Source organism: Silene latifolia, chromosome 6 (assembly GCF_048544455.1).
Source record: "Silene latifolia isolate original U9 population chromosome 6, ASM4854445v1, whole genome shotgun sequence".
NCBI classification, from domain to species: domain Eukaryota; kingdom Viridiplantae; phylum Streptophyta; class Magnoliopsida; order Caryophyllales; family Caryophyllaceae; genus Silene; species Silene latifolia.
Window position 1 is genome coordinate 64,532,010 of NC_133531.1, and position 72,089 is coordinate 64,604,098.

Below are 72,089 nucleotides of genomic sequence, written 5' to 3' on the forward strand. Positions count from 1 at the left end.
TAATCGGATGGGGCTCACCGTGCTACTTCTACTTCGAATGCTAATTTATGCTATGCCTAAGAGACTAATCTAAAGATAGACTATGTTGTAATAGTTGTGGTTGTTTGAGTTGTTGTTTGCTTGAATGAGATGCCTCCTTATATAGGCGTCATCCTGCTTCTTGGAAAACTACTTCTTAGTGGGAGGCGATTAGTAAACCGTCGAGTCTTATTTAAGCTTCATATGGGCGCTTATCATGCCCTTTAGCCCAGCGTTTTGCCTTTTGGACTTCTTGGTTTCCTTGGTCTTCGATCTTGGCCTCCGTTTGTCTTCGATCTTGGACTGACTTGACTTAGGCCCAATAACTTTATTCTTTTATTCTCAGGCCCACATACCCTTAAATTAATAAATTTAGTACCCTGACTAAATTAGGCACCAACAGGGTCAGAAGTCAGCTGAGATCGAGATTATTCATGGTTGAGAAAGAAGTGGCTGAGAATGACACTCACATTGTTTCGGGTACCTTTTCTATAAATCTTAAACCTTCTTTTATATTATTTGATTCAGGGGCAACTCATTCATTTGTATCTTGTGAGCATGCCAAGTACTTAGAGCTAAATAACCCAATTCTTATAATGATAAAGTGGTAATACCTTGGGGAGAGTCCATAAGATGTACTAAAATGTATTTTCTCCATTCAACCCAACTCTACCACTTTACTTTTTCACGTTTGTCAACGCGTGTTTTACGCGGTAAATATCGTTAGCTACGTACTTGCAAAAATTATAAAAGTTAGATATTTTTAGTGTACTCATAAAGACGAGTCAAATAAGATCCCACATGAATATATTTTTACTTATGTATTGAGAGAAATTGAAATTGAATGCTCATTTGTGAATAATGTACAAAATAGAAAGTGGTAGAGTGGAGTTGAATGGAGGAAGTATAAATATGTTAAAATTAAGATTGGTGATGTGGTATTTTCAGTATATTTGATTGAGTTTCATGTAGGAGGTTTTGAAATTATCCTTGGGAGGGATTGGTTGATTAAACATAGAGCTTTTATAGATTGTTTCTCTTTGAAGGGACCTAAAGGGGTGAAAGTGTCTTATAGGGGTTTTATGATCAAGCCAAAGATGAAATTTATAAATGCGGTAACCCTAAAGTCTTACCTACGAAAGGGATGTCAAATATATCTAGCAGATGTTGTCACAAATATATCTTTGAAGGGACCTAATGATTTCAATGACGTCATCAAATACTAACAGATGTTGTCACAGATGATACTACTAGGTGCGCCTCGTGCATTCTAAGTAATATATCACATGTATTTTTTATTGTTGCTTAGAGATTCCTAATTCTATTGGAATTCAGTTTGGATTTGATTTTGTGAAGAGATTTGTCACTTTTACGTAGTTGTTAGAGATTAAAATAATTTGTAAAACTCATAAAGGCCCGTAGTGTTTTGTATTTAATTGAAAACTAGTGGTGCCTGTGACAATGAAAAAACTAATTGCATACTATAATTACGCCACTTGATGTTATACAACTGATATGATTACTATTGAATGACAAAGCTTTTATGCTAAAAACACTAAAAATTGACCAGTAATCAACTACACCAACCACGCAATTTTATTTCATCAATTATTCAACATAGTTTGACTACTATTTAATCAACTTAGGTATATATTTTACATATGATCCTAATGGAAGCCCCATGCATCGCACAGGTTTTCCAACTAGTATTTCGTTAAAATCAGACACAAAATCAAATACCGTTTTCAAAACTTCAAATTTTCCGTCAGTAACCACAAATCGAATAGAAATCTTCGTCATCGAATTGCTAATTATCGTCGACAATATTAATCAACTTCCCCCAAACACGTCAACTTACAACGTTTAACTAATCGAAACGTTAAATTAATCAAATTAAACATGTTGAAACAAAGTTAAACAAATCGTATTAAACGAATCAAAAACGTCGTTAAACTAATTCGACCAATCGAACCAAAACTCGTCAAACTAATCGATTTAAAAAAGAAACAGAGGAACGGAATGAGGAGTACTAGTTTGACTTAAACGAATTGAATAAATCATGACTTGACCAAATCTAATGAATCAAACATGGAGTAGCAGCAACAAATCAAACTTGGGTCAACGAAGCAGCAGCAGCAGCAGCAGCACACAATCATGCAGCGACCACCGTCCGAGCAAGAAACATAAAGAGGGGGGATGGTGGAATCACCGCGTCCAACCTTAGGGATCTCGACAGCACCCGTTGACGAGGTCGTATAACTACTAAAAATCACGAGCCATCATTCTGACCAATCCTTGCTAATGCCAAACCATCATTGGCTCATCCACTCACATGTAACTGATGTACGCATCCAGGCGCATGATGAGATCAAATTTTGTTCCTTTTAGAAGTTACCTTCTTCATACTTAAATCACTTGTTTATTTTTTTAGATTCTTTGTTAGCGGTATTTTAAATCAAAGACTTGAAAAAAAGATTTGAACGGAGGGAGGAGTATTTCTTAGTGTAGTATAGTACTGCTATTTTGAACAAAGTTGCACCTCGGCTGATGGTTTCGGAGTAATCCACACTCCACACCAAAATCACGAGCCATCATTCTGACCAATCCTTGCTAATGCCTTCCTTCCCTACAAATCAAGTAACACAAAACTCACACACAAAATTATGAGCCAACATTCTGATCATGTTTTTCTTCTCTCTTTTGTTAATTTCTAATGCATTATAGGTTATGTCTTTTGGTAAGATAAGGTAAGAAAATCTCTATTTAGAGATTACACTCTAAATTAGAAAAAGGACCAGCAACAATGACTCAACTATGGACTGACAAACCAAGGATGTCAATTGGGTAAGACACAATAATGTAGGCTTCCCAACACTCGTAACTCATATAAGAATCAATCCTCTTATCCATGGCGGATAAGAACCTAGCCTCGTATCCCCTCCCCTCTCATAAGTTTTCGAACTCTTACCCATGATTCTTTTTATATTCATCGGAGTCAGGCTGGTTCGATATCTAGCGAGCGCGGTCTATGTGGCAAGTCGGGTGAGTTTTTTTTTTTTAGTTTTGTTGGGTTTTGCCAACTCTATGTCCATCTTTTCTTATTAGACCCATTTTACCAAAGACCCAAATTTCAAAGACAAGAGGAAGGGAACAGGAGGAGAGGGAGAATTGACCATGACCAGAAATAGACTAATAGTTTCACAGCCATTCTTAAATGGGAGATGTTTAGAAATGTATTGGAGAAGAGAAAATAGTTTGCCTCTCTTTCCTTTTTATCCCTTCGGCTCCAAAGGTTTTTATCCAAACAAAAACGAAAGGCAACGTAGATTATTGATTATTATAAAGACAAAAGCATATACCATGAATACCTCTTTTTTCCAATCTGTCCACAAAACTATTGTGACAAGCACAACAACGGGGATACACAGCCCACATATAATCCCCAACCATAGTCCCTGCATAAAACAAAGGCGATCACTCAAAGTTGTTGTTTGCTAGTATTTACTTGCTGCAAAATGCAAACGAAGAAAGTGAACAAAAAGTCAATACCATGCCTCGGAGATGCAAAACAAAAGCGAATACCACTGCACATGGAATTGCAACAAAGTAATATGCCCCCAGATTTATAAAAGAGCACATTTTTTGCCATCCCAAGCCTCTTGCAGCTCCTGTAAATCGCACAACGTTAGCAATAAATTACCTGTAATATTTGTGAAAAAACAGCCTTTTAACGTATTACAAATTTACAATAAACTTCTATTCTCAATGCAATTTTCCGTATTTGTAGTTTCAACACAATGTAATCAAACTTAGTTTTAGTGTGGTTTCCATTAGTAAGAATAAAAACTGATACGTCAATTGGTCATGAAAAAAGATATGTCAGATTATGGCTATCCTGGGAGGGGCATATACTGAGGATAAATGGCTCAATGGACTTGAAAGTTATTCAGTGGCCAGGGGTTTTGAATGGCTCAGAACCAGATTTCCAAGAGTAAGATGGTGGCTTATTACTTGGAAGAACATGAACACTCCCAAGCACTCGTTAATTCATTGGTTATGTACGCACAACAGGCTGCCAGCAAATGATAGACTGATGCATTTGGGGAGCACAATAGATGACACTTGTTTCTCGCGTTCCATAGGGAAGGACGATCAGAATCATTTATTTTTCAGTTGCATATTCAGTAAAAAAAATGCATCACAGAACTGCAGAGAGTATTTAGACTGAACTTGCAGGGAGACTTGATCCAATGGCTCAAAAGAGGAGCAGGCAGAAATAAATTCAAGCGTAATGTCATAGGAGCCTGTTGTGTTGGATTATATTACATACTATGGATGACTAGGAATAAGGCCAGGGTGGATACTTATGTTCGCAGACCAGAGAAGATTGTTTGCAGTCTGATTCAACATGTTCTGGAACGAGCTAAGAGCAGGAACAAGGATGTGCTTTGTGCTAGGGATCAAAGTTAGATGCAAGATATTAGCTCTCAAATTAATCAATAGGATATAAGGAGCATGTTTGTATTTGGTTAGTTTGGTAGTTGAGTGTATTATGCTTGGTGATGGGTAATAGTTTTAATTACTCAATTGGATGTAATTGGTGACAGTTTGATTTAATGAAATGCTTACCTTTTACCAAAAAAAAAATAAGTAAAAACTGATAGCATCAAATTAGCGAGAAGCATACAGTACAAGTCTATGTAACAACATTCGAAAGAAAGAAAAGAATCTGAACCTGAAAGTACGCATTGAAATCCATCCAAGAAATCAGAGATAGCAAGTAGTAGCATCATCTTTGCCACATATTTGACCACTTTATCGTCCTTGCTATACAATTTCCCCCAAACATTGCGAACTAGTACAGTTATTACAGCGATTACTATGCCCTGTGACAGTGACATAATGACCATAACAAAGAGCGCTAGACGTGCTGCTCTCGGACGACCTGCCCCCAACTCGTTTGATACCCTTGTGCTACAAGTCCACAAAAATTTATATCAAAGTAAATGAGTTCAATGAAACTTTGCTATATGGACTACATGGTAATAATTTTATATTAGAGAAACGAGTTACTAGTATATGACAAAGATCAAGGCATTAGTATCCTACAATTCTTACCTAATAGCACCACCAAGGCCTACAGATATCATATACACTATCCAGCATGTGCTAAGACTGCAAAATGACAATGGTAAATGAATTGCTCCTAGTAGAGTATAGACTTAGTCTTAACAAAATGGTTTTAAATTGAAACACGGACGTAGTATAAAAGCAGAAAAACACAAACCTTATTGATAACACTGATGTCTCAACCTCGGGATTTGGCAAAAGACCTGCTAGAAGTACAACCATTTCGAACGACCAATACTCTAAGCTGAAAAACAGAATGAAAACAAATACTTCCTCCATTCAACTCCAAACTACCATAGTACACTTTTCACATTTGCCAACGCATGTTTTGCGCGGTAAATATCATTAGCTACGTATATGCAAAAATTATAAAAGTTACATATTTTTAATGTACTCGTAAAGACGAATCAAATAAGATCCCTCAAGAATATATTTTCACTTATATATTGAGAGAAAATTGCAATTGAAGATTCATTTGTGAATAGTATGCAAAAACCAATATGGTAGTTTGGAGTTGAATGGAGGAAGTACAAGCATATGTAAGTCACACATGTGACTATAGTTGACAGTTATAATGTCAACAATGACACTAACAAAGCCTTGAATCAAAATTCAATTAGAGCAGAGCCTGCTTAAAATTTAAAAGGTGCAGTAAAACAAGGGTTCCAAGGAGATCAACTGCAATAGTATTTCAACAAGATTGTACGAACCACAATAACAACGTCAACACTCCAACAAAATTGAAAGTTAGCAGAGTTGCGTACCATATCATAAATGTGGACGGGATAGCAAGCTTAATAAAGCTCCATATATCACGAAAGGCTTCCCTAGTAAACCCCGTCCAAGTTTTCATCCAGGCAGGAGAGAATTTCAAGTAGGCTACTAGCAATAAGAAGTTAATCCAATAAGATATAACATTTGCTAAAGCTGCTCCTTTGATTCCAAGTCCAAGTTTGAAGACAAGTATCCAACACAGCAAAACATGAAAAGCAGCTGTGAGGCCAGCCGTAAACATCATTGGAAATACAATATTTTGAGTTTGAAAAAATCGGGTGAGGCATTGAAGCAACGCATAGCCAAAGAGGCTTGGGATCATCCAACGGTTGTAAGTTCCAGCTCCTGTTGCTATCTCATGGTTTTGGTGACATAAGATGAGAATATGACTAGTATAATACCAAACTAGTGCTAATGGAATGCTGAAGACGAGAAGAACCAACATGGCCCGTTGAGTGTAAATCCCTAGCATGTCATATTGTTTGGCTCCGTAGGACTGTCCACAAAGGGTCTCCAATGCACTTGACATACCAACCTGCGAGTCACAATTATATTTGTATAGTACATTGTGATTAATTTATCAATTACAGCCTTAGGTAATTAATGAAAGAAAGAGAAGTTACCAAAACATAGAAACCGGTGACGGAGGCAAAAGAAGTGGCAAGAGAAGCACTAGAGAGTTGAAGTTCGCCGAGGTGACCGACAAACATGACGGAGATGACTTGTATGCAGTACTGTAATATAGTAACCGCTATCAATGGTCCAGCTAACCATAGTTGCCTCTTCCCTTCTTTTATCATCTCATCCCTACTTCCATAATACCACCGCCCCTTGTTACTTTCTCCCCATTCCATTTCTGTTACAATATACCCTGACCTCATCTCTATCTCCCGTATCCCTTCCTTTTTACGCCGAAAAACCGTTTTATACAGAAGATTAAATGTTGTCACTGCATGCAATAAAAACTGTTGTATGACTGGAAATATTTAAATGGAACAGAGAAATTACAGAGTATAAGTAAAAAAAACAAGTAGAGTATTTGGTATCAGTCACCATTGTTAAAATCCGAGATCAAATACAACAGGATTTCATTAACAATGGTAAACCTAACTAAAATCACATAACAAAACAGAATCACATTACAAAATCATAAGTTTGGTCGATTTCATTGGCACAAAAGGCAAATCATGAATATTTCTAGAATACAAAACATATGTCAAACAAAGTCACAAATCATGAATCAGGGTTTCATCACAATTTATCAAAATATTGAATTGATCGATAGAACTAATTAAAGAGAAAACGTTAAAAAAACCGGGGGTAACCTGAGCGCTTGCGAAGTTGTAGTTGAGACTCAGGTGCTGTTTGGCCTTGCTTATGGAAAATGACTTTTCCTTTTTAAAAGGAGTTTATTTACAAGTTACTTTTCGGAAAAGTTTTAGTTGTTTGGCCATACTTTTGTAAAAGCGGTTTCTCATAAAATTTACATGTTTGGCCTAACTACTTTAATACAACTTTGGTTTGCTTATTTGGTTCTTTATGTAAAAACTAACTTTGGTTTGCTTATTTGGTTCTTTATGTAAAAACTAGAAGTAGAAGTAGGAAATATCTACTTCTCCTTTTGGGGGTGAATAATCAGCTTTTAACTTCTCGGAATCACTTTTAAAACTCTCTAATTTACCATGTTTGGCCAAACTACTACTTTTTCAATTACAAAAGCATTTTTTAAGCTTGGCCAAACAGCACCTTAACTCTTGAGACTTTAGTTACCAATATTTTAAAGGATTATTTCAAGGGGTTAATCTAAATTATAGGAATCCTTTTTATATCTTACTCCCTCCATTCAACTTTTATCACCCCACTTCAATATAATACCCGTACATAAATTGGAGAAATAGGGTGATAATTGTTGAATGGAGGGAGTATATTTTATATCTATCTATATTATTAAAGTAAACTTTCTATCTATCTATATTTATCTACATTATTAAAGGAAGCTTTTTTTCGAGCGATTATAGAGACTCCAACTTTTACGAAATACTAAAGAGTTCTAAAAATTTGAATTTGCATTTAAATAATAGAGTTTGTAGAATTACGAAATACTAAAGTGCTAAAAATTTGAATTTGCATTTAAATAATAGAGTTTGTAGAATTGATGACTTCAAAGTTTGGATGATAACAGATAAATTTTATTTTAATAAATAAATAATGTATTAACAATAGCTGCGTTCATAAAAGTTTATTAGTGCTATTTGTATAGGACTGACACGCCTAGAATGTCGCAATAAAAGACGGCCAAATTAACAATTTATATACCACAAAGCATACTAATTAACACTAATTCTAAACTAGTAGAGTAGTAAGCAAGGGATCGAACCCAAGAGAAGGGGGGTTTTGCAATGGTGTAATCAATAGAGCAATTAGAACAATTGTAACAAACTAAACAACAAGTATGTAAAAAGGAGGGGTTTTGGTTTGGTTTTCAAGGACAAGTATGGAATTGAATATATTACAATATGTTACAAGATACCAACTCATGTCCATCCCACACTTAAATCTTCACTTTGTCCCCAAAGTGTGAGGTGAACACCCTAAACTCACTCAAGAGTGTGAGCTTGAGGCACCTCCATGTTCCGGAGGTCCTGTTAGTTATTTAGACCAAATTAATACTCATCTTATGATATTAAAATTGCAAATTAATTTAAAGTGGTCTAAATCTACATGCATGAAAATAAAAAGTATAAAAGATGGTTTTAAACCATCTTAAGACAAAAATTCCTTACATTGCTATAAGGCAAATATGGGCACTACAAAGGTCTCCTACCTTTATAGTTCTTGAGCTATTCAACTATGGATGATCCTCCAAGAACACCAATTACCAATATAGGTAATCTCCTTTGGTGGCACCCAAGATTAACCCAAAATACTACTAAAATTAATAACTAGTTAATAGTAGTAGTAACCTTGTAATTGTATATTTGATGTACTAATTAATATTATTACTTTGATAATATTATTAGTTAGTTTTTATATGTGTTTTAAGATGAAAATGATGAACAAAATAAGAAGAAAAGTTGGTCTTCAAAGAGGATGATGAAAACCGGTTTTGGCAACTAACAAAGACCAAGTTTTTTCTTCTAATTTTTCCAACTTATGAATGAGGTGAATATTGGTGTATTTATAGGTAAATGTGGGAGACAAATCATTGTGGAAAAACCATCTAAATAGACACATGTATGCCCTTATAAAAACCGAAACATGTGGATTACTTATGGTCCATTTCGGTTTTCGACATTTGCCCCACAAATGCTTATAAGTCTTATATTTAATTATCTTATATAATTAAATATTAATTTAATTATTTAACCCTTAAATAATATAAATTAACTACCAATGACTACTTAACTATTAAGTAATCATAAGACCATATTATCAACATACAATGTGTCAATATTAACTCATTTAGCTAATTTTACAACCTCTTGTAAAATATAATAGCTAATTGATTCTACCTCAAAACATATACACATATCGTATAAAATTAATTAATTAACAATTAATTAATAAATTCTAATCATTTATTATTTAAATATCTCATAATTAAATAATAAATCTCTTTGTCCCGAGTTCATAACCCGTCATCAAATAATACATTTATGTGACTAACTAAGAGTCAAATAATACAAGGAATTAATTATCTCGTATCTCATACAAACAATTAATTTATTCTATTTGGGCGTCATCCTATAGGTGTGACCTAAAGGGATCAGCTGATCACCGCCGTCACACGACAGTAATGTCAAACTCTAGTCAGCCAATCATTACCGATTAACGACGATCAGCTGACAAATAAATAAATAAATCCCTGATATTCCTTTTACGAGATTTAATATGTAAACGCACTTATTGTGGAGGACACTACTCCAACAATCTCCCACTTGTCTGACATAAGTGTGCGTTACCAATTCTCTTGTCCAATAATATCTCCCACTCAATGCAAGATGTCTTTCAGGTCGTTCTTGCACGTGATCATATCATAAAGTGGTTTCCTCGATCAAGAGAATGACTGTCTGACCGGATAATCTACTATAGATCTCATCCGAGCGTGGCCACGCATTCACAGTCATCTCTCCTCGAGTGGCCTTGAGATAAAATATGACTTAAAAGGACAATCCTGTTGACCTATTTTCTTCCTTCGATACAGATCAGAATGACCCAGTAAATGCTCATCGGCCTCCTTTTACGGTGCAAGCTAGAACAAAAACCAAAGCCACCGGAAAACCGTACCAACTCAGACAAATAGTCACCAGTCTAAAGAATTGACTCGGAGGAATAAATAGAAGTCCTCGCCACGACCTAGCAACAAAAGGACTCTATAAACGGTCACTGTCCGACAAATTGTCTCACAATATGCCTATGTAATCGACCAGTCATTACTATGACCATATGACAGTCGAACCTGTCATCTATCGCCTTACAATCTAGTCACTCCGAGACGTCACCTCATTAAGTAACTAGGGACAAAATACAATGTTAACCCAGTTCACTTAATAGGGTTCGACATTGTCTTTACAACCTATTTGGAGAAAACAAAGTATATAAATTCAGACAAAAACTGAATAAAACGATAAATGCAACTTATCATATATGAAATAATAAATACAATATTTTTATTATTACATATCATATAATTTACAACAGTTCTGGCAGTCGTCTCAACCCCATCGAAACTACATGACTATCATGTTTAGCTTGAGACAAAGGTTTGGTTAAAGGATCAGCGATGTTGTCATGTCTCTGACCTTACAAACTGTAATTTCTTTCCTTTCGATTAAATCTCTAATTACATGAAATTTCCTAAGTACATGTCTAGACTTGTTACTAGACTTGGGCTCTTTTGCTTGAAAAATAGCCCCACTGTTATCACAATACAAAGTGATAGGATCCTCGGCGGTCGGAACTACTTTCAGTCCCTCTAAAAATTGCCTAATCCAAACAGCTTCTTTTGCGGCTCGTGAGGTGCAATGTACTCACTTCCGTTGTAGAATCAGCAGTCACAGACTCCTTGAAACTTCTCCAGCAAACCGCTCCTCCGTTCAACAAAAAGACAAAACCAGCCTGGGATTTCAAATCATCTCTATCGGTTTGGAAACTGGCATCCGTATAACCTCTTATACGTAATTCAGATTCTCCTCCAAACACTAAGAATGAATCTTTAGTCCTTCTCAAGTACTTCAGAATATTCTTGACGGCTATCCAGTGACTCTCACCGGAGTTTTCGAAAACGACTCGTCATACTCAAAGCATACGAGACATCGTGACGAGAACACATCATAGCATACATGATCGATCCAATAGCGGAAGCATAGGGAATCGATTTCATGCGTTCAATATCCTTAGGCTCGTGAGGACACGTGACTTACTCAAAGTGATCCCACTGCCCATAGGTAGAAAACCTCTCTTGGAGTTTTTCATATTGAATCGGTCAAGAATCTTATCGATATAGGCTTCTTGACTCAATGCTAATATCCTTTTGGATCTATCCCTATAGATCCGGATACCCAAGATGCGCTGAGCTTCTCCCAAATCTTTCATTTAGAAGTGATTTCCCAACCACTTCTTAACAGAAGCAAGCATATCAACATCATTCCCAATGAGTAATATGTCGTCCACATAAAGAAGTAAGAAAACAACTTTACTCCCACTAAACTTCATGTATAAACATGGTTCCTCAACACTTCGAGAAAAACCATTCTGTTTAATAACATGATCAAAACGATGATTCCAACTCCTTGACGCTTGCTTAAGACCATAAATGGATCTCTTAAGTTTGCATACTTTATTAAGATTTTTAGGATCCACAAAACCCTCAGGTTGTGTCATGAACACTTCCTCTTCCAGAAACCCGTTCAGGAAAGCGGTTTTGACATCCATTTGCCATATCTCATAATCATGAAATGCAGCAATCGCTAACATTATCCGAACAGATCTAAGCATAGCAACTGGTGCAAAAGTTTCATCATAGTGTAAACCATGAACCTGAGTGAAACCTTTTGCAACCAATCTAGCTTTGTAGACATCTTTATGTCCATCCATGCCGATTTTAATCTTGAATATCCACTTACACTGAAGAGGTCGAACATCTTTAGGTAAGTCAACCAGGTCCCATACCTGATTATCGTACATGGAATCTATTTCGGAATGCATGGCTTCGAGCCATAGCTTAGAGTCAGAACTCATAATAGTTGCTTTATAGGTATTGGGTTCATCACTTTCTAAAAGTAAAACCTCATAGTCACCATCTTCCTCGATAATACCAAGGTATCTATCAGGCTGGCGACTAACCCTTTCTGACCTCCTAGGTTCAGAAGGAACAATAACTGATTCAGACGTAGAAGAAACATCTTCCTGTATTGTCATATCAGTTTGTGGCTCTTGAACTTCGTCAAGTTCAAATTTTCTCCCACTCTATCTTCTAGAAATAAACTCTTTTTCTAGAAAGACAACTTCACGAGCTACAAACACTTTGTTCTCGTTACTATTGTAGAAGTAATATCCACAAGTTTCCTTAGGGTAGCCTACAAAAATACACTTTTCAGAACGAGGTGCAAGCTTATCGTCAGACTTACTCTTGACATAAGCATCACAACCCCATACTTTCATGTATCGCAGATTCGGGACTTTCCCTTTCCATATCTCATATGGAGTTTTGTCAGTTGCTTTAGTGGGACTTTTATTAAGTGATTGTACAGCAAATAAAATGGCAAAACCCCAGAATGACTTAGGTAACTCTGTTTGACTCATCATCGATCGAACCATATCTAATAAAGTTCGATTCCTCCTTTCAGCCACACCATTTAATTGTGGTGTGCCAGGAGGAGTTAACTGAGATACAATACCGCAGTTTATAAGGTGATCTTTAAAGTCATTGCTTAAATATTCCCCACCACGATCTGATCGTAATGCTTTAATCTTCTTATTTAATTGGTTTTCTACTTCATTCTGAAACTCTTTGAACTTATCAAAAGCTTCACTTTTATACCTCATTAAGTAGATATACCCATATCTACTCATGTCATCGGTAAAAGTAATGAAATAGTCATAATTACCTCTAGCAGTGACTGTCATTGGGCCACAAACATCGGTATGTATTAAACCCAATAACTCACTAACTCGAGATCCTTTTCCTAGAAAAGGTGAACGAGTCATCTTGCCAAGAAGACAAGATTCGCATGTACCAAATGATTCGAAATCAAAAGGTTTAATTACACCAGTCGACACTAGTCTTTTAATGCGCTTCTCGTTAATGTGTCCTAAGCGACAATGCCATAAATAAGATTGATCGGGATCACTTGTTTTGAGTCTTTTATTATCTAAATGATAAACATCGTTGCAAGTATCTAGAATATAAATACCATTGATTGAAATAGCTTGACTATATACGATCCCATTAAGAGAAAAAGTGCAACACTTGTCTTTAATTACAAAGGAAAACCCTTCTGTGTCTAACACAGATACGGATATTATATTTCTAGATAACGTTGGTACAAAATAACAATTATTAAGATGTAACTCCAACCCCGAAGCTAAACTTAGTACATAAGTTCCTACAGAGACGGCAGCTACTTTAGACCCGTTTCCCATTCGGAGATCGACATCACCCTTATTTAGCTTTCTTATGCTTTTTAGGCCATGCAAATGATTACACAAGTGAGAACCACAACAAGTATATAATACCCAAGTTGTATTTGAAGCATAATTTATGTCTATCATAAAAGATTCAGTTGAGAAATTACATGTCGGCTTCACAATGCCAGCTTTTATGTCATCCAGGTACTTTGTACAATTACGTCTCCAATGTCCCTTGTTATTACAATAATTACAAGTATCTTTAAGAGGATTACCCTTTATAGATTTTTGCTTGGTAGAGCAATTCGCAATTGCTTTACCTTTGCCCTCCACCTGAACGGGCTTCTTACCTGCGTTCCTCTTAAACTGCTTCTTCCCCTTCACGTTAATCGCAAGCACATCTTTCCTCGTACTCCCACTCAATCCCATATCCTTCTCTGCTTGCACAAGCAGAGAATGGAGCTCATGTAAACTCTTTCTCATGTTTGTCATATTGTAATTTACTCTAAATTGGGTAAATCCCTTGACGTGCGAGAGAGAGTGGAGCACTCGGTCCACCGCAAGTTCGTCGGGGATCTTGCATCCCAACCCCTCTAAAGTTTCCACGTACTCAATCATTTTAAGTACGCGTGAACTTACAGGTTGATCATCTTTGAGGTTATCCTCAAAGAAACGAACAGCGGTGTCATACTGAATTATTCTCGGGGCTTGAGAAAACATAGTAGAAAGCCTCGAGAATACTTCATGTGCATCGCGAAACTTGACACATTGCCTTTGTAAAGCAGGATCCATTGAAAAAATCACAACATTTTTTATTGCAGCGGATTCCTTTTGATAATTTGAAAAAGCCTCCCTTACATCGGACCGGCCCTAGTACTAGGCGAAGGGGAGAGGGATCGACAAGGTAGCGTAATTTTCCATCACTGCAGCCTAATCGGTTGTTCCTCCCAATCTTTAAAATTACTACCGTCGGCTTTTAATACATATTTGTCCATAAAAGAACGTAGCCATGAATCTCTAGCTATGGTGGCGGTTTCACTAGTAGAAGTCATCGTGATTACTACAAAGGAAATAAAGGAAAGATTAACATTGATCGTCTAGAAATATTTAACTTGTGAAACTATTTAACAAGTTCCCATTTATATAATGATCTCCCACTGAATTATATAAATGATTCCAAGATCCAATTTTATATAAACTTGGGCACGGTGGACCGATTCAACCCATATTTATATAAATTTGGTGAGTCAACATTTTGACTGATTCTACTACTAGAACTCTTGGTTGACGGATTTTCTTAAAATCTATCTTTTAGCCCCAGAATAAATATGGGCACGGTGGACCGATTCAACCCATATTTATCCCGTTGAGTCCAACCAATTTTCACGCGTAATAACTTTTATTACCCTACTTACCCAATGTAAAAGAGTGTACCTCGGTGATCTGAACCTACCTCTAATGAAGAAGGGATTCATAGGTGCTATTATTTGGTAAGGCTTAATCTCAATTTTAAACAAATGTGAGAGATATTATCAATTTAATTGTCTATCACTTTTAAGTGAACAAAATTAGTGAATGCTAGACGATTAAATCGATAACAACAAAAAATAAAACATGTAGTGACGATTTGGCATGAATGCATAGAAGAATTAAAACAAACAAGTCCTAATATGGCCACCTAGTTAATCTAATTAACTAAAATTATTACACTTCGGAAACCAACTCCTTGGTCCCTTGAGTCTTCATAAATTGGCCTCCTTCTTTAGGATTTCGGAACGCCTTTCCGAAAACACCGTCTTCATGAAAACTCCGTCTTTAGAAGCTTCATCTAATTACTAATAATTAAATTACATAACAATACCCTATTATACAATTTGTAATAAAATTAAAATAAAACTATTAATTAATTACAAATTAGGCGATGCGAAATCACAATTAATTACAAAACAAGTCGATATTCCCTTACATTTCGGGAAATACCAACTTCTACCTATGGCCATATTAGGAAAAAATACATAATTCTAAAAAAACATTCATCTAAATAAATAATAAAATGCATTATGAAAAATGACATGCCAAATCGTCTAACTTACCAACAACGATCATTTGAGCTTGCTTTGACGGAATTTTTTACCAATAAAAAATTCATAATCAATTCTTAAAACACTTTTAAGACTTACTCATCATTCTAATCTGGTCTAATATCAAAATAATTATTCTCAACAATTATCTTGAATTTATATGGGAATTAAAAACACAATTGTGACAAAAAATGTGATAATAATTCAAAATTATCATACAAAAATTCCATTTATGATAAAACTTTATGGAAAAATTAATTTCAAAACCATGAATATTCTGGTCTTACACCAAAAATTCCATGCAAGTGAAAATTTTTGTTTTTGAAATTTATTTAAAACGATTTCACAATTTAATCGGTAAAGCGATAATTTTTACGATTTAATTCTAAATCAAACCATAAAAATTGAAATGACTTAAAATAAAATTTAGTATATTTTAGAACAATTTCCAGGAGCTAAAAATTCAGAAATTTCGAGCCCTAAAGTTAAATCAATATTTATTTACAAAATAACCATTATTTACCCATTTTAATCAAATAAAAATCAATAAACTACCTAAATTAATCACATTAACCTAAAGTATCTACTTATCTCATAAATAGAATATGCATGTAGTTATTTATAAATAAATATGCATAAAATTAATATGCAATCAATTTTAATTAACTCTGAATTAATTTTAATGCATTTTTACTCAATTTTATGCCAATTTAAGTTATAAAAAGTGGAAAAATTTAACAAAAATCAAATTTTCGTCCCATATCATCCTGAGACCAGATTATTTACATGCAAGACTATATTATGTGATAAAACTAAGTTTAGTAACATAATATCAATTTTATTAATTTATCTCATAAATTACTAAAATCGTCTTAAGACAACATGCATGTATTTAACAATGCTCTGATACCACTTGTTAGTTATTTAGACCAAATTAATACTCATCTTATGATATTAAAATTGCAAATTAATTTAAAGTGGTCTAAATCTACATACATGCAAATAAAAAGTATAAAAGATGGTTTTAAACCATCTTAAGACAAAAATTCCTTACATTGCTATAAGGCAAATATGGGCACTACAAAGGTCTCCTACCTTTATAGTTCTTGAGCTATTCAACTATGGATGATCCTCCAAGAACACCAATTACCAATATAGGTAATCTCCTTTGGTGGCACCCAAGATTAACCCAAAATACTACTAAAATTAATAACTAGTTAATAGTAGTAGTAACCTTGTAATTGTATATTTGATGTACTAATTAATATTATTACTTTGATAATATTATTAGTTAGTTTTTATATGTGTTTTAAGATGAAAATGATGAACAAAATAAGAAGAAAAGTTGGTCTTCAAAGAGGATGATGAAAACCGGTTTTGGCAACTAACAAAGACCAAGTTTTTTCTTCTAATTTTTCCAACTTATGAATGAGGTGAATATTGGTGTATTTATAGGTAAATGTGGGAGACAAATCATAGTGGAAAAACCATCTAAATAGACACATGTATGCCCTTATAAAAACCGAAACATGTGGACTACTTATGGTCCATTTCGGTTTTCGACATTTGCCCCACAAATGCTTATAAGTCTTATATTTAATTATCTTACATAATTAAATATTAATTTAATTATTTAACCCTTAAATAATATAAATTAACTACCAATGACTTCTTAACTATTAAGTAATCATAAGACCATATTATCAACATACAATGTGTCAATATTAACCCATTTAGCTAATTTTACAACCTCTTGTAAAATATAATAGCTAATTGATTCTACCTCAAAACATATATACATATCGTATAAAATTAATTAATTAACAATTAATTAATAAATTATAATCATTTATTATTTAAATATCTCATAATTAAATAATAAATCTCTTTGTCCCGAGTTCATAACCCGTCATCAAATAATACATTTATGTGACTAACTAAGAGTCAAATAATACAAGGAATTAATTATCTCGTATCTCATACAAACAATGAATTTATTCTATTTGGGCGTCATCCTATAGGTGTGACCTAAAGGGATCAGCTGATCACCGCCGTCACACGACAGTAATGTCAAACTCTAGTCAGCCAATCATTACCGATTAACGACGATCAGCTGACAAATAAATAAATAAATCCCTGATATTCCTTTTACGAGATTTAATATGTAAACGCACTTATTGTGGAGGACACTACTCAAACAGGTCCTCCTCTTCTTCTTAATTCTCTTCTTCTTCTAAATCTAGCCATTTCGGCCCTTGTTTCTTTAACCTTAGTCTCATCATACCCTTGGTATTGGGTGGGGAATTGTTGCATGTATTGAGCATTCATGGCCGCCACCATCTCAAAAGTTGCGTTTGAAGTATAACGCATCTCTTCCAAATCCTCTTGGTAGTGGTGGTAGCGGTTTTCGGCGATTCCCCATCGATCATTCTCCGTAAGTTGCATTTGAGAAAGGGTAGACTCAAGGTTTGTGACACGGTTTGTGATGTTGGATTGCCATGTTTGGAAGGCCGAGTAGTTTAATTGAGGATCCGTGAAAGGATATTGTTGTTGTTGTTCTTGTGGCATTTGGGGTGGAGTGAAATGGGGCTCATCAAACGGGGCATTAGGCATGGGTTCATCATATGGTGCATCATCATGTGGTATGTCACCAAAAGTCAAAGCCCCCCCACTTGTGGTTGCTCTCCACCCTCATCCTCATTTGGTTCAACTACTTGGGCTCTATCGACCCAAAGGTCCACAAACGCATCGTCTGGAGGCATATAGAAGTCTTGTGCACTCCCCCAATTCAAGGGTGAGTTAGGGGGACGGGGTAAGAACATGTAGTGCTTGTAGTTTTGCCCACCCATGCACCAAATTACCAAGGGGGTGATTTTGTCAACCACCTCAAGCATGTGTGCTTGCTTCAAGTAATGGAAGTCCATGAAACCACTACCATCAAGTTCATAAGCATTAGGTGGAATTGGTACACCCGTCTTTTCCACAATCAATTCAATCATGCCTTTAATGAAAATGGTCCCCTTTGGATCCTTTTGTAACTCAAGGCAACCGCTCACAAACAAGTCAACCCAATCCGGTATTCTCCTCCCTTCCGGGGTCATGGACCATAGGCATTGTATTTGTTGGTAGTTCATTTTTCTAGGTTCGGTCATGACCAAGAAGTTGGTGTTTATGTGGCGGCTTAGGAGGCGCAAAACCGGGTTGAGAATGGTGGTGTTCTTTGAGTTTCCATGTCTTACATCCCTCGTGATATCATTCCAAAAGGCACTCATCTTTTTTTGTCAAGGGTTTCTTTGATGGGGGCTTTGGTGATATGGAGGGCCTCTCTTACCTCATCATAAGTCAAGGTGTGGGTAAGGCGGCATGCCCGAAATTTGATCCCCGGGGTCTTGTCCCTTCCCAATTTCACTTTCTCCAAAGAAGAAAGAAACTCAAAGGTAACACCCCTTCGGGTGGGTGCGGCCAAGTTAGTGTAGGCCTCAAGTCCGACCTTTTCTAAGAGCATTCGGGCCATGGGAAGCATTCCCTACCCGATAAAAACGTTTTGGTCAAGGAATTTAGTTTGTGCTACGGTTGACACCGAAGCAAACTTCTTCCAATTTGTGAGGGCCTTGTCTCGGAGGCCCTCCTTACCCGAGTATTCATTCTCATCATAAGCCGAGGCTCTCTTGGGTCCTTTTGAGGAGGAAGCTTCGGTAGCTTTACTTTTGCCCATTGTATAACAATTATTTTTCAGAAAAACACAATTTTTGGAAATGATTTTTGGGTGAGGCAAAAGAACAAACATCTAATATGCACTACAAAAATGATGTGCTAATTAGTTATTTGTTAGAATTAAAACACCTCACAAGTTTAAAGATTGTTTAAGGACAAACTTGAACACAATTAAACAACCAAATTTCGATTTTGAAGCACACAAATTCGAAATTAAGGCAACTATGAATGACAAGGAGAAGAATAAGGTTTATACCTCCCTTTGATCCTTGTTTGTGTTGTTGGATGATGAATGCTAGTCAAGAACGCTTGAATTCGTCCCCTTAATCCAATTTGCAAACCCAAAAGTCTTCAAATCTTCAATCACTCGAAACCCTAAGTCGAAATTGTTGATGGCGTTGTGATTTTTTCTGCAATTACCTTGCCCAAATTGATGTTGGGTAATGAAAAGTGATGAAACTTGAATGTTAATTGCTTGAATTTGATGATTTGTGAAGGGTTTTAGGGAATGATTGAGTGGGTTAGGGTTAGGATGAGGAGAGAGGATGAGTGTTAAAAAGAATTGGGGAAGAACAATGAGGTATGTCGCGAAAAATTGAGCTGAAGTGGTATTATGCAGTTTTCTCGCACGGTGCGAGAATGGCTCTCAGAAAAGTCGCACGGCGCGACATTGCTGCTGGAAGTGACTTTTTTGTTGCTTAATTCTCCACGCTAGCCAATTCTTTTACACATCATTCTTCCTTCTTTTCTTCACATATGCCCTTGAGTTCGTATCCTATCACTAAAACACACATTAAACCATCCTAACATGCTAAAACATTAATGGAAATGCAAATGATTTAATTTATAATGCAAGAATTAAAGGATGCAATTAATTTAAACATGCAAAATGCAATAAAAACAATAAATTGCGGAATTTAAATATGCAAGAGAAGAAATATTTACAAACTTTTGCCGTTTATTTACCGTCGATGGCTCGACAAAGTTGCATCTTCATTAATTTGAGTAAATTGGATCAACAAGGTGGAGTGTTTCCACTTCACCCCACTTCAATTCCTTCATGGTAATGCTTAAGCCTTTGACCATTCACTTTCAAACTTTCCCGGATTTCAAGCATTTGATTTCGATTGCTCCATATGGAAAAACACAAACCACTTCATACGGTCCCATCCATCTAGACCTCAATTTCCCGGAGAAAAGTCAAAGCCGATTTTGAAAGAGTAAGACTTTCTCTCCCACTTGAAACACTCTTCTTGAAATCATGTTATCGTGCCATGCTCTTGTTCTTGCCTTGTAAATGGAAGCATTCTCATAAGCATCATTCCTAATTTCTTCCAATTCTTGAAGTTGAAGTTTCCTATGAAGACCCGCTTCACTCATTTGCAAATTGAACGACTTGATCGCCCAATAAGCTCTATGCTCAACCTCCACGGGTAGATGACACGGTTTCCCAAAAAGTAAGCGGTAAGGTGACATCCCGATTGGCGTTTTGTAAGCCGTGCGATAGGCCCACAAGGCATCATCCAACCTCAAGCTCCAATCCTTGCGGTCGGGATTCACCGTCTTCTCAAGGATAGCCTTAATCTTCTTATTAGAAACCTCGGCTTGACCGTTGGTTTGAGGGTGATAGTCGGTTGATACTTTATGAAGTAACCCATACTATTTGAGAAGAGCTCCTAATGGCTTTGTTGCAAAAGTGAGTTCCACGGTGGCTTATCAAGGATTTTGGGAAGCCAAACCGAGAAAAGATGTTGGTTTTGATGAATTCTCCAACTACCTTTGCATCATCGGTCTTGGTGGCTTTAGCCTCCACCCACTTGGAGACATAGTCCACCGCCAAAAGTATATAAATATTGCCACAAGATGCGGGAAATGGCCCCATGAAGTCAATACCCCACACATCAAATATTTCACAATAGATCATGGGTGTTTGTAGCATTTCTCCTCTTTTTGAAATGTTGCCAACTCTTTGGCATCTATCACATGTCTTCACCATAGCATGAGCATCTCGGAATAATGTGGGCCAAAAGAAACCGCTTTCCAAGACTTTTCTAGCCGTTTTCTTGGCTCCAAAATGCCCGCCACAAGCATATTCGTGACAAAATTTAAGAATTGGAATGATTTCGGTATCCGGGACACATCTCCTAATGACTTGATCGGCACAAAATTTCCAAAGGTATGGGTCATCCCACACATAGTATTTAGCATCACTCTTGATCTTATCCCGTTGGGAGCGAGAAAGACCCTTTGGAAACTCTTGTAAGACCAAAAAGTTGACTATATGGGCATACCATGGCTCAATGGAAGACAATGCTAGGAGTGTGTCATCCGGAAAGGAAGCTTGTATTGGTGATTCCAAGACTTCTTGAGGCTTCTCTTGCACAATTCTACTTAGGTGATCCGCCACCGTGTTAGTTGTGCCCTTCTTGTCTTTGAGTTCAACGTCAAACTCACTCAAAAGTAGTACCCATCACATCAAACGGGGCTTGGATTCTTTCTTATTCACCAAAAAAGGCGGCATGATCCGTGAAGATGATGACCTTGGCTCCAAGAATATAAGGTCGAAATTTCTCTAAAGCAAACACCACCGCAAGAAATTCTTTCTCGGTAGTTGTATAGTTTCTTTGAGCCTCATTCATCATTGTCGACGCATATTGAATAACATGAGATGCTCTTCCTACCCTTTGGCCAAGTACCGCGCCAAGGGCATAATTGCTTGTGTCTGACATTATCTCAAACGGTTCATTCCAATTGGGAGGTTGAATTATGGGTGCCGAAATAAGCTTCTCCTTGAGCATATCAAAAGCTTCTTTGCATTCTTCACTCATGATAAATTCACAATCCTTTTGAAGTAGCTTGTATAGAAGAGTGGCAATCTTGGAGAAATCCTTAATAAAACGCCGGTAGAACCCGACGTGACCTAGGAAAGATCTCACTTCACGCACATTAGTAGGATAAGGCAAGGTGAGAATGGTATCGACCTTGGCCTTATCAACCTCAATCCCCCTAGAGGAGACCACATGTCCCAATACTATTCCTTCATCAACCATGAAATGACACTTCTCATGGTTGAGAACGAGGTTGGTATCAATACATCTTTGTAAGACCCAAGTGAGATGACTCAAACAATCCTCAAAAGATTGGCCATGAACGGTAAAATCGTCCATGAATACTTCAATAAAGTCCTCAACATGATCCGAAAAGATACTCATCATGCACCTTTGGAACGTTCCCGGAGCATTACAAAGACCGAAAGGCATCTTTCTATAGGCAAACGTTCCAAAGGGACATGTGAAAGTTGTTTTTGTTTGGTCCTCGGGTGAAATTGGGATTTGAAAATAACCCGAGTAGCCATCCAAAAAGCAATAAAAAGCTTTTCCCGCTAACCTCTCCAACATTTGATCCATGAAGGGAAGCGGGAAGTGATCTTTTCGGGTCACGACATTGAGCCTACGGTAGTCGATGCATACCCGCCACCCATTTTGAACTCGAGTGGGGGTCAAAACACCTTCATGATTCTCGACTAATGTTAGCCCGGATTTCTTGGGGACAACTTGGGTTGGACTAACCCATTGACTATCGGAGATAGGATAGATCATACCTACATGAAGGAGTTTGATTACCTCTTTCTTCACAACATCCATCATTGGAGGGTTCAAACGCCTTTGTGGTTCTCGAACGGGCTTTGCTTCATCTTCAAGAAGAATCCGGTGCATGCATAAAGTGGGACTAATGCCCTTGATGTCGGCCATTGTCCACCCAATTGCTTCTTTGTGTTGCTTAAGAACTCGGATGAGAGCCTCTTCTTGCTCCTTAGTAAGCTTGCTTGAAATGATTACCGATAAAGTTTCTTCATCTCCTAGAAATGCATACTTCAAGTGGCTTGGTAAGGGCTTCAATTCAACAATAGGAGGCTTGACAATAGAGGGAACGGGTTTCTCCTTTGGTAGCTCTTCTAACACTTTGGAAGAAAGGAAGAAAAAATCCTGGACAGGAGGTTTCTCGCACGGTGCGAGTTCCGGCACTGGGAAACTCACACGGTGCGAGTTCCCTGTTGTTTTCCGGATTTCTTCCTTTTCTTCCCATTCTTCCATTGGGGGATTTTCCTCTAGGTCTTTGATTGTTTCCTACAAATTACAAGACAAAGCATACCCCATATCCTCTCCAACCAATCCATTAGTCAAAACAACATCTAATGCATCAACTTTACACAATTCATACACGGTTTGCACAATTGGTTCAAAAATTTCAAGAAATCACAAAGATGAAGTCTCGGTTGGGTATTTCATTTTCTCATATATGCTATACTCAATCTTTTCCCTTTCAAATTCCATTGTGAGGCGTCCACTAGATACATCAATCTTGGTGTTGGAAGTTCTCATGAAAGGCCTTCCCAACAAAATGGGAGTGGAGCCTTTCTCGGGTTCCTTTGCAATTACATAGAAGTCGGCGGGGAAAAGCATTTCCCCCACCTTCACCAAGATATCTTCCACAATTCCTTTAGGATAGATATTGGACCTATCGGCCAAACAAATGACCGTACGAGTCGGTTTCAAAGGCCCTAACTTGAGAGACTCATATAGGTAATTGGCCAAGACATTAATGGATGCACCTAAATCAAGCATAGCATGTTGACAATCCAAGTCACCAATTTTACAAGGGATGGTGAACATGTCCGGATCACTACATTTTTGTGGCAACCGTTTTTGAAAAATTCCCGACACATGTTCACTAGCCCTTACCTTTTTCATGCTTTTTGCCTTATTGGACCTCTTAATAGTGCACAACTCTTTCAAAAACTTTGCATGCTTAGGCACACTACTAAGAAGGTCAAGAAGTGGAATGTTTACCTCCACCTTACGAAAGATATCGTAAAGGTTTGAAGTCTTCTTGTCAATTATCCTTGTGTCATTCAAGACACTTGGAAATGGAGCTTGTGTAATACTCCGTATTTATGAGTCCTTGGGTACTCTATCGAGTAGGCCTTACTCTGTTGAGTAAGGGTGAGTTGCGTTTTAAAATAGTTTTTGACCTGTTGGGTACTCGATCGAGTAACTAGGATACTCGATCGAGTAAGAGGGCACTCGATCGAGTACCTTAGGTACTCGATCGAGTAGCCGGTTTACGGGGAGTTTTTCTCGGGTTTTGTTAATTATGCGATTAAGATATATAACCTTTTCCGTCATCATTCTAAACACTTTTTCAAAACCTAATTTACTGTCAAAGAGAGAAAGCAAGTACGTTCATCATCTTAATCGCATTGTTAGCAAATCCCGGAGTTTGGAAGGTCGGTTTTCATCGTTTGTTATACCGTTGAGATCTTTGCGTCGAGGGTAAGATCTATGTACCCTTTTTGTTGTCTTTCCTTTAAGTTGGTTAAACCCTAATATGGGATTTGGGGGTTTTTGAGTAGTTTGTGATTTGGTAGCGTTTGTATGTTGTATGATAGGAGGAGGTTTTGTAGAAGAAGCTTTTTGATACAGTTGTAGAGACCGTCTAATAATTGTGCTTTTCAGGTAGGATTTCCTACTCAGTATTAGTCCCATAATGGGATGATTGTTGATGTGTTGAGATTGATTGTTTGATATAGTAATTGTGTTGTGACGGCTGTGGTTGTGATTGTGATTGTTGTATCTGGTTCTCGAGATGCGTTCTCGGCTGAGTGGAGTCACTTGCGGGAGTGGCTTCACGCCCTAGTTTTGCCCTTCGTGGAACCCGCCACGGAAGGGGATGTGCACATTAATGAGCGGGGTTATCGCTCGGTATGATGAGCGGGGCTTAGGTGGGAACGGTGCGGTCCCGGCTTTGGCGTGGCTAGTCCGGTGGACGATCGGTGATTGAGATTGTTGGGATTGGTGTGGTTGTGTGTGTGTGTGACGGTTAAGTTGTCTGTTTATCTTATTGTTGATATATTGAGTTGTGTGATTAGTCTTGACCCGGTTGTTGTTTTGTAAAACTGCGGTGATCCATTCGGGGATGGTGAGCAGTAATTGAGCAGTTTGGGTTGAATCTTGGGATATTTGGGATGTGCCACCGTCGACGATAGAAGTCTTCATTTGTAGTCTTATTAGTTTTTATGACATTTCGGTATTTCAAAGAGAGTTGGTTTTGAGAACTTGTACCCGTATTTTGGGATTTGGTTTCAGTTGTACTTTTCACTAAAGTTATATTATTTAAAGTTGTTTCGTTATTGTCTTATGAATATCATGCCTCGGGTAACCGAGATGGTGGCATCCTTATACCTGAGTGGTCCTGGTAAGGCACTTGGAGTATTGGGGGTGTTACAAATGGTATCAGAGCGACGATCCTGAAACCTGTAACCAATGAATTTAATGAATATAGGGAGTCAATTAAAATGAACCCGGGGTAAAGGTTGTAGGAGCTAATGCAAAGGCTTGGGAGACGTCCTAATGTCGCGAACTCGCCCTACAATGTTGAACCGGTCACCATGGGATATGAGTCGGGATCGCTATGTGTTTATCTTGTGAATTGTGTATCTATATGGTGATGTGTGGCATGAATCGGTGGATGTATGTATGTGGAGATTGGGGAATGTGTAGAAAAGATGGTGATGATGTGATTTCGTAAGCTATTGATTGAAAGCATGATAGTTGGTTTACAATGTTGTTTTAAATTGTAGGAAAAGTATATGAGAATGATGAATGATGTGGTAGAAAAAGGAAGTAGTTCATATGTGATAATATGTGATGAATGATGATGTTGTAGGATGGATGATTCATAATGTGGCATAATAATAACATGTCCATAGGAATGTTGTGTCGTATACGTATATTTGGTTTGCATAAGGTTGCATGATAAGTTTATGTACTTGTCCACTATTGTTCATGTGTATATGTGGTAAGAAGTGTGTAGCTGTAATGAATGAATTGGTTGGAAGAGATTAAGTAAGTAATTGCATAAAAATATGAAATTCATGTGTGGAACATGTTTATGTGGGTAATGAATTTTAATAATATGGCAATGTTTGTAACATGTGAATAGGGGATTTTATGTTGTATATTATGTTATTGTGTACGTAAAGTTATAAAATAAAAGCATGTAGTAAATCGTGATTGACAAGTTAAATAATCTATGTGCATGATTAATGTTGTTGCTTGGCTTTTGAAAATAGTAACATATGATTATGAATACTGGTTTTATGAGTTTTGGACTGGTTTTGTTTGCTTGGTTGTTGTTTAAGTTGTTTGGAAGTAAAATCAAGTAGTTGTGTTTTTTTCGATTATAAAGAGGTTGTCTTTAAACTGTTATAACTTGAGATGCATAAATGATTTTGATGTGATTCCAATTGGAGGTGATAGCTTGTCCTTTTACAATTCTAACGATAGGTCACACGCCCAAAACGACCAAGTAATGAGTGAGTTATGACTGTTTTACGAAAACTGGACAGTGCTGAGAATTGAGGTACTCGATCGAGTAGCCTTGGTACTCGATCGAGTAAGGGGGAACTCGATCGAGTACGTTAGTTACTCGATCGAGTAGCCCTGGTGATTTGTTTTACGTGCTTATGATCTTTACCTACTCGATCGAGTAAGTCCCTTACTCGATCGAGTGGCTTCAGACTCGATCTAGTGACCCTGTTTTGGGTCATATGCTTATCTTTTGACATTCGTTGCATATTATGTTTAATTCAAAGTTGTTATTTTACTTCTTTATGCATTGTTTTACATGTAAGTTGGTCTTGATACGTAAGTTACCCAATCTTATGGGGTGGTGAGTGGCACCTTATGGTGAGTATGAGTTTGGTGGGAGGAGATGAGCTATATGTGGTTGTGCTGAGAAGTGGAAAAAGAAAAAGAATATTGATGAGCTGATTGAGGCATGGTGCAAGTTTTGGTGAGACGTGGTGAGTGATTTATTCGCGAAATTGAGTGATGTAAAAGTAAGTGAAAGTGGGTAAGGGATGATGTGGGTCTAAGGAGCGTGAGAATGAAAAGATTGAAAGGAAGGTTTGGATAGTGGCAACTTGAGATGTGTAAAGAATTATGGAGTGAGATGGTTAGGAGTCGTGTGGGTCAAGAATATATGTAGTGAAAGTTCGTTTCAAAGGGGTTGAGAAGAGTGGTATATAGTGAACTTTATGGAGGCATATTGCGAGGTGGATTTGTAGACAGTGAGTGAGTTTCGGAGATTTGGTTTATTAAGAGGTGAAACTACGTGTGATTTCTTTGGGCATTTAACGGCATGAAATGGAATTGTTTAAACAGTGAACGTTGTTTTTATGGATAGGTTAGTGACAAGTGTGAGCGATAGCATAATAAGAGAAGATCCATGGTAAGAAAGAGTGAGATGATATCGACATGAAATAATGGGATTTGAGCTTTAGCGGAATGAGAAGGTAACCGGAGCACTAAAGAATTAGATAGAAGTAATAGGGAGTTGAGCTATTAAATGGTATTGTTGAATGTGAAGAGAAAAGAAGAGTAAAAAGTAAGCTAAGGAAAATTTTCACCGGAGTTATGTGATATAAAGGTAAGGAATCATCGAAATGTGTGATATTATCATGAGGATGTTAGTTAATGGTTATATGGGAGCTTCAGGACAACATGATTAATAATGAGTTTCGAGGAATTAAGGGAGTAAGAGTTGGTGGAGTATTTACACGATATGAGATTTTTGGTGGAAAGTTAGATGACGATACAATTAAGATAGTATTGGGAATAATGTTGAGGTAATTTTGTTGATGGGTTTGGTGTTCTTTATTTCGGGATGTTAACCAAAGATAGGAGAAAAACCGTGTTGTTTTGATATGAGTGTAAGAGGTTTGGTATACGAGCAGTGGTGGTATTGTGGTGTTGTCACTAGTGGTTAAGGGTGATGATAGATAAGAAAGACAAGAGTCCTAGAGAGGTTGATTTTACAAAGGCCGGATTGATATGTATGGTTGTAAGGGAGTATAAGATGTGGTTATATGAGGCGAGCGCTAGTGGTTGAATATTAATGGTATGGCATGAGGTGATGGTTATGCGAATGGGAAAATATGTTATGAGGGGCATATGAGTTAAGCTCGGGCGACAGGTAACCTTTATCGAGTGGTAACTTACGTGATCAGGATTGACTAGTTGGATGTGATTATGGGTCTATGATGTGTATAAATGTTTGTGTGAAGTTCTGACCTCACGAGAAGCGGTATGGTGTGATAGTTATAAAGATGTTATATGAATGTTTGTGATATATGTAGGGTACGACAATCTGATGGAATGAGGCTAAAAAAAAAGTAATAATTTGATTGATTTGGCATGGCTAGTTATAATTTTGTGTGTATTGATAACACATGCGTATTCCGTGAAATGGTAGAGATGATGTTCATGAGGTGCTTATCTGTTTATCCATATAATATGTTGCGTTGTGATTTAATAAAGTGGATTTGAGTAAGTTTTTCTTGTCGAGAAGTTATCTTTGAGTCGGTGTTTATGGGTTTGAGTAAGTTGTGATGTCTATCGGTGCGGTTGTGGTGCCTCGGGTGGTGATCTGGGCACGGTACTTCGTGTTGTGATGCGGGTATTTGCGCCAAGATTGCGGTGCGGTTGTTGGTGACGGTGTTGTGATGCCGTCACCGGTTGTGGTGGAGTAGGCGGGATGATTATGATACGAGTTTTGAAAGTGCATACCCGATTATACATAGATTGTTGTTTTGTTTTTGTTGTTCTTTGTGAGTTTTGGTTGAACATGTACTTTGGTGTTTTGTTTGTTGATGTTTCTTACCGTTTCAACTTGGGTGTGAGGGTAGAGTATGATATGGGAGAAAGTTGTGTATGTTTTGTTGTTGTGATGGTATAGTGATTTTTTGTTGATAGGGCACAGTTGTAAGAGGTTGTACATAACTTTTGACCTTGTTGTAGATGAGACATCGGTGCACATAGTCATGGCAAGTGATTCGTAGAACATGTGTGGTAATGATCGAAAGTCGCAGGTGGTTTTAATCTTTTGTTGGGTCAGCGAGGGAAGGGTGTTTGGATTTAGTGTCTTGTTAAGTCATGTATGAGTTTTGCAGTGATGAAAGAAAAGAACTTGAGTATCTTGTGTGAGTGTACGTAACACGTGTGGATCGTGAGTTATGCTTTTGGCGATAGAAGTTTTATATAGTCTATATAGAGAGGTATGTCATGTTGCGGTAATGTGGAAGAGTTGGAGTATTGGTTATGCTAAGGGTTTTGCGGTATTAGTTAGATGGAGTGCAGAGTGAATTGAAGTATGAGAACTGTTTAAGTAAGAAAGCCTTGGAAATAGGAACGGTTATAGAAATGAGGTTATAGGCGGTTATCTTTGACATGTGGTGGTGATGAGGATGATGAGATGATTTAACTAAGCATTTAGTATTAGTGAGTTACGAGGACGTAACATTTGTCTTAAGAGGAGTAGGATGCGATAAAAGTGAGTTTCATGGTTGTGCATGTTGTAAAATAATTGGAAGTAGAGTGTTAGCATAGCGTACGTAAAGGAGGGATTTGTTTTGTGGTTGATGTTGTTAAAAGGCCATGGCCGTGCTTGTAGTAGTGTGATGTTTAGGAGTTCGAGAGTTTTGATAGTGGCATGATGATGTTTATGAGTGTAAGTAAACTTCGAGGACGAAGTTCCTTTTAAGGGTGGTAGAATGTAACATTCCGTTTGATGTTAGGGGTATTTTGATATTGGATTGGCTCTGGATGATGTATTACGGAGCTAGTTGGTAGTGTATGGAGTTAGTGTTGAGAGAGATATAATGGAGTCGATACGATATCGTGAGCCATGTTGTGGAGGTAGGAATAGTTAGTGGAGTTGGTGTTACGAGTTCATGTTTGAGTTGGAGTTTTGTTTTGAGTTCTTAGTCACGTTGTTGTGTCTTGATCGAGTTAGTATATTTGTTTTTGAGTATGGGTTGAACTTCGGGGACGAAGTTCTTTTTAAGGAGGGAAGACTGTAATACTCCGTATTTATGAGTCCTTCGGTACTCTATCGAGTAGGCCTTACTCTGTCGAGTAAGGGTGAGTTGCGTTTTAATATAGTTTCTGACCTGTTGGGTACTCGATCGAGTAACTAGGATACTCGATCGAGTAAGGGGGCACTCGATCGAGTACCTTAGGTACTCAATCGAGTAGCCGGTTTACGGGGAGTTTTTCTCGGGTTTTGTTAATTATGCGATTAAGATATATAACCTTTTCCGTCATCATTCTAAACACTTTTTCAAAACCTAATTTACTGTCAAAGAGAGAAAGCAAGTACGTTCATCATCTGAATCGCATTGTTAGCAAATCCCGGAGTTTGGAAGGTCGGTTTTCATCGTTTGTTATACCGTTGAGATCCTTGCGTCGAGGGTAAGATCTATGTACCCTTTTTGTTGTCTTTCCTTTAAGTTGGTTAAACCCTAATATGGGATTTGGGGGTTTTTGAGTAGTTTGTGATTTGGTAGCGTTTGTATGTTGTATGATAGGAGGAGGTTTTGTAGAAGAAGCTTTTTTATACAGCTGTAGAGACCGTCTGATAATTGTGCTTTCCAGGTAGGATTTCCTACTCAGTATTAGTCCCATAATGGGATGATTGTTGATGTGTTGAGATTGATTGTTTGATATAGTAATTGTGTTGTGACGGCTGTGGTTGTGATTGTGATTGTTGTATCTGGTTCTTGAGATGCGTTCTCGGCTGAGTGGAGTCACTTGCGGGAGTGGCTTCACGCCCTAGTTTCGCCCTTCGTGGAACCCGCCACGGAAGGGGATGTGCACATTAATGAGCAGGGTTATCGCTCGGTATGATGAGCGGGGCTTAGGTGGGAACGGCTGCGGTCCCCCACTAGCAGGGCTGGTCTAGTGGACAGTCGGTGATTGAGATTGTTGGGATTGGTGTGGTTGTGTGTGTGTGTGACGGTTAAGCTGTCTGTTTATCTTATTGTTGATATATTGAGTTGTGTGATTAGTACTGCGACCCGGTTGTTGTTTTGTAAAACTGCGGTGATCCATTCGGGGATGGTGAGCAGTAATTGAGCAGGTTTGGGTTGAGTACTGGGATAGCTGGGATGTGCCACCGTCTGACGATAGAAGTCTTCCGTTGTAGTCTTATTAGTTTTTATGACATTTCAGTATTTCAGTAGACAGTTGGTTTTGAGAACTTGTACCCGTATTTTGGGATTTGGTTTCAGTTGTACTTTTCACTAAAGTTATATTATTTAAAGTTGTTTCGTTATTGTCTTATGAATATCATGCCTCGGGTAACCGAGATGGTGGCATCCTTATACCTGAGTGGTCCTGGTAAGGCACTTGGAGTATTGGGGGTGTTACAGCTTGTGGCTCGTATTCCGGAAGCGGTTCATTGACTCTCACTTATTGAGGTGTAGATGCTTCCCCATGTTCCACTACCACTTCAATTTCATCTTCAACTACATCCTCCACTTCATGAACAATAGGAAGTGGTCTTGTTTTCTTAGGAGCCTTGGGTGTCTCTACCAACTCTCTACCATTCCTCAAAGAGACCGCTTTTGCTTGTTCTTTGGTGGGTGGAGGAATGGTGTGAGAAGGGAGGCTCCCTCCTTGAGTAGGTTGAGAATTGAGTGTATTTAGGATTTGACCAACTTGGGTCTCAAGGTTAACAAACCTAGAGTCAGTGAGTCGGTTTTGTTGAAGCACGACGGTTTGAAATTCCTTGGTGTTGTTTAGCAAGGCTTGGCTTTCTTTTTGCATTGCCACTTGATTCATAGCAAGTGTCTTCATCATCCCTTCCAAGGAATTTTGTGATTGGCTTTGATTTTGATTTGGCTTTTGAAATGATGAATTTGAGGATCCCTTTTGGTTTTGATTTTGGTTCCCCCCCCAACCCATATTTGGGTGAGATTTCCACCCTTCATTGTAAGTGTTGGAGTAGGGGTCAAACTTCCTAAACCCAATAGCCTTCACCGCTTCAATTGCCTCCTCCGTTTGCAAAGATGGACACCCATCGGTGGGATGCGTTGGATCATTACAAAGACCACAAAACTTCACATGAGAAGTACTCCCACTTCCTTTTGTAAGTTCCTTGACCAAATTGGTAAGAAAATCAACTTTCTCCTCCATATGGTTGGAGCTTTGCCTTGAAGAAGATGTCCCACTTGTCTTCCTAATTCTCCTCCCAAAATTCCTAGAGCTTCCTACCAATCTTTCAATCAACTCATTTGCTTCTTGGACCGACATATATTCAATCCCTCCTTGGGTAGCGGCTTTAATCATCCTAGCATCATCCTCAAGTAGACCACCACAAAAGTTCAAGAGAAGGTCGTGGTCGGTATACTCATGGTATGGGCAACTAGCAAGAAGTTGTTTAAACCTCTCCCAATACTCATAAAAGTTCTCCCCATCCATTTGTTCAACATTACTTATTTATTTCTTCAATTGAGATGAGAGACTAGCGGGAAAATACTTTTCTAAGAAAGCCCTCTTCATTTGATTCCAAGTGGTGATGCTCCTGGTAGGAAGATAATAAAGCCAATCGTTTGCCGCGTCCTTGAGTGAAAAAGGGAAGGCCCTTAGTTGAAGTTGCTCATTGGTAACCCCATTAGGCTTCATGCTTGAGCACACCACATGAAATTTGTTTAGATGCTTGTTGGGATCTTCCGTGCTAAGTCCATGGAATTGGGGCAATTGGTGAATGAGCCCGGACTTTAATTCAAAGGTGGCATTTTCCGCCAAGGCCGGAAAGGAGATACACAAGGGTACTTGTGTGAGATCCGGGGCGGTAAGTTCTTTAATGGTTCTATGCCTTGGTGGGTTCTCTCTCTCACCATTTCCGTGTGGATGTTCGTCCTCACGATCACCCATGATGATTCTTATGGGTATGGGTTCGGGTTCAAAGGAAAGGGTGTTCTCTTCCTCTTGGTCTTGTTGAGTCACGGGGTTAACTTCTTCAATAACCGGGGTGTCTCTTCTTCAGCGGTTATTCAATAAGAGCTCATCAAAGTTTATTTGTATATATATAATTATAAATGCTTCTCATAACTATTACACCTCTTCGTAAATTTCCCTTCCCCCTTCTCCTCAACAACACAATTGTCTTCATTATAGCTTTTCTAATACAGTATTATTTACGGTTTAATTGTAACAATTTGTTATTATTTTTTTTTTAAATTTGTTGATTATATGTGATATGATAAGAATTCATGCAGTTTCCTTTACCTCTTAGATGTAGCTTTTCTTTTTCATTCGTATTGACTTATGATTTTATTTTCTCTACAGATGATTCACGCCATTAGTATGGTTTTCAGTGAAGATTACAAAAATTTGGCTAATAACGAAGATTGTATAATAGTATGGTGCAATGACGTGCAATCAAAGGTAAAACTTATATTTAGTTTAATATGCCTTTGATGGGTTTAAACATGCATATTAAGGAATTCTTTTACTTTTTGTTCGATATTTTTAGCGTACATTAAGTATTTGATTTGTAAAAATGAGAATAGTAAGCTTATGGTTAATCTTATACAAATCTAGCCCTATATATATTTTGGATCTTGGCTTTACCTTGTATGCAATATCTATCTAACCATTAGACTATTAGTTTAATATGTCCATCATGTCAAATTTTAATACTGATGGTGTGTCATATTTGATGTTTGACAACTATTTCCTATTCTCATGTGCAAATTTATGACGTTTTATACATTAAAAATCTCATTATATAAATGGGTCTAATATTAGATAGTCTATGATGAAAAGAGAGTGGTTAGATTTATTAACGTAAATCTTATATACAAATAATATTAGGAACGATCTCCATTTCTCTAACAAATGAAAGCGATATTGCTTATCACAGCTTTATTCACGCATACGAAGATTAGATGATGAGCTCCAAATCGAAAGGCGGAAGCAAGTGATACTCCATGGTGTCATGACTCATACTCTGATTCCAACTTCGGATCATGAACAAACTCCGTAAAATAAATACGGAGTACTCTCTTATTTTATTTTTGTTATCAACAATTATGTAGTCCTTTATTAGGAAAACAATCATTCAGTCGTACAAAGTGCTCATAATACTTAACTGATCATAAAAAATTCAACACACAGACATTACTAATTAACATTATACGGAGTATATGATTAGTAAAGGGGAAGTTTTTATTGGGAGAATGGTCAAGAGATTTGATTCAATTTCCCTATAATGATAAAAGAGTTTTAATCCAACTCGAAAATGTATACACTAACTTCAGTACTATGAGTATATGATAGACAATCTATTTTTCCATTTAAAGGAGTGTTATTACGGAGAACTTCATAATATATTAATAGATAAGAGTACTTTGAATAGTTTACATTAATATACCAATTCACATGATACTTTAGTTGTTCTAATTATCTGACTATCTCAACTTTTTTTTTAGTATGGGATACAATAATACAGATAATCAAAATAGGATTTATCAAATGTGTTGTGTCGTTATGACAATTGTGTAAGAGGTCACCATATAGAAATTATATTTATCTATACCTATCTTATATATATCTACCTATTTATTTTATACATATAAAATCAACTTTTTTTCGAGCGAGTACAAAGAGTTCAGCTTTACTAAAATACTTTCGAGCGAATTACCAGTCCAACTAAAAAATCTCTGGGGTACTATACATCATAAAATTTCCCTAAAAAAACCCTTTTTCTCATGATATAATTTAGAGTTTGGCCTTAAAGAAAATTTAAATAAGACGATATTACTTCTAGGCCTATGCATCGCACAGGCATTAAATCTAGTTATTAAAGGAAGCGAAACTTTTTTCGAGTGATTACAGAGAGTCCAAATTTTCAGAATTACCTAAATTATTTTTTTAATAAAAATATCTTTAACTAATATCCAAAGATGTAGGTTCGATAAAAAAAAAAAAAAAAAAAAATTGTGTTTACGACAAATAAATTGTTTGTTAGATCTTTAATTTCAATATATCTACTCATCGATTTTTTTTTTGTATTTTTTTCAGGTGCTACGCTGTTCTGATCTAATTGTATTTTCGTACCAATTAAATAGAGGTAAATTATAAGATTTGCTTTATATGGATCCATAAATTTTGCCCCGTCTCATATACATAATACAAAAAAATTATGCTCATGCATTTGATTTCGTATTTTTATGAACTTTCAAGAAGAAATGAAGGGTAGTTATTCAAAGATCGTATTTTTTACTGTCAGGAGATTCATAACGATGACATTAACGGTAAGTCGGTGACTATACCCTTTACTAAGCACATACTCCTTCCCAGTCACTATATTGTTCCCATTTGATATGGGCACAATACTTAAGGAAAAGTATTAAAATAGGAGTAAAAGAGTTGTGTGGGGTTGGTGATAGGAGAGAGGGATGAATTATTAGTAGTTAAATAAAGAATTATGGGGCCAAAACATAAAGGAAAGTAATAAAATAGGAGTAAAAGAGTTGTGTGGAGTTTGGTGATAGGAGAGAGGAATGGATAAAATAAGAGTAAAAGTTTCTAAAAATAGAAAGGGGAACATTAGTTGAATAATCCGTTTCGGGAAAGAGGGAACATTATAGTGACTGGAAGGGAGTATTTTATATTACGGACATACTCCGTATAAGTTAGTTATAACCGTGTCGCTATTATTTATTTTTTATGGCTCGCTTGGAATGAGAGTAATTATTAAGGGAGTAATAGAGGCTAAAATAAGAAGAAATGGAAGGAGATTGGTGATTTGTGGTGGTTGTGGAAGGTGGAAAAAGATGGTGAGGGAGGAATTATTACCTTCATATGGAGGTAATGCATTACTTGAGGGGGTAGATGAGTAATTATTACCCCTTAATGGATAGACTATTACACTATCTTCCTCCATTTCTATCTCCAACCTCCATCACTTTCCTCCATTTTCTAGTGTGTATAAATAAATGCTCTTGCATGTTTACTGGAGTACAAGGCATTCAGTTGGACAACAATGAACATTGATTGTATTGTAGTTTATATTACTTTGTTTAGTTTTTGTCTCAATAAACAACATGCATGTCAACTATATCTAATGCCACATAATGATATTGTTATATATTTATCTTAGGAGTAATATTTATTGATTGATACAAAATTATACGGTATAAATCGATCTGGTTTATTAATGATTACGATGATGCTAACGACAATATACGGTCGAGATTAGATTTTCAATTATAACTCCTTTATTATTTGATGCTTATCCTTTACTAATTGATTTTGTTTTCAACTTGAATTGTTGGACATTGAGACATGACTAAATCTCCGTCTATGTATTACTCCGTACTTACTAAGCATAAAATTTTGAACATTAATCTAATTTTTACCCTACTGAATTTCTTTGTAACAATTTGTTATACCCCGTGTGTATGAAAATTTGAGGACCAAATAACACTGATTGCATTGTTATGTTTATGGATGCGACTTTTTATTTTTTTCATACTCCGTATACCAATAACAAGTTTTTATTCGAATAGGAATTTGGAGATTTTTGGATGAGTTACTTCATGATAAAGTGGGGATAATCGGAGATGAAAAGTATTCACCAATGAGGATATTTTTTTCCTATCTCATGCTACTCTTACCTTGGCACATCAAATAAATAAATATACCATATATATGTTCAGATGTTCAACAAGGAACGAGCATGAAATATGAGATGATGAAAAAAATGGAATAGAGGACCTTCATTAAATATTTTCTTAACATCATGGGTTAATGTCAGATGGAAGAGTTTCGGACTCTTTTGTAAGCTTTAAATTTTCGCATATACGGAGTATAATTGTGATAGATTTTGAATTAGCTTTGTATTAAGGGTAATGCTAAATACAACTCAGTGGGTTGTATTTAAGCATTAAATACCTTCTAATTTGGGTATTAATTTAGGAATTAAGAACTAAATTACACATTAACCAATACAATTAATGCATATATTAAGAATTTATTTCCTCTTTAGATTTCTTAAATACAACCCACTGGGTTGTATTTATCATTACCCTTGTATTAATTAGGTATTAACCTTTGTGTTTTAGTCAACTTATTATTACAACTGAAAGACACCTCTTACCATTAGACTTCCCTCTACGCAGTGGTGGAGCTAGGGGGGTAGCAGAGGCGATCGCTCCCCCTGACGGATGAAATTTTCGAAATTTTTAGTTAAATTTCCGAATTTTTTTCGAATGTATCTTATGAAATTAGTCGTTCGCCCCACCTCTCCCCTAAAATTTTTCGCCTCCTAAGTTCAAATCCTGGCTCCGCGACGGCCTCCACGGCTCCACATCTCTATGATATTCTACGAAATGAAAATAAGAGAGAAATAGACAAATAAAAAAAGTAAAACATCTTTGAGAATTTGTAGTTTTAAATAATGTGGAATATTATAGAGATGTGGAGGAGTAGTAGTTTAGAACTTTGCTATTTTTCAAAGTTTTATTACTATTAACAGTCGTATTTGACATAATCTAATTGTAATCACAATCGTATTTGACATTCTACGTAATTTATTAGTTCCCACATGAATCCATGAGCTAGAATGAATCAGAATTGGTGTTTGCTTTGATTGTTATGCAATCATTGATCAACGAGGAGTATGATGGATAAATTTTGATAATATTGTTGGATCTTATTGTCTTGGTCATCTGTATACTCCCTCCTATTCACCATTTTCTTCCCTATTTCCTTATTTGGATGATTCGGGTTTTCTTCCCTATTTCCTTTTTTGGGTTGATTTGTGTGGTCCAAATTAAATTACATGTGGGGGTAGTGTGTTTTGTGTGGTCCAAAATCGGTTTCTTATTCCTTGTGCAAAAAAAAAAGGGGAAGAATATAGTGAATAGGAGGGAGTACGTTGTAACTGATCTACTTCAAAGCATGCCATAGAACAGTTTTTGTAAGCTAACATTTTATAAGAAAAAAATTATGCGATATTACTATATTTTGGATTTAAGTAATTGTGTATGTCCCTGATTCTATGATGTATCTACTTAGTAGACAACACACATATTAAAATAAAGTAAGAATAAAGTTTAAGGTAAATATCATTAGATTATTAGAGTTCACAATCAGTTTTTTATTTTTCAGTTAAATATTTAATGTCAAGCTTTCTTTTTATATTACACAATTGTTACTACATTACCAATAGGCCCGTGCATCGCACGGGCATTAAATCTAGTATATATATAAAACTGGGTTGAGAAAGTGTGGATGTGACACGTGTCATTGAAAAAAAAAAAAATTGAAGTTACAAACTTTCATACGCTGGTCATGGATAATAAAATCTTAAAAAAAATTTAAGAGTTCAAATTCCAAACTTTCGTACACCGTTTAAGAGTCCTTCAATAAGGAGTATCATAGGATTTTGTATGAGCCAATAAAAACAAAGTTAGGTGTGAAAGAATATCTATATACTAATATATACAATGTTTCTAATATATGTTTAAGAGTCCTCCTTAAATGCACATTGTAAATGTAAACAACCAAAACTCATACTGATACATTGTTTCTAAGATTTTTATCCATATAAATTCATCAGCCCTGTTCGGGGTTTGTCCCATTCTTCTCCACACCAAAATAAATAAATTCATCAGCCCAAATGTTCCCTTCATCACACAGGTTTACAATCTCATACAAATCTTTCTCTCCATCGTGCATCCAAAATCATTGCACATCCGCACACCATCATCACCATGTCGAACAAAAAGTAAGATATTCATATAAAAATATAAAATCTTAGAAAACCTGCATCAATACCCAACAAAAAGATTTTTTGTCAAACAAAATGATTTTCTCTCAGTGAGAATTGAAAGAAACTTATTTAACATGGTTGGATATGTGTTTTTTTAAAGTAAGAAACTATTTTTAACATTTTACATGTCTTTGTAGGCGTGTAATATAGCTTCTAAAACTGAAAAGTACTCTCCAATTGAGAGTTTAACTACCAACAAGGTTGATTGGAAGATCAAAGCTTGCGTTTCTGAATTGTGGACAGTTGTCAATGCAAACAAGAAGAACGAACTAATAAGCATTGAAATGGTTCTTATTGATGAGAATGTACGTATCCATATTACATAAAACACTATTAATGAATTTCAGTGAATAATTGACTCTTATGTTCTCTTGATTTCAGAATGTATACATTCACGCCATCGTCAAATCCAACATAGCAAATTCTTTTTTAGGGTACTCAACGAAGGAAGTGTTTACATGATAAAGTATGGACTATGAGCATGTAATCTCAACGAATATTCATATTAAGAACGAGATGTTCATTTTTTAGTATTTAAATTATCATGTTTGTTTCTTTTTTTGAGTAATAAGGAAGAGAAGGACCTATACTATCACCGTTTTTTCAGTTAAGGACCCGAACCATTAAAAGGTACAGTTACGGACCTCAAGTCAACTTTTCCGTTATCTGAGTTATCATTACTACTCTATCATTATTAGTCTTCTTTGTTCTTGAAGCTATGTCATCATATCATATAGAGTAACTCTTTAATACCGTAGTTACCTTTGGTATGATCAGCGTTGATTCAACCTCAAACTAATTTTCTAAAAACAAAAAGCTTTCCTACAAGTGCAAACATGAATAGATTCAAGTATCTAATATCGAATTTTTTAATTACAATCTGACAAATTGGTTATTCAGTTCGAGTTTGAGCCTTTGTCCGACTATTTTCTGGTTATGTCATTTTACGGTCTATGGCAATCAAGTGTGTTTTTGTCAGGTATCTCGAGTCCGTCATTTACAAGTTGGGTCAATCGGGTGTTTTTGGTGAGTAGTTCCAGTCATAATTATAAAGGATTTAGTTTCAAATAAGTCCTTTAAGGCGATTTCTGGTAGTCTCATTTTGGATGGCTTTGTTCTCGGGTATTGGGGTAGATTTGAGATGTACTTATTCGGTCCAAGTTGGGTCTGAATTTGGTTAATAAGGTCATACCAAAATGGGGCTGCACCAAACATTGCTGGTCGTATTTTGTTGTAAGTGAATGCAAAAAGACCCGGAGTCAATAGAGCGACCCACCAAATTAATAAGAGAAAGAAGAGAACAGTCAACTAAGAACAAGCAAGTATAGTATACGGAGTGATAGGAGAGCGAGTACGGAGCAGGGCAGCAGGCTGTTTGATGCGTGTCTAATATATGATGTTTTGCACCTCATTTCACACGCATTTCAGAGCTCAATTGAGTGGTTTATGCTACTATTTCCCTTGTTTCGTGTATTTCTTCCTTTTCGTGTGATTTTGTAGGAATGTGAAGAATATGGCGGAAAATGGACCAAATCTATCCCTAAGTACTTAGCATTGCATTTGCCATGAAGTATTGACTCGAGGAATGAGCTTGGTGCGCGTTTCAAGGCCTAAAGATAGCAAAAGCAAGGGTGCGTACGAGTTTAACAAGCAAAGAAGCATTTCACGATATTGCAGCCTCATTCAGATGGCTATATCTCGAGTTCTAGAGCAGATAATCAAGTTATTCTAATTGGAGGTGAAATCTTATCCTCTTAGCTTTCCAACGCCGCGTAGAACGCCTTATTTGACCAAGTAACGAAGAAATGGCAGCTGTTTTAAGATCGGTGCGCGCTGCAGGAATCGTCAGAATGCAATTCTGTACTGCACCTTTGGTCGATCGTCAGAATGCAATTCTCAAATTTAATTTTTTTATGTTTAAGTACAATGTTTTAAAATAAAATACATACAATTTTAATTAAAACTAATAAGTGATAGTTAATTATGCATGATCAAGGTTTTATAAATAAATTTGTGACGGATCAAATATCATATTATCTAAAATAAAATTTATTCGAATATAACTTTATACAATTTAATAGTGTGCGATATTTATGCATCAAACATATATGTTCCAAACTCATCTTATTCAAATCTTTTGATTGTGTCTTGCATGTGTTATGTGTCAAACATACATATAAGAAATTTGCACCTTTTTTTAGCAACTATATATGTAACACCCCCTCATACCAAGGTGCCTTACCAGGACCACCCTACCATGGAAGTGTGTTACCATCTCGGTTGCCCCGAGGTTAGTACATATCAAAAGCGTCTGAACTGAGCACATTTATTAAAATACCATAAAGTTTACATCAAACCAAAATCCAAAACTGAATCAATAAAACAACTCCAATGTCTGACAACTAATGAAATCAAGACTAAGACTCGGACGGTGATGCGACGACTGGTGATGACAACGCTCCCATGACTGCCCCAAGCTCACCACTAGCCATACCTGTCAAGCCTGCTCACCATCCCCGAATGGATCACCGCAGATTCCACAAACAACAACGGGGTCAGTATTACTCAATCAATATAAGACAAACAAATGAGGTAACCAACTGATCATCCTCCAACCCCAGTCTCTCGATCTCACACAGTAACCGACTACACACCGAAGTGTGTAGCCTTTCCAGATTACCCATCGCAACAGGTAATCCTCGCCGCCAGTGGGTGATCGCAGCCGATCCCACCTAGTCCAGCTCATCATTGAGCGACTATATATCACTGTCCCTTAATGTGCACATCCCCTCCCGTGGCGGGTTCCACGGAGGGCGAACTAGGTTGTGAAGCCACTCCCGCAAGTGACTCCACCACAATCACAAACACACAGCATCACAGCTGTCACAACATCTCCACCCCAACACCGTCACAACAACACCCATACTCCGATGATCAGCAGATAACAATAATTACAAAACAATCATGTCTTAAACAATGAACAGTAAACTGAGTAGGGAAAACCCTACCTTAGCAATCAACAGTAGAACGGAAACCGAACAATCAGAAAGGCTCCTCTATGAAGTCTTCTCCTATACAATAACCACATAACACAATTACACATTGCACGATCCCCCATATTTCCCAATTCCATATATACAGTAACCCCAAAAGAATACAAATGACATGGAGATGAAACTTACCAACAGTAGAATAAGAGATTATACGTAAGGACCACGACGATTGCACACACCACGAGATTAGGGGATGATTAGGGAGTGATTAGGGAGTGATTAGAGTAATCGTAAAATGATTAGGGTTGGAAATGATGTTTTAGAAACTGACGTTGAATATAAAATAACCCTAAACATTCCCTAATCAAACCGGTAAAATAACACTCGCCAGACCGGATACTCGGTCGAGTAAAGCTATACTCGGCCGAGTATCCTCTACTCGGTCGAGTACTCTCCATACTCGGCCGAGTATTCCTCGGCAGAACCAAAACTGACTCCACAATTAACACTACTCGGCCGAGTAGGCTCTACTCGGTCGAGTATACAGCTTAACAAATTCCGTAGTATTACAGTATTTCCCCCTTAAAAAGAACTTCGTCCCGAAGTTCACACTCCAACCTAAAACGAGACACCACAAACACAAAAGGCACACTAAAAAACACAAAAAGACTTTCCACACAAACATTTGTTAACCCAAAGAACTACACAAAACACCACCAACCCGACTCAAAAATAAGACAAAACACCACAGCGACCATCTCCTACCCCCCTAAAAAGACAACGGTTACGTCCCCGTAACCAAACATACCTGATAAAAAAAGGTTAGGAAAACGTTCTCGCATAGCTTCCACGGGTTCCCATGTGGCTTCTTCCACATTGTGATTAGACCAAAGGACCTTGAGTAAGACCGTCTCACCATTCCTTATCTTACGAACCTTGCGATCAAGAATCTCTTTAGGAACCTCGGCGTAGGACAAGGATTCATCAAACTCGATGTTCTCCATCTCAAGGATATGCGATGGATCACTCACATACTTCCGAAGCTGGGAAACATGGAAAACATTGTGGACTCTATCCAAAGCTGGTGGTAAAGCTAATCTGTAGGCTACTTCGCCTATACGGTCCAAAATCTCATAAGGACCTCTAAACTTCTGACTTAGCTTACCTTTCTTCCCAACCCTCATCACACCTCGCATAGGTGACACTTTCAAAAGGACCTTGTCACCTACTGCAAACTCAATGTCCCTGCGGTGTAAATCGGCATAACTCTGACCGACCAATTTGACCACTACACATCAATCAACTTAATCTAAATCCTCTTACGAGGGCACTTTCTACATACATTCGAGTCGAGCAATCACTAAAACGTTAACTTAGTTAATCTCGTTTCGTCCAACATGTAAGTCTGAAGGTGTAAATCCCATCTTTATTATTGTATTTTATTTATTATTGTATCAATTAATATAAGATTTACGTCAAAAGTATGTTTAAAATCGACTTATAAAACCCTATTATCAAACTGCTTTTACGGATCAGCAGTAACCAGACGTCGAGAAGAAATGCAGCAACTGATGCGCCTCTTCCAGAGGCTGCCGCAGTTCCTGCCTTTCTTCTTCTTCCTCGGTTCTCTGATGATTTTGTTCCTTTTATTCTTATTTCTTATTTTCTTTCTTTTGTTCATACATAATAATCTTTTAGTACACATTCTTAATAATTATCGCGTTTTATTTACGGTTTAAATCCTTTATACTCCCTCCTATTCATTTTAACTCTCCTCCTTTCCTTTTTCATCTATTCATATAACTCTCCCCCTTTCTTTATTTAGAAAAGTTTTATATTTATTTTAATCACCTTACCACACAACAATACCCCACAATACTCATACTTTATCTTATTTTAATCACCTTACCCCACAACAATACTTATTTTAATCATCTTACCCCACAATAATACCTTCCCTCTCTCCAATTACCTTACACCAACACAATACTTTACAATAAAATAATCCTCCCCTTAATTTGTGTGCCCTTTTGAAAGGGGATAGTTAAAATGAATAGGAGGGAGTAATCGATATTTGCAGGTTTTCGCCATCAAATCAAACCCGGATTTTTTAGAGACTCGATTCGTTCATATCAAGTTTCTGAGCTTCGCCTTTGTACATATTTTTACCGTTTATTTCCAGTTTGTCACGCCTTTCAACTCGTTTTCGTCTTCATAAATTTAACCTAGATTGACGTAATAGTGAGGTTCAGGTGAGAAAAGACAAAACAAGTTATGGTAATGTGGAGATAAAAACGTCAAGGTAGTTCCTAACAGGACCATATAAAACCATCCGAATCTCAACTGACTGAAAAATAAAGTACAAGTGCCCTTCATTTGGCACACAGCTCACTAATCTCATACACAATCTTCTCAAAAATATGGAATTATAATGGAAGAGTTAGACGGTCACAAACTTTCCTTTTTTAACACCGTCTAAATGAACCAACTGAAACAAATCAATTATTTTTCAAACTTCTTTTTTCTTTCTTTTTTTTTACGTGAAATACAACTCTTTTTTCATTTTTTTTTCTTTCTTTTTTTCTCCTTTTTCACGCTTTTCCCTTTTTTTTCTTTTTTTTTTCAATTCTTTTTTTTTCTTTTTCTCCTTCCTCCATTTCCACCAACTCCAATCATATACACACGGGCCAAACTGCAGACGGAAAATCATACCACAAAAGACACACTAAACTAGCTTGACTAGGCAGGCTCAGTTTGGGATGTAGCTAATGGGTCAAAAGGCAAGTTTTGGCTTAAGTAGAGCTAAATGGGTGAAAAATATAAGGAAAAGGAAAATTTGCAAGCACCTCCCTGCATGTGACATCGACCACAAACCCGAATGTGTCATTTGACAAAAAATTGAATGTCATAAAAGTGCAAAAATGATGAACATGCTATGCAAGGAGTACTACTCTCAATTCCTAATGAACTGGTCATGAATGTCACCAGTTATGGGCTCTAAACCTCAGAAATTGTAAAGTAGGTTGCCAATTTATCAGTCAAGTCTAAACGATCGACTATATTTGAACAAAAACTCGTAGACTATGCGTATGACAAAGCTAATAACTATCAACAGAAGTGCAAGGCTCAAGTAAAAATGACAAGTTATAGTGCAGTTTCATCACGGAAATCAACCGTTTCGACTCGACCTATATGCAAAGATAAACGTGAATATTTTTTGAATTTTTGAAAATTTTCTAATTTTTTTGATTTTTGATTTTTTATGAAATAAATAAACAATGCAAGCTGAAATAAATAAACGTGAATGCAAAACAAATGCAAATGCAGACTCAAAAGGATGAAATACCCTCCCCAAACCAAAACGGACAACGCCCTCGTTGTCCTCCAGCATACACCAGCAGATATATACAGGGGAACGAGAATATACAACCAATAAAGAATAAAAAGAATAAAATAAATAGGAGACAAAAATAAAAGAGTGAGATGTACATACAAAACACGAACTTCCCCAAACCAGCCAGAAAACTGGGGAAGTGAGTAGACCAGCAGCTACTCGCCAGCCTCCTCGTCGCTGTCGCGCACGTCCTCTACCGTCACTGTGAAGTTCGGGTCCACCTCCCGCTCTCTCCTCCTCCTCTGCTCAGCTCGAGCTCTCTCCGCTGCTGCCGCCGCGTCCTCGTCATCCTCCTCCTCCTCCTCAGCAGACTCCGGGTACCCCTCAGCTGGGTACCGGTAAAAGGAAGGGTGTGGCCGACCCTCTGGGATCGGACGGTGTCGTCGCATGTGATACTCGTATAAAGGGAACAAAGTCAAAGCAATGTCCCGCTCCATACGAGCCTGTCTCTCTGCAATCTCAACTAACAAACCGTCACGGCGCCCTTGGTTCATGACCGAGGACGCCTCAAAGGGTGGTGGAGGTACGAAATTAGCCGGTAGGACCAGCTGTGCCTGTGTCTGGGTCTGGTCGGCAGGTGCGGGAGTAGGAGTAGGGATCGGGATGGGTGTAGGAGTGGCCGTGGAAGGCTGGCCGCTCCCAAAAGGTGTGGACCCCTCTCCAGTCTCAAGTCTTCACCGCTTCTTAGCGGCGGGTAAAGTGGTAGGTGGTCGGACCTGGAGGTGGTAGTCAGGCAGTGGTGGAAGTCGGGCGCCCCGTGCGATAGTAGGCAAAGGGGCTAGATGGGGGAGAGTGGTGCAAGGTAAGTCCACGGACAAGGAACCGTCTATCTTCCATGTCCGGTAGTCTGTGGTCAGCCAATGCTGAGAGTGCATGGCATCTAGACTTAGAAACCTCTCTTCCTCGAGGTACGGTAAGTCATGAGGCCATACAGGGGAAAGGGAACGGGCAAGAATGGTGGTTATGCCACCGCAGACAATAGATCCCGTGACCTTCTCCCCCTGGGCCTGGAAGTACTGGGCGGTCAGATAGGCAATGTTGAAGGTGAAAGGACCCTCGCAGTCAATGTTCAGGTAACCGCCTAGGATGGAGAGCTCGTTATTGTTGATGTTGTTTGGCTCTGTACGGCCAAAAATGGTGCTCCCCATCAGTCTAAGAAAGTAACGAGCAGGGGAAGGTGGACCTGTGCGAGCTTTCGCTCGGGAAAGGTGGTATGGGCCAAGGTCCGCCAAAGCTGACGAATGACCTTCCTAGGGGCAGCAGTGTCGCCCTTAAAGGAAAGGTCGAGTCTGGTACCAAACTCCTTCAAAGTCATCGAAAAAGTCCGATTGAACAACCGGAATGACACGGTACGTGTAGTGGGGGCAGCGTCATGTGCCCCGGAGGAGAAGGTGAAGGAGCTGAGGAACTCAAGACTCAGCTCCAGAAAAGTGTGGCCACTCATAGTGATGAGTCCGGCCATCCCCGTGCCCCGTAAAAGCTCACAAACTGACTCGTAGAAGCCGAGTCTCTCAAGTGCCGGTTTATCTAAGAACCGGGTAGGTAAAAACTCACAGCCAACGAGGTTATAAAACCTCTTACGATGTATACCGTTAACGAAAATTACCTGCGGGTACTCTAGGTGGGAGTCGAGGGAGTCGTCCCCTCGGATGGTAACTGTGCCACCAGAAGCAGTAGAAGTAGAAGTAGCAGGAGCTGGTGTAGCACGAGCACGTCCACGACCTCGGCCCCAGCCTCTAGAACCCGAAGTAGAAGCCCGTCCAGTGACGGTGCGAGGAACTAGGGCCGCTCTAAAGGCAGCTACAGCTGCAGGTGAGTCCGTCGTGACTGAAGTAGAGGCTGTGGCTGCTCTGACCACCACTGAAGAAGAAAGACTAGCAGCAGTGCTAGCAGTGGTGGTGGCTGTGACTAAGGTAGCAGCTGAAACAGAGCAAGCAGCAGTGCTAGCAGGCGTAATAACTGTACCGGCAGCAGAGACTAAGAACACAGGGGATGCGGTACTAACAGAAGTGGAGGCGGTGGTAACAGCAGGGACCACCGTCTCAGGTAAGGATGGACTAGAAGTCTGGCTAGTGGAGGGCGGTGAGCTAGAATCCATCCTGAATAAAAAGGGCAGGGGAATTGATAAGAAAATAGCAGCTAAACAGCATGAAAATAGCATGAAATCGGCATGAAAATTCCCCTAACCAGTCGAAAAATTCGACCATCGGCACATAAATTCCCAACTTTCCTCAAAAATTTCGAATAAAAGCATGTAAACAGCGATTGGGGAAGGTAGCAGATTACAGCAGCAACAATTTACGCAACAATGTAGATAAATTGAGCAAGTGACAGCAGCAAAACCTGGTGACAGTCGAGAATTTCGACTGAAATTTGCCCTAATCGCAAATTTCTCACAAAAATTCGAATTTAACAAGCAAAAATCAACGAGGGATGGGAGTTAAGCATCAAGTAGTGTAAATTAAACATTGAATCGAAATTTTAGTTGAAAATTTCGACCCAAAACTGAAATCGAAACCCTAATTCCTAATACACTTCATAAAAGGCATAATTAATGAAATTATAATGCAATGAGGTGTAGGAATTACTTACTTGATGCTAGAGATCCTACAAATTGCAATTAATCGACAAAGAGCAAGCAGAAAAGGCAATTTTTAATCGAAAAAAAAACGCAAACCCTAATCTCACTAATAAACCGTGTAAAACAGCACAGATCAAGGGGAAAACAGAGGGCTTTGAACGATTCATTAACAAAGAGCAAAATGTAGGTGATGAATTTGGTAAATGGGTAAGAAAATGGAGGAAGTTTTGGGGTTTTTGATCGCAAAAGGGAAGGGCTTTCGAAAAATTGGGGGTTAAATGAAATAACAATGAAAAAGAAAGGAGTTAAAGAAAACTCCCTGCGCGTCATTTCCCATTTCACTCGATCGAGTGGTTTAGAACTGCTCGATCGAGGACTCTATGGATCCATCTACTCGTTCGAGTAAAAATTTACTCGATTGAGAACTCCCCTTTTCAGCTTTACTCTATCGACTAAAATGGAATCACTTGATGGAACACATTTCACTCGATCGAGTACAAAAAGTACTCGATCGAGCTCTTTTCCTCGTGTAAGCTCTTGAATTCGCCATTCTTCCTTTGAATTTGCGTAAAATTCCTCAAACCTGCATAGAAACACTCGCAAAAGTATCCCAAAATACCAAATACGCAAAGTAACAGTCTATAGTCTCTAATCTACGCTAAAAAAATGTTTAAATTCTAATTGTCCTAATTAAAAGCAATAAAAAAAATCCAACGGAAAATTCAAAAATTGTTTATACAAGTTGGTACACGGGGCATTTCCCCGCTCACTTCCCAAGGCAATTCAGTAGCCCCTTGGAGGGCTCCTGATTGGAGAACGTCATCTCAGCAATATTAATCGTCCTCAGTTTCCACGAGCTTGGACTTGATTCGTTAGGAGGAGAATAGTTGATCCACATAGGCGCGAACTTTTCTCGTCCTTACTCCTTTCTCACCGGCTTTAACATCGTCACTCCCACTTTGACTGACATTAATTGCACAATGCCCTTTGACAGCTCCTGCAATATTTTCATCTGTACCTGAAGCAAGGAAAACAGACGAACTTTCCTCCTTTTTGCTCTCAACCTGAGGCGGAGGGGTCACAATAGCAGCGCAATGTTCCAAATTCTCATTTGGAGTGTCAATAATAGGGTCAATAGAAGAGAGGGCATTGCAAGGCTGAGCTTGCATGGGAGCCTTCCGGAACTTAGACTGATGGAAAATCAATTCCTCATCCCCAACCTGAAAAGTCAATGTCTTGCCCCCGACATCTATTACTTCTCGGGCAGTAAATAAAAATGGTCTCCCTAAAATAATAGGGGTATGTGCATCTTCGGGGATGTCAAGTACAACAAAGTCAATGGGAATAAAGAACCTCCCGATCTTAACAGGTATGTCTTCTATTACACCTAGTGGCCGTGATATGCTACGGTCGGCCATCTGAACAGTTATGTTTGTGCAATTAAACTTTGTCAAACTAAGTCTCTTAGCCAGAGACAGCGGTAAGACACTCACGCTAGCGCCAAGATCGCATAACGCGTTATCAATCAAATGGGTACCAATATGACACGGAATTGAGAAACTACCCGAGTCTGACTGTTTGGGAGGTAACATATTCTGAACTAGGGCCGTCCCTACCTCGGTCAAAGCTACCGTCTCATGGTCGTTAATATGCCTCTTATGCGATAAAATTTCCTTCATGAATTTAAGGTAAGAGGGTACCTGTGTCAGCAGTTCGGCGAATGACAGAGTGACCTGCAAGCTCTTCAGAAATTCAGTAAATTTGCCGAATTGTTGATTAGCTTTAGTACTTTGCAAACGCCTCGGGAAGGGAACCGTGATGGGTATCTCGAGTCCCTTGTTCCTCTCTTCCAACGTGTCAGCCGGATCAAGCTCCAAGTCCTTTGGACGCTTCTTTCCTCTCGAACGAGGTCTTTCAGGTGATTTTTCACTCGATCGAGCACTAGCAGGCTCTCGATCAAGCTGTCCTTTATCTAAGCTACTCGATCGACCAGAAATAATAATCGATCGAGCTGTTTCTTCAATAAAATCACTCGATCGAGTAGAAGTTTCACTCGATCGAGCAGCTCCTTTTTCCTGTTCACTCGATCGAGTAGAAATTCCACTCGATCGAGTACTTTCTTCATTACTTTTACTCGATCGACCCCCATAAACTCGTCGATCGAGTACTTTCTTAGCCGTCAGCTCCTTTTCTTCACCAGAACACTGTTCATCAGCAGTTATAACCTTCCTCGGGTCTGATTTCAACACTTCCGGTCCCTCATATGAACGACCGCTTCTCAAATTGATTAAATTTACCGTCTCATGTGGATTTTTGTCAGCTTGTGACGGTAAATGACCCGGTTTCCTTGTAGACTGGTTCGCGGCTAACTGGGCAACTTGAGTTTCAAGTGCCTTGATTGAAGCGTCTTTCTGTTGATCACTCAGCTGCCACTGCTTTGTCAAAGACTGCAACATTGTCTTCAACTCACCTAGTTCACTTACTCCACCAGAAGAGGATGTACCTTGATTAGGTGTAGGAAAAGAAGGAGGCTTCTGAAAACCTTGTTGAGCCTTATGAGGAGGGACATATGGCTGCTACTGCTGCGGAGGAGGGGTAGGATTGAGCACATTTTGACTTGTCCACCTCAAATTGGGATGGACTGCCCCATGGTTGTTGTAATAGGAACCCCCTCCTTGCCTATATTGTTGAAAGGCAAGGACCTATTCCTTCTCCGTAAGACAGCCAACAGCAGTGTGACCGTCGTTGCTCCCACACCTCTCACATGTGACGGTCTCCCCTCTAGTAAGCATATGGACCGTCTGAGGCTCCCCAGCAGAATGCAGCTCCAACTTATCAAACCTAGCATTCATGGCTTCCAGCTGAGCCACAACTTGCTTATCTATTGCATGAACTGTCCTAATACCATCCCTCGGGTTTCCATACTCAGCACAATGATTCGCCATCTCTTCAATAAGGGCCCATCCCTTATCATCGTCAGTATTCTCTTGGAATCTCCCGTTAGATGACGCATCAAGTATGGCTCTGTGATCGTCGTACAACCCATTGTAGAACTGGTTGGACAGAAACCACGGGTCAAAACCATGGTGAGGAAGAGACCTCACCAACTTCTTGAAACGGGACCATGCTTTACAAAAAGTCTCATCGGGAGCCTGCTTAAAACTGGTAATCTTGGCCCTCAGCTGATTGGTGCGCTGTGGAGGGAAATATCTCTTATAAAAGGCAGGAGCAAGAGACTCCCAATCTGTAACCCCTGCAGCTATGCGGTCCAAATCAGTTAGCCACTCCCTGGCTGAGTCAGTCAAAGAAAAAGAGAACAAAACCTCCTTAATCTTGTCTTGAGTTACCCCCTTTGTGGCGGGGATAGTAGAACAGTAGTCCGTAATGACCTCCATATGCTTCCTCGGGTCTTCACCTACCACACCTCTAAAGAGATTTCTCTCTACCAGATTGATATAGGAAGGACGGATGTCAAATGTATTCTCATCCTCAGTCTGGAGATTGAAACCTTTTGGAATTGACGATGCTTTAGGCTCCAAGTGACTAGCAATGTTCGGTATATTTACTGGTCGGCTTACAGAACTAGAAGTATCTTCTTCAAAAGATGGATTTTCTGTAAAAAGGAAATGCCGAAGCTCTGGTTCGAAAGTACCCAAGGCTTCCTTTCGTGATTTTCTTTGCAGACGGAGTCTATGCCTAAATAGTCTCTCTGGCTCAGAATCAGCTGCAACTAACTCAAACCTGTCTGACCTGGGCATAAACAACACTGAAAGAAAATAAATAAGAACTGCCTCTGGGAATAAAAATTCCCTGAGACGGATAAAATAAACGAAACAAAGACAGATAGGGCAATTGCCTCCCCGGCAACGACGCCAAAATTTGACAGGGCTGTCGTATACCTATCAAAATTAACTAACTAAACTAACTATATAGCTAGGGAAGTCAGGTCGATCTCCTCAGGGAGGCAAGATATCTGTAAGAGTCCGTCTGTTTGGTCACAAAATGGGGGGTGTTTAAATTGGTTTTCTAAACTAATAAGGTTTAAAGGAAGAGAAATAAAGAAAGAGTAATTAAGGCAGGAAAATAGAATTAAACTATCAAATAGAGAAGGGTCATGTCAGAATTTCGGTTCACTACGGTAGTCCAGTGACTAAACTGTAAGCAACTTAGATAAATTACTACGAGACGGATATGGAAAGGTCCTTCCGGTCCACTTTCTACCCTAAACTTCCACTAACTTAACTTTCGTCCTCGTCAGGGTAGTCTACTGTTCATAGCAGGCCTATTTAGTCCAATCTTCCGATCCAGGATTAAATTTAGCCAGATTAAAAGGGTGACTCAGAAGCGTGTACTCAACTAAGTCGGTAAATACAGTTATATTGCTATGGTGACAGAATCTCACAATTAATTCATTTAACCTATTTACTACATCGTCACATTTCTACCGTAGATCCTCTAATCCCAACATAAAACAAGTTTAGCTACTCATATCGCTATTATTACTATCAATACTAACAGCAAGTAAATAACCAACAATCAACATGATAAAACAATAATTAAATTGGATAAAGAGTAACTAGGGCAGAAATTAAATGAGGTAAAACAAGTAACTAAAAGGAACAAATGAAAGATTAATATTAAAGACGGAGGAAGAGATTACAATCGTAAGAATCCGGCGTAAAGAACAAGCAAATCCGAACGAAATAACCCCGAAAATAAAGTTACAGTGAAGAAGAGAAAGTACGCAGTCTTTACTGTGAGTAAAAATGATGAAAGATAGATAAAAATCTCCCTTAATGACCTAGTAACGTAAGCTTAAATAGAAAATAAACTAAGTCCAAAAGCTAAAACAAGTTCACGGGCTAATTAAAGCCCACGAAAGCCTAAACCACTCGATCGAGTATTCTGAAACCACTCGATCGAGTAAAACTCCAGCTAATCTACTCGATCGAGTAGAATTGTTACTCGATCGAGTAACCTCTCTTTCCAGCACTTCTTGATCGAGTAAATAACTACTCGATCGATCAACTAAGGCCACAGAAATCACTCGATCGAGTAATAAAACCACTCGATCGAGTCTTCTTCCTTCAAATCAGCTCAAATTCGTGCCCGACTGCCTCGAAAACCGTGCCATCACGCATCCTAATGCAGAAACTCACTCCAGAAAATCCCATCTCCTCAAAATGCATGCAAAAAGGACAAAAAATGGTACGATTCCACTACTTTCGTGTTCATTTCTACAAAACGGACAAAACGAACCAAAGTAGCCAATTCGAGGGCAAAATGCAATATAAACAGTACGAAAGTACATATAAATACGTGCTAAAATAGGCTAAAAAGACTATACAAATTGCACGTATCACAGAGCCGACAATTTTGGAACTTGAACCAATGAACTAAATGAATATAGGGTGTCAAACTAAAATGAACTTGGTGTATGTGCGTTGGGAGCCCCAGCCGATGCTAGATTTTGGGTGAGTAGGCGCCCTCATTTCAAAATCACGGCCCCATCGTACTTAAGCCAGTCACTGGGAAAAGGGTAGTTGATTGGAGTTGTTACGTGAGGGTTGTTATCGTGTGCATTTGTGAATTATGATATGTGCATCAGTGTGAATGTTTGCAAGTAGTGATTATGGTATTGGAAAAGTCTTGAATTGGTGGATATGGTTGCTGAAATGTGACCAGAAATTTTGAGTGATGTAATGTGAAATTTTGTTGCGTATGGCAAGGTTAAGTCGAATGATTTGTTTAATATAGGTTTCATCATACCATGGTTAATGCTTCACGAATGACTTGTTAACGTGAGTATAGAGTTAATTGTAGAATGTGTAATGTTGTGGCTGTAAGGATTACTTCTTGCAGGTGTAGTAACTAATTGAATCATACATACGAGTTGTGATGTAATTGTGGGAGGGGTAGTGAAGCAAGGAATGTAGGTGGAAATGGGATTGAATTGAAATTGGATATGCATGATTTGTGTATGGTGTGTGTATGTAGTAGAAGTAAGCTCTAACAGTGACGAGCCCGATTGCACGGAACTCCGAACAATGTTACTCGTTTTGCAAGTGTATTAAAATTTGAATTCCGTTCCTGCTCTATGACACGCGACCGAGTAAAGAATCGTACTCGACCGAGTAGTCCATACTCGGCCGAGTATACTAACGCTTGACCGAGTTTTCATTTTTGGCAGATTAGGATCGCTACTGTTCTCGAGTACTCGACCGAGTATTCAGAATACTCGACCGAGTAGTCGATACTCGACCGAGTACTGCTTTATCGGGACTCATCCGGGTTATACAAAAACCCTATGTCGTCCATTCTTTTCGTATTTCTGCCTCCAACACCTTCTTCTTCTTCCCTCTAAAACTCCATACCTCTTATCTCTCAAGCTCTTGGGTTATTTCTTAGTGGTTAATTGTTCCTTGCTTGCCAAAAGTCTATTCAAGGTAAGGTTTTAACTTAATTTCCTCCTTTATTATCAAAGTTATGATATGTTTTTGCTCATGCTTCGAATCCCCATCATGTGTAACTGAAATCAAGCCCTTTGTAATGATTCTTTGGATTTAATTGCATATAAACATCATTTGTACCGTTACTAGAATAATTCCATGGTTTAAATTGGATTTTGAATTTGTAGGGTTAGCTAAAATCGAAAAGTTCACCCTTTTGTTTGGTTATCATGCTATTCCAAAGCTCTTGATGTTGAGAATGATATCTTTGAGTAAAATACTTGGTGTTTTGGTAGAAAATTTTCACCTTAAAAGTTCGTCTTAAAATTGTATACAATCAGGAAAACAGTCCATCTATGGCAAAATTTTTGTGTAAGTGTCTTTGTTAAAACCTATCCTTTTGCAGTATGTCGAACGCAAGAGGCAACACAAATAAGAGGACTCGTGCTAATGTCCAATTTGAGACGGGTCAGTCAAGTCAAGAATCTGTCGTGCCACTGGTAGAAGCCTACCCATCGGTAATATTTTCTGATTTCAAGCAGCGCAAGGCCTTCGTAGCCTTGATGAAACGTTCTTTCCGACCTACTCGGTGTGTGAACCCTGAGATTTTAGAGACCTTGGGAATTAAGGGAGACATATCCCATATCTTTGAGATTTTGGGAATGGAGGGGTTGTACCATTTGAGGAAGAAATCTTACCCCCACCTGACTTTGGAGTTTTTGAGCTCTTACGTTTATGATGCCAAGGAGAAAACTGTCTCCTTTCGCCTCATGAATGAGGTTCACGAGCTGACTTTGGATAAGTTTGCGGGTCATTTGGGTTTGGAGGCTGAGGGGACGGGATACCTTAGTGACGTGGCCAAGAACAGTGGTGCATCTCTCTATCTTCCTTTCTTGACTGGCCGATCTGCCCCTAGTGCCAGTGCTATGCTGATCAATGATGTGCAGCATGTTTCCCTTCGCATGTTCCTGAGGATGATGACTTGTTTGTTGTATGCGAGAGATGATGTGAGCAAGCTTAATTCTCATGAGGTCATGTTGCTTATGTCTTACCTTAACCTGCACCGTAGGAAGCCGTTCTATTATAGTGTTCCGGGGGTAGTGTGCTCCAGTCTTGAGCGCATGGCACAGTCCCCGAACCGGCACATTACTTGCGGGGCCATATTGACCTGCCTAGCTCAGCGTCTGACTGATTTTGAGGCCCCACCTCCATCGGGAGATGAGTGTGTTGAGACCGTTCCTACCATGAACGCCAAATATTGGTGTCAGAACAGATGGTTGAGGAAGATGGCTGATGGGTCTTATGCCCGGAGAGTGAGAGCATCTTTGTGGATGGTACTTCCCAACCCTGCCCATCTCCCTGTGGTTGACCACTTAGCTGAGTGGGAGCCTCATGCTGTACCAAGACCTGGGCCCCAGACGTATCTGATTGATCCTACCATTCTCTTGGATCTACCTGAGCCTGTCACGGTACCTGGGGACAGCAGGCACTTCCCCCACCTCGTGAGCGCCGTCGGGTTAGGCAGTCTAGGGCAGACCCGGTCGAACCTGAGCCCTCTTACTCCGCCCCTGACTTCTACTCTCACCAGTACTCGCCTTACCCCACGGTGCATGACCCTCGAATGCAGCCGAGTGACTTGACTGAGCGGATCTCCACCACCCTGGTGCTCCGCAACATGCACGAGATGGCCCTTAATCAGGGTATACAGACTCAGTTGGCACAGCCTGTTTGGTGGAGGGGATCTGGAGTGGACACGGGAGTCTTCCACAGCTACGGAGTTGATCCCGGTTTTTGGAGGCCACCTGAGGAGACCGAGTTTGGCTACCTCGTGGGACCGTGGGGAGCCAACTATGGCAGCCAGCTAGGAGGGGATTACTCAGTAGCAGGTTTTCAGGGAGCATGTAGCTCGGGAGCAGGCCCTTCTGGCGCAGGTGGTGATGAGGACATGCAGGGTCCTAGCTTTTGATCTCTTTGCCGTATTTTCTGGACTTGTTTCATTTGTGTTGGATACTTATCTTTCGGATTTATCTTTTACTTTTGGATGACTGTACTCGGCCATAAGGCCGTTACGTATTTTAGCATATTATGTGGTGACTTGTTTGACTTAGACATGCTTTGTAGTATGGTAGTCGTGGTTGTTTGCAGGTGAATTCGTGGGTGAATTGTGTTTTATGTCTGGAAAAGCTTTCTGCCCGTAAAAACCCGACCAAGTATAGGTAATACTCAACCGAGTAGAGCTTACTCGGCCGAGTATACTATCGTACTCGACCCAGTAGAGCTTACTCGACCGAGTATTCACTTATAATCAGCCGATAATTACTGTTACAGGAACTTCTTGTGTTCAAGATTTTTGAATCATCAGATTTCGTTGGATATGTATATGTTAATGTTTTGTAGATACTCAGTAGTGTTGCTTAGCGCGAACGATTGCCCTAATATGTAGTGTGGTCATGTTATATGTACGTATGCACTTAGATAACATGTCAAAATATGAATGTTGGATCACATTGCCATGGCTAACATGAATGCTATTGCATTGTATAAGGTGCTGCAATTTGGTGTACATATAAGTTGTGTGAGTCATGAGTATGTAACGACAAGAGAGTATCGTTGCTGTCACGAGTCGAATATATATATATATATATATATATATATATATATATATATATATGTATATATATATGTATATATATATATATTTTGGGTCAACTAGCGCAGTCTTCGGTGGTGTCTGTGTTACTTGTAGTTATAACAAGTCAAATTGGATAAGTGAAAATCAATGGCTATAATGTTGTAACATGAATTATGTGGCTAAATAACAGATAATTGATAAAGTTACTATTAGTAAGTAATAACATATCGGGAGATATGCTACCTAATTTCTGTCAGGTTCTGTTGATACGAGTCGTAGTTGTGAAATGTCATAGGTTAAGTTCCGTCAGCATGAATCAATGATGGTTGCCGTCTGTGAGTAATGTCAGTATTAGGATATATGTGTCGATTTTGGGACCGGGGAAGTTGTTTAGTGGTGAACTTCGGGGACGAAGTTCCTTTCAGAGGGGAAGAGTAATGTCGCGAAAGCAAATGATAAAATTATATCTATGTTATAGTGTTTTAGTACTTTGGTGGCATTTTAAGCTATGTGAACGAGCGTTTGAACAGCTTTGTATGATTGTTGTGGATAGCTGCATAGTGGTCTTAGTGCAGTTTCGTAAGATAACATGATGTGTACTTTTGTCAGTGGTTGAGTTGCCTCTAACAAGATTGTGTGGCACGGGTAATGGAATTGTGTATAATGAAACATATGTGGTATGGGATAGGAATATATTTTGCTGTGAATCTATGATAGGATTATTACGCTGTATGTTTTGTAAGTGATAGTCGTTGGCTAGTAATGCACGAAAGTATAGTTTCGTGGTCGTGTGGAAGTTTGTCTGAATAATGGGACGTGGTGGTGGCATAAGTGACGGCTAAAGTTCGTATGTCTTTATGTATGTTGATCATGTTCATAGTACTTGACCTTACTGTTGGAGTTGTGTGAGCTGAACTTTAGGGACGAAGTTCTTTTTAAGGGGGGAAGACTGTAATACCCAGGATATTTAAGGACTCTTGTGACCGACCCGTTGACCAAGAAAGACCTTAGGAAGGAATAGGTGATCGACTTGGTTAGAATAGGTACCTTACCGGAGTGTTTACACGACCTAGCAGAAGCTACTCAGCCGAGTATTGTTTATACTCGACCGAGTAGAGCCTACTCGGTCGAGTATGCCAGTACTCGACCGAGTATGGCTGCTGTTGACGCGTTAATATAAAAACGCACGTTCGCGAGCTTCATTTCATTTTCTCATTTCTCGGCAGTTCCTCTTCCTCTAACCCTAGCCTATCTCTCTCTCTCCTATCACCTCTACCTACATATATTCTTAAGTATGTGGCCTACACCTCAACCACGGGAAGGACGGGGTTTGCATAGGAAGGATGCGTGCGTAGTCGTCGTCTGTGTCGCCGTCGGTCCGCGTTTTTAGGTCAGCCACTGTCTTGTAGTCCCTCTCAGTAGAGTGTTGGGAATAGTTGTATAATAGGATGTGGTCATCTTTGTAGGATGCGTTTCGGAGTCCTACTTGGCTATATGTGGATGCATTTCGTGATTGGCAGTGAGGTAGGGTTTCCCTACTCAGTATCTGGTTGTTGATTTAAGATGTATTTGTATTGTAATTGTTGTTATCTGCTGATCATCGGAGAAATGGTGTTGTGGTGACGATTGTGATGTTGTAGTGTTGTGACGGTTGTGGTGTTGTGACAGCTGTGATGCTGTGGTATTGTGACGAATGTGGAGGTTGTGATAATTGTGTTGGTTGTGGTGGAGTCACTTGCGGGAGTGGCTTCACACCCTAGTTCGCTCTCTGTGGAACCCGTCATGGGAGGGGATGTGTGTTGGAATATGTGTCCTCCGACAATAATGCGATCACAACTGTTGATCATGATGATCACATGTTTAAATCTCATTTTAAAGAATACAATTGGGAAGTTTTTTTTACTGTCAACTTGTCCACACATATCGGTAATGATTGGCTGACTAGAGTTTGACATTACTGTCGTGCGACAGTGGTGATCAGTTGATCCCCTTAGGTCATACCTAAAGGGTAACACACTTAATTGATCATTTAATTGATCGTATGATGATACGGGTTAATTAAATTACTTAAAATTGACGGACGATTTTGGAAGTAATATTTACGTGTCTCATTGTAATTTGATTAAATATGATACGGTCTAAGTAATCGAATTGTTTTAATTACTTAGATGAAATTATTGTTTAAGGAAACAATTGCGATTGAATGAATAAATTATTATAAATACAAGATGTTGTGATTTATAATTGGTAAAATATTTTGGTACAAGTAATTATGAATTACTAAGTCGATTTTTGTATATGACGTATTTATATTAATGCGTTGATTTTTAATATGTTAAAAATACATAACAATTTTATGTGACATGTGACATGTGACATATGACAAATTGACAAATTGACAAATTGACAAAGATAAAATGGAGTCCATTTTATCCATGTTAACCGAAATAATGGGGTATTAGGAAAATATATTATGTTAATTAAGTGAGTGGTAAGCATAATGATTTACCTAAAAACTAGCCATGCAAACCTAGTGGTCATTGTGAAGAACACTTTGTTCATGCATTGGGCATCAAAACCTCCCCCCTTTCACCTGGTTTTGTGAGGACAAAAAACCATGGGTTTTTCTTATTACTTTACCTAATATACACTATCAAATAGTCTAGTGTAAATTCATTCATTCATTCATCTAAAATAAGATTTTTAGAAAGATAAAATCTTCCTTCTCCTCCCTCTCTCTTAACCGAAACATAGAGAGACCAAATAATATTTTGGGTCAATTTTTATACAAAATTAATATTGTTCTAGTAATAATAGTATTAATTTTATTAAGTTGTTATCTTGGGTATAAAACCTTGGGAGGGATTCTCTTCTTGAATCGTTTTTCATCCAATTAAGGAGAGCTCAAGAACAAGAGAGTAGGTGAACTCTCTTGTGCCCATATAAACCGAAATCCTCAATGTAAGAATGAAGATTTCTTCTTTATTTTCTTTATTGTTTGCATGCATAAGATCACCTTTAATTTTATGACTAAATTAATAATAAAACATATATGAATATGTTAAGTAAAGAGATCTAGATTTCTAACAAGCGGTATCAAGAGCCTTGGTTGTTTGCATGCAAATCGGTTATAGTTTTTCCGAGTTATACGATTAACATATAAAACTTGTAAATTTGTGTTATTATGATATATCACGAAATAAATTTATGCATGTTAAAGTTTCTGGTCCTAAAATGTTTTTAGGATATTTTGATTAATTTATGGATTTTTATTGTTCATCTTATATTATAATGGCATTAAAAATGTGATTTTATGATTAAAATGTCATTTTCGGACTAAAATTAGCTAAACTTCGAATTTTCCAGTGATTTTTGGATAATTTATCACATGTTTTGTTTTTAGATGACCTGTAAATTTTCATAATTTTTGGAGTTCTTATGCTCGAAATATGGATTTTTCATGATAAAAATCGAATTTAAATGAAAAATAGGTTAATATGAGATAAATTTCGAATCTGGTCATAGAAATTTAGTATGTTGTCACATGCAATTTTACAAGATGTGTGTAAAATAATAGGCTATATTGAAGTCTTTTTGCATGATTTATGAATTTTTGATGAAAAATAGCATAAATAGTGACTTAATTAGTGAATAATTGCTAAAACATACTCCATGACTAAGGAAAAACGTCACATGTTGCATTTTATTATATTTTTCAGATCTAAAATTGAAAAGTTGGTGAATATAATTTTTCTCATGTTTTTATGATTTTTATTGATAAATCCGATAAACCGCAACATAGTTTTTCCGATAATTTTACGAAATTTTAACCTAAGTTTTTGAACATTATGAGTGTCATAGTATTTTTCCAGAATGTTCATAAGTTTAAATTTTAAATTTCAAATTTATTTGGAATTTTTGTGATTTATTTGAAGTTTATAGCATTTTTATTGTATTTTTAGGTCCATTAATGAACAATTTTAAGAAATATGAGTTAATTATAGTCAAATAGTTAGTGGAGACTAATTTTGAGTCCTAAGAGGTTAGGGTAATTAACTTGTGCATAAATATGAATTTATGTAATTTTTGTGATTGTAAAACGTTGAATCACGCAAATCCGTAAAAACCGTGTAATATACGATATTGGCTCCTTAAAGGCGATTTAGCATAAAATTGGGCATGTTCATACATATTATAATGCTGCATTTTATTTATGATTGTCATAATTTTATTTTATGTAATTTTTGAATTATGTAATTTTTACTTAGTATGGCCTTAGTTTTAATTGGTATTACCCGAAATGTATGGGAATATCGATTCGGTTGTAATTTATTGTGATCTCGTGTCACCGTTTTGTAATTTAATAGATTTTATTTATTTTAATTACAAATGTATAATAGGAAATTATGTAATTTGTTATGTAATTTATTTATTCTGGAGTTCCTTGAAGACGGTGTCACACAAGAAGGCGATACATAAAGACGGTGTTACCTCGAGATGCGTGCCACAACCAAAGTTCAAGGGACCAATGAAGTTGGTTTCCGATTATGTAATAGTTAATTAGATTTTCTATTTTAGGAAGGCCATACTAGGATTTATTTTATGTTTTGCATTTTTTTTATATGTTGCATGCATCGCTAAATCGCCATAACTAAAACATGCATTATCATTTAATCGAGTTTATCGACCGTGTCAATTGGAATTATCGTAGTTCACCGCTTTAGTTCACTTAAAACGTGATAGATAATAAATTGACATGACCTCTCGCTAAAAAACTAATCAATTGAGACTTAGCCTTACCAAAGAGTAGAAACCATGAAAACCTATTTCGTGAGGGAGTGCACTCGGCCACACCGGAGTACAAACTTTGTTACGTAGGGGAAGTGGGTGATAAATGTCTATCCACCGAATTCATGTTGATAAAGGTTTCATCGGCCACACCGTGCCCAAGTTAATATGGGTTTGGATCATGGACACATTTATTCGAAATTTGGATTGAACTCAACAAAAGTTTTTCGATAAGGGTTTTATCTGCCACACCGTGCCCTTGTCGGATGTGTTTTGGGCTAAAGATAAAATATTAATGTAATTTTATCGACCAAGAGTTCTAAAAGTAGAATCGATTAAAAAGTTAATCCACCGAGTTATATTGATAAGGGTTCCATCGGCCACACCGTGCCCAAGTTAATATGAATTTGGGTCTTGGAATCATTTATCTAGTTGGGTAGAGGTCACTAGAAAAATGCTATAAAACTTGTTTAAATTAAATTTTTTTACGAGTATTATTATTATTATTATTAAAATGACATTTGTTTTACTCCTTCTATTTTGTTTTGTAGACCACTTCTATTCTCATAACCAATGGCTACTCCAAATCCAAACGCCACACCTCTCGCTAATACTTCATGGCTCCGATCCTTTATGGATTGATGTAAACTTGAAAAGAATGGGTCAAATTTCTCCGATTGGGATGCCCAACTCAAATTAGCCGCCCAAGGTGACGACAAGCTTCGTTACCTTACCGAGGCCTCTCCACCCGAACCTAACACTAGGTTGACCGCCGCCACTAGGGAAGCATATGTGGCTTACCATAAGGAGTCCGCCGCAATGAAAAATGTGTTGATCTTTGCGATGGAGGCGGATCTCCAAAGGAGAGCCTTTAAAATGGGCACCGCTAATGAAATCTACTCCAAGCTTGTGACAATGTTTTCACAAACTCCGCGGATCGTCCAATATGAGGCGGCCGCGGCATTCTTTGATCTCGACTTCAAAGAGGGCCAAAAGGTTAGCCCTCATGTGCTCAAATTAATGGAGCTAGTCGAGACCTTGAAGATTCAAAAGGTTGAAATCCCCAAAGAACTCATTGTAGATAGGATTCTACACTCCTTATCCAAGGTCAAAGCGTATGTTCAATTCCGGGTGAATTTTAACATGCAAGACAAGGACGTGTCTCTTGAAGAGTTGCACAAGCTACTTGTGCAAGCCGAAAGAGACATGGGGTTAAATGTTAACCCACCTAAGGATGTGCTTAACATTAGCACCAAAAGCAAGGGGAAGTTCAAGAAGAATGGGAAGAAGGGTAAGAAGCAAGCTCCCACTTTCACCAAAGCTAAGACTTATGAAGCTAGCACCTCCAAGATCAAGAAGGGTCCTCTTGATAAATGCCATTATTGTAATGGTGTTGGACATTAGAAAAGAAATTGTTCCAAATACCTTGGTGATATTAATTTGGAAAGATCACTCCAAAGAGGTAAATGACTATCCTTTCTTTTATGTTTCTAATTCAACTATGGTATTGTGATACAAATATGTGATAATGTATCCCCTTTTTATTGTAATTAGGGCCTCCACCAAGCAAGGACAAGGGAAAAGAAAAGCAAGCTTGAGAAACCATCGAGAAGCTAGGAATAGCTTCCATGAAGCTTCGCTTTTTATTGTCTTATTTTAATTATGTTTCGGATTTTAGAACCTTTTGATTTCCGTGTTCGACATGGAAATGTATTTTGGATAATGGTTGTATTTTGGATAATGGTGGCTTGGTTTGCAACCCAAGTCACCCGTTTTATCGTTTTTATCCTTGTTCTAAAATTCGTCTTTATCCGCTTGCTCATAGAAACATATGATTATTCACTTAAAGTGATCTAATTGACAACTATAATGATGGGATTCATTATATGACCACAAGCAAAAGACTTGTGTATGATCATTTACAAAGTAATATCGAGTTAATGAACTCTCTTAAAGGAATGTTAATCACCAAGTACACTTACAAAAATCTAAACCAATTAGTCAACCTATGAGATAGTCCTCCTTATACTTCAAAAACCATTATTTGTGTCTCATAAACTATCTTTGAATCTCTAGTGTATTCATTCTAAAGATAGAGTGGGAGAAAAATGAGGACACAAAGAACAACAAGATAAATTTGTGTACTTGTGTAAATGAGATCTACGCAAGGGAGAATGGTTTGAATGAAGGTATACCTATTTATATGGTATATACGAATAGATGAGATCTATGGTCTCGAATAGTTCTACATGACAAAAGAGACCAAGTGAAGTAATCAAAAGAATATTTTCTCAAGATAACTACACGAGGAGACCAAAAGAAAGTTTTGGAAGAAAAATGACTAATGTAAAGTCTTAACAAGAGTTTTGACTAGTTTATGATAAATTTTGACCAATAGGTTCAACATTGATATTTACTTAAGAGCCTAAATGAATCAAAGTTACATCCTAGAAAATAAATGTGATTTATGACTAGAAGTTGCAAGGATTGATATACCGATATCCTCAATAGCTAAGTTAAGTATTAACCACGCTAATGTCATTACTTAACCTCATTATGAAAATGAATTGGTTAAACCTCCTTCCGAAAAGGGTACTTTGAAGGACGTGTATTAGATATTATTCATATTTAAAATAATGACATTGCTACTCATCATTATGATATGAATGAGTTAGAAATTAAAATCTCTTTCCATAAGGATAAGGATATGATGGGAACATATATGGTTTTATCTCAATAACTTAGCAAAGCAACAAATCACAGTTCTTGAAATGTTTCAATTGAGTACTCAATTACGAAACATCTGGAATTAAGTGGGAGTTTGGAAATTATCATGTGAAGACATGGAATTTAGTGGAAGCAATCATCCTGTAAAGGTTTATAACTCATTACTCATTGGGAATGACGAGCTAATACTATTCTTTCACAAAGAAGTATTTGAGTTTTCAATTCTGGATGAAAAATGGACTATGATGAATCCAATCACATCATGAGATGTTGGATAAGTATTGAGACATACACACCGAATCAACAAGAAACGTAGGTTATTCATATAAATGAAAATGGAATTGCCATTAGCAGTCATGGTCATTCCTTGAACCTAAGAATAGTTGATGACATGATTAAAAGTTACTAATGTTTCCGCCATTAGAATAATCATGCACATGTCCAAATAAATCATATGCATAAGAGCATGATGGATCATTGGGAAGCCATAGAAGAAACGTCATGAATTCTCGAGGAGAATCCGATGAGCGATTTCAGTGTTTGACAGAAGACTCTGTTGTGTGTCAAGAGGTTGCACATATTGCAGTTCGAACACATGTAAGGATTTATGAGAATCCTAAGCCTTTCAAGCTAAAAAGAGAAATAAAAGTCTTGGAAAGATACTTAGTTGAATAAGAAGTTACTCAAAACTAATTTTTCCTATTATGCTAGGACTTGTGAGAAGTGCTAGGCTATTCATCTTGAGAATTGTTGCAAGACTCTACGAAACATATACCTAGTGCATTGTATGTGGGTGGAGTACTTGACCAGTACAAGTTATATCATTCACCACAAATTCGTTCGTTATGTGATAATCGACAAGGAAGTTCTTTCAAGATAAAGAACCGAAACCGAGGTTGGGAACCTAGATGTGTACTTGGTAAGGTTCATGCTATGAGAAGATAACATGAACGTAACGGAAAATGCGATTATAAGAAGTTTGAACACATGGACACGTGGTATGTTAAACTTCTATTGCAATCAACAAGTGTTTACACACTTACGATATGCATCACAAGGTTGTAATATGGTATTGACTACCGGAATGTGATGTCGACATTTGTCGTTAGAGTTATTATTAGTTCACTTTATACTTTGTTACATCCAAACCGGTTGTAGAGACAATTGAACCCCGTTAAAGTGAACACGGATTAACATTGTATTTGCTCATAGTTACTTACATGAGGTGACGTCTCGAAGTGACTAGAGTGTGATGCGATTGATGGCAAGTTCAAGTGCCATAGAGTCATATGACAATGACTAGTCGATCACATAGGCAGACTGTTAGGAACATTTTGTCGGGCCTTATGACCGCTTATAGAGTTCTGGCAAATTTATATATCCTGGTCGTGGCGAGAGCTACTATAGTATTCTTATGAGTCGATTCTTTTGACTAAAGACTATTCGCCTAAGATGGCACAGTTTCAGATTAACTTTGATTTGTGTTACTACGACCTTCGTAAATGGGGTCAAATGGGCATATTTTAGGTTATGATGGCTGTGGCTAGTCGAAGGGAATGAGTGCGATAGGAATTGTCCACCCCTAGTCAGGATTATAACAATATCTCAGGGCCACTCGAGGAGTAATGAACTGGAAATGCGTGGCCACGCTCGGAATGTATCCATGGTGGATAAATCCGGTCAATCAGTTATTCTCCAGATCGAGGAAACCACTCTCGATATGATAACTTGCAAGTACGACTTGAAAGACACCTTGCATTGAGTGGGAGATAGTAATAGGACAAGAGAATTGGTGACGCACACTTGTCGAGGACAAGTGGGAGATTGTTGGAATATGTGTCCTCCGACAATAATGCGATCACAACTGTTGATCATGATGATCACATGTTTAAGCCTCATTTTAAAGAATACAATTGGGAAGTTTTTTTTACTGTCAACTGGTCCACACATATCGGTAAAAATTGGCTGACTAGAGTTTGACATTACTGTCGTGCGACGGTGGTGATCAGTTGATCCCCTTAGGTCATACCTAAAGGGTAACACACTTAATTGATCATTTAATTGATCGTATGACGATACGGGTTAATTAAATTACTTAAAATTGACGGACGATTTTGGAAGTAATATTTACGTGTCTCATTGTAATTTGATTAAATAAGATACGGTCTAAGTAATCGAATTGTTTTAATTACTTAGATGAAATTATTGTTTAAGGAAACAATTGCGATTGAATGAATAAATTATTATAAATACAAGATGTTGTGATTTATACTCCCTCCCAGTCGTTATAATGTTCCCCTTTGATATGGGCACGATACTTAAGGAAAATTATTAAAATATTAGTAAAAGAGTTGGGTGGGGTTGGTGGTAGGAGAGAGGGATGAATTATTAGTAGTTAAATAAGAATTGTGGGGCCAAAACATAAAGGAAAGTAATAAAATATGAGTAAAAGAGTTGTGTGGGGTTTGGTGATAGGAGAGAGAAATGAATAAAATAAGAGTAAAAGTTTCTAAAAATAGAAAGGGGAACATTACTTGAATAATCCGTTTTGGGAAAGAGGGAACATTATAGCGACTGGGAGGGAGTAATTGGTAAAATATTTTGGTACAAGTAATTATGAATTACTAAGTCGATTTTTTTATATGACGTATTTTTATTAATGCGTTGATTTTTAATATGTTAAAAATACATAACTATTTTATGTGACATGTGACATGTGACATATGACAAATTGACAAAGATAAAATGGAGTCCATTTTATCCATGTTAACCGAAATAATGGGGTATTAGGAAAATATATTATGTTAATTAAGTGAGTGGTAAGCATAATGATTTACCTAAAAACTAGCCATGCAAACCTAGTGGTCATTGTAAAGAACACTTTGTTCATGCATTGGGCATCAAAACCTCCCCCCTTTCACCCGGTTTTGTGATGAGAAAAACCATGGGTTTTTCTTATTACTTTACCTAATATACACTATCAAATAGTCTAGTGTAAATTCATTCATTCATTCATCTAAAATAAGATTTTTAGAAAGATAAAATCTTCCTTCTCCTCCCTCTCTCTTCACCGAAACATAGAGAGACCAAATAATATTTTGGGTCAATTTTTATACAAAATTAATATTGTTCTAGTAATAATAGTATTAATTTTATTAAGTTGTTATCTTGGGTATAAAACCTTGGGAGGGATTCTCTTCTTGAATCCTTGTTCATCCAATTAAGGAGAGCTCAAGAACAAGAGAGTAGGTGAACTCTCTTGTGCCCATATAAACCGAAATCCTCAATGTAAGAATGAAGATTTCTTCTTTATTTTCTTTATTGTTTGCATGAATAAGATCACCTTTAATTTTATGACTAAATTAAAAATAAAACATATATGAATATGTTAAGTAAAGAGATCTAGATTTCTAACAATGTGCACATTAAGGGACAGGGATATCACTCGTGATGAGAGGGGTTTTAGGTGGGGGCGAGGATTACCTGTTACGATGGGTAATCTGGTAGGGCTACACACTTCGGTGTGTAGTCGATTATTGTGTGAGATTGGGAGATTGGTTGGGAGGATGATCAACTGGTTACATTGTATATTGTTTGTCTTATTTGTTTACACAGTACTGACCCCGTGTTGTTGTTTTGTAAAACCTGCGGTGATCCATTCAGGGATGGTAAGCAGTTGACTTAGCAGGTACAGTGGGTTTGTTGCTGCTGGGTATGGAGGGAATCGAGTCATCACGCTTCTGGTCTAGATATGCAGAGATATGAGTAATGGTGTAGTCTTTATCATTCTTGTAAACGGTTGTGTATATGGTTGTAAAGAGTACTTAAATATATATATTATAAGTGTTCTTTTAATGTCTATTTGATCTACTACCTCGGGTAACCGAGATGGTAACACCTTCATATACTGGAATGGTCCTTGGTAAGGCATCCCGGTGTACGGGGGTGTTACAAGGAGGATGGAGTGCATGGTAGGGACGAAACTGAGAAGGAGGATGGGGAGCTGATTGTGGCTGATGTGGAGGATTCGGTGGTGGGGCGTGGTTCACCGAGGAAGTTGGGAGGTAGTTGGAGGAGGTTAGAGAGGGGTATGATGGCGGTTGAGGGGTGTGGTATTGAAGCTGAGGTGGTTGGGATGAATGGGGTGAAGCGGTTACGTGGGATAGACGTGGTGGAGATGGAATCAGTGGCAAAGCGATCTTCTTTTACTATGGATGTGTGTTCATCTGAGGCAGAGGTTGATGATACTCAGCCCCGCCGGGCCAATAAATCTTTTAAGCCTTAACTGCAAGAGGCTAGGCAACCCCATTGCAGAGGCGGTCCACGGAACCTACTCCGGAGAGAGGCCCCGACTTTAGTTTTCTTGAGTGAAATGAAGCTGAGTAGCGTGGAGATGGCAACGATTATGACACGTTTTGAAGATTATTGTAGCATGTCAGTGGATAGTGTGGGTAGATCTGGTGGTCTTATTTTTCTTTGGGTAAGGAGATAAATGTTGTGTTTCGGTCTGCTTCTGTTCATTTTATGGATTTTGATGTTCTTATTGATAATATGTCTTGGAGATATACTGGTTTTTATGGGTGGCCAGCGGTGCAAGATCATCATCTCTCGTGGCATCTACTCCGATCCCTGGCTACAGAGTCACAAGAGCCTTGACTGTGTATGGGGGATTTTAATGAAATTCTTTTTGCAAATGAAATGAAGGGAGAGCATTGAGCTCAATGGCAGATGAATATTTTTCGAGATGCTGTGGATGTTTGTGGTTTTAGTGATTTGCGTTTTGAGGGCTATGAATTCACTTTTTCATAACGGTCAGGCTGGAGCAGAGAATAGACAGTGTCAATTGGATCGAGCTATAAAGACTGAAGTTTGGAGGGAATTTTACCTTTATGCTAAATTAATTGATATGGAGCGGTAATGGTCTGATCATTCTCCAATTAAAGTTGTTTTGGATGGTCGTGATAATATCTTGGATAATTATAAACGAAATTTCCGCTTTGAACAGATTTGGGTAGGTGAAGAGGGTTGTGAGGATACAATAAAAAAGGTCTGGGAGGAGAACGATTGGAATGTCTTGGATACTATTTTTAGGTGTGCTCGAGAGTTACAGAAATGGAAGGGGTGAGTATAGGGAAAATAATGCGAGATCTTATTCGTAAACAAAAGAGGCTGGCGTGGTTGAATGAGAATGAGCAAACAATTGGTAATGTGCAGGAGAGGAGGAATATTATGAAGGAGATTAATTCCTTGATGCGATAGGAGGAAATATTTTGGCGACAACGTTCCAGGTCTTTATGGTTGAAATATGGGAACTGAAATACAAAGTATTTTCATAGGAAAGCTAGGCAACAGAAACAAAAAAATCGGATTGGCCGCATATGTACTGGTGACGGTGGTAGATGATGAGTGGAGTATTAAGAAGGCGACAATGGAGTTCTTTGGCTCGTTATTTACAACGTCACAGCCAACGGAATTTGAAGATTTATTGGTAGGTGTGCGGAATTGGGTGACGGAAGACATGACTGAGGTGTTTTAGGCAGAGTATAAAAGAGATGAGGTTTTTAATGCGTTGCAGCAGATGTATCAACTGAAGGCACCTGGACCGACGGTATGAATGCTCTTTTTTATCAGACTTATTGGTATATAGTTGGTCCGTATGTCACTCGTATGGTTTTGAGTATTTTACATGGGGGGGTGAATTTCTAGCTATTATAAATAAAACTCATATTGTATTGATTCCAAAGAAGAAGGCGCCTGAAAAATTTACAGAATTTCGGCCGATCAGTTTATGTAACGTTCTGTTTAAATTGATTTCTAAAGTTTTAGCCAATCGGTTGTGCTATTTTTAGGTGATTTGGTTTCGGAGAATCAAAGTGCTTTTACGCCTGGGAGGTTGATTTCTGATAATATTTTTATTGCTTTTGAAATGTTCCATTATATGAAGAACTCGCGTGGAGGGGGAGAGCATATGGCGCTCAAGCTTGATATGGCTAAGGCATACGATAGAGTTGAATGGTTGTTTCTGGAAAGGGTGCTGCAGTCCATGGGGTTTGCATGTCATTGGGTAAATAATGTAATGCGATGTATCAGGTCGGTGTCGTATGCGGTGCTTATTAATGGGTCTCCGTAGGAGACTTTTATTCCTAGTCGCGGTCTCAGGAAAGGTGATCTACTGTCACCATATTTTTTTTATTCTTTGTGATGAGGTGTTTTCTAGCATGATTCGTCGTAAAGTGGAGGCTGGGTCGCTTCATGGAATTCGGATTGCTCCACAAGCTCCTATAGTGTCAAATTTATTTTTTTTGCTGATGATAGCATTATTTTTGTTAAGGCAAATAAAAATCAAGCAAGGTAGGTGCTGGATATTTTATGTAAGTATGAAGCGGCATCAGGACAACTAGTTAATAAAGAGAAGACAACAGTGTCGTTTAGTAGGGGTACAACGCAGTGGAGGAAGGAGCGTGTGCCGTATATTCTGGGAGTTCAGGTTGTGGCGGAGCAGGGTAAATATTTGGGTTTACCGACGACTATTGGACATTCAAAGCAATTTCTTACTAAGATTATTTAGGATAAATTGAGTAATAAAAGGCAAGGCTGGCACGGTAAGTTATTTAGCAGAGCAGGTAGGGAAATTTTGATAAAGGTTGTAGCCCAATCTATTCCTACTTATGCGATGAGTGTATTTAAATTACCGTCAAATTTCTGTGATGAATTGCGTTCAATTGCCTCAAATTTTTGGTGGGGATCCGCTAATGGGAGACGGAAAATTCCATGAATAGCGTGGCGTGAGTTGTGTTGGTCGAAGGCTAAGGGGGGCATGGGTTTTCGTGATTTTAATAAATTTAGTCTATCTCTCTTAGCAAAGCAGGCGTTGAGGCTGGTATTTGATTACGGGAGTTTTATGGTGCGAGTTTTGAAAGGTAAGTATTTCCCGAATTCGGCTTTTATGGATGCACAGATTGTGACACCCCGCGATAAAGCGGAAAATATAACTAATAAACTAAAGCGGAATTTGTGAGATTTTAAACACTTTTAAAATTACAAGCTAAAGATTAACACGCGGGTGTCAAAAACGAAATAAAACAAATACTACAATAGACAATTTTAGGTTATTACAACCCAATTCTAAAAAGCGGGGAAAAGATATCCCACGAATAAACATATAAAGGGTTTCTAAACTAGAAACTAAGGTCCAAGGGTTAGTTCTCGCTAGCCCACACGTCTTCCCCACGTAAGCATATTCACCACCTGTCATTCTTGTAAACATGAACGCCACAGTCAGTGGGGAGTAACTCAAGGTTCTCCCAGCCACAATATGTCGAAATGCAAGTAACAAACACTTAATTAAACATATTAATCATGCATCATATATGAACAATAAAGAACAAGGAGATATAATGAATAATCAAGATGAAACAGGCATAATACTTTCTTAATAGAGTAGGCATGATATATTAGAATAAATATGCAATCAAGGGCATAGAATAATCAAG

At 38.0% G+C, this 72,089-nt stretch overlaps 2 protein-coding genes across 4 annotated transcripts; both read right to left on the minus strand.

The window, feature by feature from the left end:
- Positions 1-1,886: 1,886 nt before the first annotated feature.
- On the minus strand, positions 1,887-7,708 carry LOC141586836 (protein DETOXIFICATION 16-like). Of its 3 annotated transcripts, none has more exons than XM_074408218.1 (10): positions 7,669-7,708; positions 7,248-7,275; positions 6,546-6,824; positions 5,913-6,457; positions 5,306-5,392; positions 5,137-5,193; positions 4,754-4,992; positions 3,568-3,686; positions 3,387-3,473; positions 1,887-2,644 (listed from the first exon to the last, which is right to left on the minus strand). In XM_074408218.1, exons 3-10 carry the CDS (start codon positions 6,801-6,803, stop codon positions 2,600-2,602), a joined length of 1,437 nt encoding a protein of 478 aa, XP_074264319.1. In that variant the 5' UTR covers positions 6,804-6,824; positions 7,248-7,275; positions 7,669-7,708; the 3' UTR covers positions 1,887-2,599. The 3 variants fall into 3 exon arrangements, with proteins under 3 accessions (XP_074264319.1, XP_074264320.1, XP_074264321.1); XM_074408219.1 differs by having other exon boundaries at positions 6,546-6,898; positions 7,669-7,698; XM_074408220.1 differs by having other exon boundaries at positions 6,546-6,871; positions 7,669-7,695.
- Positions 7,709-23,602: 15,894 nt separating this feature from the next.
- LOC141588165 (uncharacterized) lies at positions 23,603-24,097 on the minus strand. Its single transcript, XM_074409618.1, has one exon. It carries the CDS (start codon positions 24,095-24,097, stop codon positions 23,603-23,605), a length of 495 nt encoding a protein of 164 aa, XP_074265719.1.
- Between the last annotated feature and the right edge of the window lie 47,992 nt (positions 24,098-72,089).

Coding starts and splice junctions, on each gene's coding strand:
- LOC141588165 (XM_074409618.1), bottom strand. CDS start 24,097: ATGAAAAAGGTAAGGGCTAGTGAACATGTGTCGGGAATTTTTCAAAAA.
- LOC141586836 (XM_074408218.1), bottom strand. CDS start 6,803: ATGAGGTCAGGGTATATTGTAACAGAAATGGAATGGGGAGAAAGTAAC. Junction 5,393..5,912: donor CCGTCCACATTTATGATATG/GTACGCAACTCT, acceptor TCTGTTTTTCAG/CTTAGAGTATTGGTCGTTCG. Junction 4,993..5,136: donor GGCCTTGGTGGTGCTATTAG/GTAAGAATTGTA, acceptor GTGGACTTGTAG/CACAAGGGTATCAAACGAGT.